The 69,269-nt window shown below is 35.2% G+C and overlaps 9 protein-coding genes and 1 pseudogene across 13 annotated transcripts; 4 read left to right on the forward strand and 6 right to left on the reverse strand.

The window, feature by feature from the left end:
• The first annotated feature begins 4,965 nt into the window (after positions 1-4,965).
• On the forward strand, positions 4,966-9,419 carry LOC125213007 (endoglucanase 6). The gene is made up of 9 exons (XM_048113341.1): positions 4,966-5,368; positions 5,448-5,660; positions 5,799-5,999; positions 7,101-7,190; positions 7,271-7,435; positions 7,664-7,948; positions 8,029-8,377; positions 8,463-8,537; positions 8,621-9,419. Exons 1-9 carry the CDS (start codon positions 5,162-5,164, stop codon positions 8,917-8,919), a joined length of 1,884 nt encoding a protein of 627 aa, XP_047969298.1. The 5' UTR covers positions 4,966-5,161; the 3' UTR covers positions 8,920-9,419.
• A 617-nt stretch (positions 9,420-10,036) lies between these two features.
• Positions 10,037-14,441, forward strand: LOC125213008. Of its 2 annotated transcripts, XR_007174808.1 has the most exons (7): positions 10,037-10,367; positions 11,140-11,294; positions 11,949-12,166; positions 12,707-13,319; positions 13,416-13,649; positions 13,742-13,892; positions 14,169-14,441. XR_007174808.1 is itself a non-coding variant. In XM_048113342.1 (6 exons), exons 1-6 carry the CDS (start codon positions 10,198-10,200, stop codon positions 14,216-14,218), a joined length of 1,683 nt encoding a protein of 560 aa, XP_047969299.1. In that variant the 5' UTR covers positions 10,037-10,197; the 3' UTR covers positions 14,219-14,441. The 2 variants fall into 2 exon arrangements, 1 of the variants encoding a protein (XP_047969299.1); XM_048113342.1 differs by having other exon boundaries at positions 13,416-13,892.
• A 723-nt stretch (positions 14,442-15,164) lies between these two features.
• LOC125213009 (long chain acyl-CoA synthetase 4-like) lies at positions 15,165-23,205 on the reverse strand. Its single transcript, XM_048113343.1, has 19 exons — positions 22,997-23,205; positions 21,622-21,685; positions 21,393-21,482; positions 20,936-20,992; positions 20,602-20,650; positions 20,382-20,458; positions 20,125-20,164; positions 19,941-20,035; positions 19,625-19,792; positions 19,381-19,491; positions 19,216-19,303; positions 18,837-18,903; positions 18,446-18,521; positions 18,244-18,361; positions 17,549-17,794; positions 17,328-17,467; positions 16,723-16,905; positions 16,191-16,310; positions 15,165-15,469 (listed from the first exon to the last, which is right to left on the reverse strand). The coding sequence occupies exons 1-19, from the start codon at positions 23,146-23,148 to the stop codon at positions 15,434-15,436; spliced, it is 1,977 nt and encodes a 658-aa protein (XP_047969300.1). The 5' UTR covers positions 23,149-23,205; the 3' UTR covers positions 15,165-15,433.
• A 2,481-nt stretch (positions 23,206-25,686) lies between these two features.
• Positions 25,687-29,087, reverse strand: LOC125211016 (mitochondrial inner membrane protein OXA1-like). The gene is made up of 10 exons (XM_048110687.1): positions 28,977-29,087; positions 28,030-28,508; positions 27,796-27,891; positions 27,580-27,628; positions 27,373-27,449; positions 27,014-27,080; positions 26,621-26,749; positions 26,405-26,512; positions 26,019-26,073; positions 25,687-25,939 (listed from the first exon to the last, which is right to left on the reverse strand). The coding sequence occupies exons 2-10, from the start codon at positions 28,494-28,496 to the stop codon at positions 25,869-25,871; spliced, it is 1,119 nt and encodes a 372-aa protein (XP_047966644.1). The 5' UTR covers positions 28,497-28,508; positions 28,977-29,087; the 3' UTR covers positions 25,687-25,868.
• A 779-nt stretch (positions 29,088-29,866) lies between these two features.
• Positions 29,867-33,354, reverse strand: LOC125211133 (mitochondrial inner membrane protein OXA1-like). Its single transcript, XM_048110837.1, has 10 exons — positions 33,266-33,354; positions 32,257-32,675; positions 32,023-32,118; positions 31,803-31,851; positions 31,596-31,672; positions 31,237-31,303; positions 30,834-30,962; positions 30,624-30,725; positions 30,204-30,258; positions 29,867-30,127 (listed from the first exon to the last, which is right to left on the reverse strand). The coding sequence occupies exons 2-10, from the start codon at positions 32,664-32,666 to the stop codon at positions 30,057-30,059; spliced, it is 1,056 nt and encodes a 351-aa protein (XP_047966794.1). The 5' UTR covers positions 32,667-32,675; positions 33,266-33,354; the 3' UTR covers positions 29,867-30,056.
• A 2,792-nt stretch (positions 33,355-36,146) lies between these two features.
• LOC125210679 (mitochondrial inner membrane protein OXA1-like) lies at positions 36,147-39,725 on the forward strand. Its single transcript, XM_048110240.1, has 10 exons — positions 36,147-36,237; positions 37,008-37,486; positions 37,626-37,721; positions 37,890-37,935; positions 38,066-38,109; positions 38,403-38,469; positions 38,692-38,820; positions 38,929-39,039; positions 39,370-39,424; positions 39,504-39,725. The coding sequence occupies exons 2-10, from the start codon at positions 37,020-37,022 to the stop codon at positions 39,572-39,574; spliced, it is 1,086 nt and encodes a 361-aa protein (XP_047966197.1). The 5' UTR covers positions 36,147-36,237; positions 37,008-37,019; the 3' UTR covers positions 39,575-39,725.
• A 3,470-nt stretch (positions 39,726-43,195) lies between these two features.
• On the reverse strand, positions 43,196-45,916 carry LOC125212757 (putative RING-H2 finger protein ATL21A). The gene is made up of 2 exons (XM_048113004.1): positions 45,207-45,916; positions 43,196-43,820 (listed from the first exon to the last, which is right to left on the reverse strand). The coding sequence occupies exons 1-2, from the start codon at positions 45,841-45,843 to the stop codon at positions 43,414-43,416; spliced, it is 1,044 nt and encodes a 347-aa protein (XP_047968961.1). The 5' UTR covers positions 45,844-45,916; the 3' UTR covers positions 43,196-43,413.
• Positions 45,917-47,699: 1,783 nt separating this feature from the next.
• Positions 47,700-51,737, reverse strand: LOC125209028 (choline monooxygenase, chloroplastic-like). 4 transcript variants are annotated; one of them, XM_048108609.1, is made up of 11 exons: positions 51,692-51,737; positions 50,219-50,636; positions 49,789-49,834; positions 49,561-49,696; positions 49,347-49,421; positions 49,060-49,266; positions 48,882-48,977; positions 48,522-48,643; positions 48,309-48,402; positions 48,160-48,210; positions 47,700-48,029 (listed from the first exon to the last, which is right to left on the reverse strand). In XM_048108609.1, exons 2-11 carry the CDS (start codon positions 50,592-50,594, stop codon positions 47,892-47,894), a joined length of 1,341 nt encoding a protein of 446 aa, XP_047964566.1. In that variant the 5' UTR covers positions 50,595-50,636; positions 51,692-51,737; the 3' UTR covers positions 47,700-47,891. The 4 variants fall into 4 exon arrangements, with proteins under 4 accessions (XP_047964566.1, XP_047964565.1, XP_047964567.1 ...); XM_048108608.1 differs by lacking the exon at positions 51,692-51,737 and adding an exon at positions 51,259-51,653; XM_048108610.1 differs by lacking the exon at positions 51,692-51,737 and adding an exon at positions 51,259-51,661 and having other exon boundaries at positions 47,918-48,058.
• A 1,969-nt stretch (positions 51,738-53,706) lies between these two features.
• Positions 53,707-56,862, forward strand: LOC125214360 (annotated as a pseudogene).
• A 2,885-nt stretch (positions 56,863-59,747) lies between these two features.
• Positions 59,748-60,952, reverse strand: LOC125214372 (F-box/LRR-repeat protein At1g55660-like). The gene is made up of 2 exons (XM_048115372.1): positions 60,038-60,952; positions 59,748-59,972 (listed from the first exon to the last, which is right to left on the reverse strand). The coding sequence occupies exons 1-2, from the start codon at positions 60,950-60,952 to the stop codon at positions 59,748-59,750; spliced, it is 1,140 nt and encodes a 379-aa protein (XP_047971329.1).
• Positions 60,953-69,269: the final 8,317 nt, after the last annotated feature.

Consider the following 69,269-nt stretch of genomic DNA (forward strand, 5'->3'; position numbering starts at 1 on the left):
TTACAGGTGAAATCTCTTGTATGGCACGTGCGACGCCTAATTTTGTGTGGAATTACATTTATATCCTCCTAAATTTGTCACGATAATTTTAAGAGGAAAAAAAAAAAGTTCGGTCAAATTCTTTTTCTAAAGCAAATGCAATACCGAGGCTTATAGAATATGAAAATTTTAGTGAAATGGATAAATATTGCTACTACATACATGTATAAACGTATTAATGTAGATATGTGAAGAACTAAATATTTTTTTAAACCTAAGAAATAAAAAAAAGTTTTGCTATTAAAAGATTGATATTTTCATTAGTAGACTTCATTTCTGAAATAAGTAATTGATATACTATAGTTTTTTAAATGTGAAGTAGAAATTTATAGCTAAGATGATATGAGCTAGGAGTGGCTAAATGGGTAGTGGGTAATGAGTAGTTCCCATTTCGACCCGCTACCCGATGATAACTGAAAACGAGGCAGGATCAGATAATGTGTTTTAGAGGTTTTGGTATACCCGTTAATCCCGATAATACCAGATATTATTAATATTAGTCATATACCATTTGTTAATACTTTATAGAGTCTAAGAGTTCTTTTGATACATTTTATATTCTAACGAACATACAATTGAAAACTCATCAGAATTAACTATAGAGTGTCCCCTCATTTTTATTCTCAATCCATTTAAAGCTTATCATCAATATTAATACAGTAAATTATGAAACATTGTCGGATAATTATGAGCTATATTTTCGAGCATTCTTATTATATAGGCTATAGTAGAGGCGTATAACACCGGCGTATTCAAAAAAATTTACATATTTTCAATAAAATCGAGAGGTATAATGACACCCTTTCCCTAGAGCCTAGTTAAGTTCTCGAGGTACCTTGTTCTTTCATCGTAATTATTAGCATTTGATAATAATATGAAAATTCAGTTATGTTGTAAAATAAATGTTGGTACTTTCTATTTCATTGCAGCAACATCTGCCCCTCCGTGTCAACTGCGTTGCCCTTGCGGACAGTATTTTCTATTTCAAAATGTATGACTTGTGATTTAAAATGTGCTATTTTTTTTTAATTATATAATTTCATTTTTATGGTGTGATGTACTAATTGTTTTTCAATACAATTAGCATCATATCAAAATTCCGAATACCACTATATACTCTCTCCGCCCACGAATAAATGTCCCGGTCACTTTTTTGCACTTGTTTTGTAAAAATGATAATAAATAGTTAAAGTGGAGAAATGATATAGTAAGATAGAGAATAATATAGATAAGACTTGCAAAAAAGTGATCGGGACATTTATTCGTGGACGGAGGGAGTAGTTAACAAATACTAGTACTATAGAGTTAATTGCTATTGGAACAAATTAACACTTGTATGGTTAAAAAAATGCATACTAGTTAACCAAATCGAGGACAACACTTCTTTTCTTTCAATAAAGTGTGTTGACATATTTTCCACACAAGCGTCTGAATAAATATTTTATCTGTTTGGAATATTTTCCTTTATAATCAATTTCACTGAAACCAAATCATCACCAAATGCCATTGTAAATAGCTTTTCTAGGCAAATTACAAATGCAATTGACGAGAAAGAATGCACATTAGTGGTGGTGTCTTGCATCAATCAATTAAAAAAATTAAGGCACTTTTATTTTGTTCCACTTTTCTTTATAAATCAAAGATGTGCTTTTAATTTAGAATTTGCAATTATAAGAAATTGTTCTAGAACTTTAACATTCAATGAAATTAGCTTATATAGAGAAACTTACAAAATTCTACACGTTATTTATCAGCATCTATCATAAATAACGCGGATGTATAGTCCACAGTTTTTCTTTTGGAATTTAAATTTAATTGTAGTCCACAGTTTTTCTTTTGCAATTTAAATTTAATTGAGTTATTTTGATGAGTGTGATCCTACACAGATTCATAAACAGAAAAAAATGTCAACTTTGCATTTCAGATCTCTCATTTAACTTATAGAAGATACTCCGTATAACATCGTCCCATGAAAATATGAGCATCTGAAATGACACGAGAATTAATGCATAATTAGTAAGTAAGAGAGATAAAAAAAAATGATAGTTTAAGTAGTTTTAGTGTATAGTGTGACCCACATTATTATTACTAGTGTTTAATGAATTGTAATAGTGAACCATAATAGTATAAGTTGTAAATAATAGTATGATATAGTATATAAATAAAAAATTGGGGACAACTTTTTATAAATGTAAATGTTTATATTTTTATGGGACGAACGAAAATAGAAAGTACACGTATTTTTATGGGACATAGAGAGTTGATAAATGCATATGGCCATATGGGTAAAATATCTATGTCAAAGATGATATGTTTTCAAAAACCAAATTTCATGTTTGCTGATTTAACATTTTTTTAGTTGAAATAGGAGTATAAATTTTGTGATGAACTTCTATATATTTTTTTCAAACAATGAACTTTGTGCGAAAAAAGAGATCCAGGATTCAATCTTACCTCTCTTCCAACTCCCAATTCAAAACAAAATATTACTCTGATATTAATTTGTTATGTTATGTGGAAGACCTACCATAATTTATTAGAAATGTAAAAAGGTAGAGTTATTTTTGGTAATTTGATTTTTAGTTACACACATGACGAAAGAAATATTTCTCTTGATTTTCTGGGTGAATAAACGTGACTTGTGAATTCACAATTTACCATTTATTCCCATTCTTGTACTGGGACCAACTGGTTAAAAATAAATATCTTTATTTAAATTCCCACAAAATAGTATATTCATTGTCTCAATTCTCAGAATTGGAAAAACCCAAAGGAGGTAGCTAAAATTTCAATTCCTCACACCAAAAATAAATGAACAAAAAATGCCTAACTTAGAAACTTCAACCCTCAAATTAATTTTTTTTTCATACTGCATACATTTATGAATAACAATGAATTAATTATGAAAAACAAACATGCTCCTCCAAAAAATTAGCCTTAATTATTTTTTTTCAAAATATAGCAGAACAAAGCACATGGATTTGAAGCCCTAAAAATCTCAATCCCATTTTTGGAATATTAACCCAGAGACACATGATAATTAAATGATTTAGGTGTCCTTATATCTAACAATATTAAAACTTTAACCAACCCACCACGTGTCACTCAATGCAAGCATCAGGGATATTTCCGACAATTCGCACCAGGTGGGGATAAAAAAAAAGAGACTACTTACCTCTGAGAAAACTTTTCTGCTTAATCTTACTGCATTTGGTATTTTTTCAAGAAAATCAATGTAACATATCAAAACCTTTTTTTTAAGGAATATCAAAACCTTATTAAATCATAATTAGGATAATTAGTTCCAATAATTTACTCCCAAGTTCCTCCACTTAAGAGTACACATTTTAATACTCATCCACAGAGTGAAAAAAGTAGAGAGAAAAGATAGGAAATAGATAATAAAATAGGCAATGTCTAACGTATAGTGGGACGATCCAAAATGAAATACGTCTTACTCGTAATGGAACGGAGGGAGTATGTTCGGTACTACTTCTCTAATTTCATTTTTTAATATCTTAGGAGTAATATATATGACCAATAGATACTCCCTCCGTCCACGATTAAGAGTCTCATTTATAAATGATGCGGGTTTTAAGAAATGTTAAGAAAAGTGAGTGAAAGAAAGTTAGTGGAATATGAGTCCCACTTGTATATATTAGTTTTAAATGATATGTGAGTGGAATGCGAATGTGGGGTCTCTTTACCATTTATGTTAATTATGAACTGAGACTCTTATGTGTGGACGGACAAAAATGAAAAAACGGAACTCTTATTCGTGGATGGAGGGAGTATTATATTTCATTAAATCATTATATTTACATTTAATTATAAAACTACTCATTTGGTCCCAAATTAATCATTGTATTTTCTTTTCAAATAAAAAAAAATATTTAATGAGGTAAGTGAAGGAGAAATAAAGTACTATCTCCGTCCACCAATAAACATCTTATTTTGCATTTTCGTTCGTCCACTAATAAATTTTCCATTTGTTACTATTTTTATAATAGACCTTGCATTCACTAACTTTATCCCACTCACATTGTATTATAAAAACTATGAGTATATAAAAATAGGACCAACATTCGACTAATATTTTTTCATCCATTTTTTACTACTCCATTTCTTAAAGTAATAAGTACTCCCTCTTTATTTGTTAATAGAGTCAACTTTGTTTATTTTGAAAAGTTCCAAAAATAACTCAATGATTTCTAATTTTAGCAAATAGTACTAAATTCTATTTTCTTATTTTATTCTTTAATGATTTTATTCTCTCCCTTCTACGGTATTCTCTAATCATTTTATTCTCCCTTTTACTTTATTCTCTTTCTTCTTAACACACTAAACATTCCGTTTTTAATCATCGTGCTAAAAGTAAATGATTCAATCAACAAGAAACGTACGAAACGGTATATATGTAAAAGTAAATTAGAGTACGAGAGAATAAACTATTAGGGATTTTTAAATAAAATTTTTACGGAAAAAATTACTCATTTATATTGGAACGTCTTTAAAAAGAACAACAATCAATTCATTTGATACTAACTGAAAAATATAAAAGCGAGATTTACATTCACCAACTTTTTTACACGCATTCTTTCATCGTACGGAGTACTTGCTAAAACACGAGTCGTCCAAAAAGCAAGACGCGTAACTAGACGCACGCGCCGCGCCGTAGGTGTTTTTCTTGCCACCTTAATTTCCGTATGAACATAACTGCAGGCGTTCCTTCGCAGCAAAAGCAAGCACATGCCTCTGCCTAATTCCATCCATCAACAATTTCAATGGTTTTCTCAAAATAATAATTTGCAAAATTAATTAATGGCACATACAAAAGAGGAAAAAATAATAAATTTGTAGGAATCATTTAATAATCTGCTCCCTTTCTCTGTAGCGCTGGGCCTGCCTTCCCTCCTCCATATAAACTGCCTTCATCTCTGCCAATTCTCCCACTCCTCTCACTCTCCATTTCCTCCCTTCCTCATTTCCTTCCATCCACATTCTGCTCATTGTGAGTTCACAGCTAATTTCACACGCATTGAGCAGAAGAGATCTGTGGATTCAATTTCCACTTTTAATTTATTTTAATTAGTGATTTTGTGGTAAACAGAAGATTTGTCAAATGGAGAAGCTCTGTTTTTCAATAGCTCCTCTGTTTCTGATTGTTGGTTTTCTGGCGCCGCTGGCATTGGCCGGCGGCCACAACTACGGCGACGCTCTGAGCAAGAGCATCCTCTTCTTCGAGGCGCAGAGATCTGGTTACTTGCCTGGAAACCAGAGAGTGCGGTGGAGGGGGAATTCCGGCCTCAATGACGGCAAAACTAGCGGGGTATGCCTTTTTCTCTTCGAGTTTTTGGACCTAATTTGAGAATTGGGGGTGAATTTTGCATGGGGATGTGTTTTTGCAGGTGGATCTGGTTGGAGGGTACTACGACGCAGGGGATAACGTGAAATTCGGGCTGCCGATGGCGTTCACCATCACTATGATGTCGTGGAGCATCCTCGAATACGGGAAGCAAATGGCTGCTAGCGGTGAGCTAGGGCACGCCATTGATGCTGTGAAGTGGGGAACTGATTATCTCATCAAAGCTCACCCCCAGCCCGATGTGCTCTACGGCGAGGTTAGAATGTGCCTTCGAATTAAGAGCTGTGTCTCAAAAATTGTTTGCAATCGCTCTGTTTCTTCTCAGTTGACTGTTGCTGAGTGTTGTTTTCAATTGATTGAGACAATTTTGGTAACGAATTTGAAATTGATTTAGGTGGGAGATGGAAACACAGATCACTACTGCTGGCAGAGGCCGGAGGATATGACGACGTCGCGAGCTGCTTACAGAATCGACCCCAGCCGACCTGGATCGGACCTCGCCGGAGAGACCGCCGCCGCCATGGCTGCTGCCTCGATGGTGTTCCGCCGCTACAACTCCGCCTACTCCGCTGAGCTGCTCAAACACGCTTCACAGGTGAATCAATTCTTCCATTTCTGGAATTCGCATTTATAATTCTGTTAATTGTAACATTAAATTTGAATTATCGCAACAAACACACACACACACACAGTCGCACCGATTGAGCTGCACTGTAACTACCCCTTCGCAGTCAGTCAGAGATGTCATTGATTGCGCATTTTAGCGGGCGGTTGGGGGTGCGCACGTTAGTGAAACGGCCGCAGTTATTAGGCAGTTACGTTTAGCTCAGCTTTTTGTCAGCTTGGTTGGTGTCGGTGCACTGTAGCAAATATAGCCCACCTTAAATACCCTTAATAATAAGGAATACTCTAGTACCGTACCCGATTAAAAATCACATTTTTCAATTTTAGTCTGTCTCCAATTAAGAGTCACACTTCATTTTTACCATAAATAGCAAGTAAGTCTCACATTCCACTAACTCAATTCACTCACATTTCATTATAAAATCAATATAAAAAATGAATCTCACATTCCACTAACTTTTTCAACTAACTTTTCTTTACATTTCTTAAAATATCTGTTCGGGTCAAAGTATGACTCTTAATAGGGAACGGAGGGAGTATAATAAAGAGATATACTAATATATTATCATGAATTTTAACAGTATTTATTTTTGTTTTTATAATCACGCTCCAATTTTGTCATTATTATAATTGCTTTGTACTCTTTGTGCCGTGCAATAAAATATAATTCCAAAACTTGCAACACATTCACATGGTTAATAATTTCTTGAAATCGAGTTAAATAGGGATCTCTCTTCAGTCACATAGTAAATTTTTTATTAAGAAAATGTTTTCACTATAATAAAATGGATGGAAGTGGAAGGGAACAATACCAATTAATGGGGCTCGGTAAATATTTCGGCGCATAAAATGGACTCATGTGGTAGGGTTATGGTATCCACCGCAAATCACGGGCTTCTCAACACCTATTTTAAATCTCAGCCGTCCATCGCCCCAAAGATCGGGCATGTCACGTGACACACCTGTCGGTGGTCGCTGTGCCCACACACAGACAATAACAACCTCTCTCCACATGCTCTGTCGATAATACCCCTCGCAGATCTGACTAACTGCGTTTCACCGTTGATTTCAGCTCTTCGATTTCGCGGACAAGTACAGGGGCAAATACGACAGTAGCATCACCATCGCGCAGAAGTACTACCGTTCCGTCAGTGGATACGCTGTACGTGATTATACCTCTACATTTCTCGGTTTTGAATATTTTTTTTAATTTTGTTTAATTGTTTTTTTTTTCTTTTGTAGGATGAACTGTTGTGGGGAGCTGCATGGATGTACAAGGCCACAAACAATGCTTACTACTTGAATTACCTTGGGAAGAATGGTGATGCCCTTGGAGGAACTGGGTGGGCCATGACTGAATTCGGGTGGGATGTTAAGTACGCTGGTGTACAGACCCTTGTTGCTAAGGTACAACATGCTTATGCTACCCTCCCAATTTCAATTGATGTCAAATTATTGGGTTTTTTAGTATTTAATGTAGTAAGTAAGTAGTAACCAATCAACTAACCATATGGGATTTGAAATTTGAATGATTGTTGTGATAGAAAAGTTGCCTCAAAAGGGCCAAGACTTCATTTTTATTGCAGTACACAACAGTAGCTTATAACTAATGAAAGCTTTTATTCCTCTGTGCAGTTCTTGATGTCAGGGAGAGGTGGGGGAAACACTGCTGTGTTTGAAAAGTATCAGGAGAAGGCGGAGTTCTTCATGTGTTCGTGTTTGGGTAAGGGCAACCGCAATGCTCAGAAGACTCCGGGAGGCCTCATTTTCAGACAGAGATGGAACAATATGCAGTTTGTGACGAGTGCTTCATTCCTCATGACTGTCTACTCCGATTACCTTACATCTGCTGGCAAGTCCCTTAGGTGTGCAAGCGGAAACGTCTCGCCTTCTCAGCTACTTTCCTTCGCCAAATCTCAGGTAAAGGCAGCAACATCGACAGCTTCTTGCCCACATTGGTTATAAAGACTTATCTGTTTGTCTATGGCTGCACAATGTAGGTGGACTACATCCTTGGAGACAACCCACGTGCCACGAGCTACATGGTTGGATATGGCAACAACTACCCGAGACAAGTGCACCACAGGGCTTCGTCTATTGTGTCGTACAAGGTGGATCCTACGTTTGTTACCTGCAGGGGAGGCTATGCAACCTGGTACAACAGGAAGGCTAATGATCCCAATCTTCTTACTGGCGCCATTGTCGGAGGTCCTGATGCTTATGACAATTTTGCTGATCAGAGAGACAACTATGAGCAAACCGAGCCTGCAACTTACAACAATGCTCCACTCCTCGGCATTCTGGCCAGGCTTCATGCCGGTCACAGCGGCTATAACCAGCTCCTACCTGGTTAGTCTAGTTTAATGACTAAACAGTTCCTTTTAAATTTTTAAATGCAAGAGTTGCTGAATGTTTCTTGCAATTTTTGTATCAGTGGAGCTTCCTACTCTTAAGCCGATTGCTGCTCACCCAACTCCATCCACGAAGCCTGTGGTGAAACGCACTCCAGGTAGCCTTTGCAAAATATGCTAAAAATACAATTCTTGTTTCTTGAAGGTGTAAAAATTGACATTTGTGGTATTATTTGCACAGTTTCATCTCCCAGTTTGGTTGCCATTACTCAGAAGGTTACAGCTTCATGGGTGTCCAGGGGAAAAACCTACTACAGATACTCCACAATTGTTACCAACAAATCTTCCAAGAATTTGAAGAATTTGAAGCTCTACATTTCCAAACTCTATGGTCCTGTATGGGGCCTCACAAAGTCTGGTGATTCTTACTCATTCCCGTCTTGGGTGAACACGCTGGCTGCTGGCAAAAGCATCGAGTTTGTGTATATCCACTCGGCTTCCCAGGCAGTGGTCTCAGTATCAAGCTATACTCTTGCTTAAGAAGCATGCACATCAATCACAGTCCTCTCTGGTTTTTTATCGGGTTGTGATCAAGAATTGTGCAGCTATACACAACAGGAACCTCTCTTCCGTGTTGAAGTTTATTTTGAAGTTTGAGTTTTCTCTCTGTTGATTCGTGAGCTGAGAATAGGAGTTGCTGAAGATGAAGTTATAGGGTAAATAAGGTTTAAGAAATGGATGAAGAAAGGAGTGAAGAGACAATTTCAAACAAGTGCTCATCCTCTTTCTTCTCCTCTTCACCAGTCACAGGATAGATTGAGAGAGTGAGATGAGAAGTTAATTTAAAATGTCCAAAACAAGTCAAAATCTTTTTTGCTTATTTGTTCCTTCATAGCAGGTTTGATTTCCCATTGTGTTTGTGTCTTTTGTGTTTGATGTTGTAAACTTTACAACATTTCTTGTCTGTCTTCTATATCAATTTAGTTTGCACAATGATTATGTATTTGCAATCTGCTAAGGCAATTTATTATTTCTTGTCATCCTTTTTTTTGTTGTTTTCTATTTTGATTTCCCTCAACTCTATGCTATTCAATCTTTATCCAATAAATCAATATACAAACATACTGATTTGGACTTTGGAGAAATGAAAAAAACATTAATATTGGTGCAATTGTGCAGGGTAAGCTAATGCAAACTCTAAATTATTCATCAAAACTCAAAATGTATAGAAAAATAAGTACTCAACCAGAGAGTAGAGTTATACTATAACATAAATAAATTCAATTAAAGAAATTTTAGTTAAATTTTGTACTTATCAAAAGAAAAAAATGAAATTACAATAAGGTTTTATACTGTTACTTCATTTTGCCAAACAATAATTTGAGATTGAATTACAATATTATCAATTCAAATTTAAATTCATAAAATTACGTTTACAACACAATTATGGTGCCAAATAGTATACAATAATTTAAGGTGCTAACTGTAATTTAAAAAAAAAACTGTAACGAAACTCTATAAATTGAGAAGTAAATTGCGTTCAAAGCTGAATTATCTGAATGCGGCAATAAAAAAATGGCGGTAGAAAAAAATTATTCGGAAATACAGTATAAATTAAAACAGACGTGCGTGGAGACCACTCAACGCATTTCTCTGCCCTATATTTTCTCCTTTTTGTGTTTTTCTCTCTCGGTATACAAAGTCAATTTTCTTCCTTCTCACCCTCAATAATTCTATACATTCGTCGATTTTCGATCCATTTCTACAAAATAATCTCAGAATTGAGAAGGCGCAGCTGAAATCTAGGAGCTAGAATTGATGGAGAGTTTATTGGAGCGCATGTGCATCGACGCGGCGACTGAGAGCGCCGTCGCCGTCGACAAGTGGCGAAGGCAGCGGCGATCGCTTGAGCGCATGCCGCCTCATCTCGCGGAGGCTCTCCTCCGCCGTCTCCTCCAGCGCCGCATGCTTTATCCATCGCTGCTCGAGTATGTTTTCTTGTTGAACCTAGGGATTTGCTTCATTAGCTGTGTTATTATCCATCTGTTCGAGTATGTTTTCTTGTTTGCGAGATTTGCTCGTGTTTGATTAAAGGCTAATTAATTTTGATTCTGCGAATTTTTAGATCGCATTGCGTAGTAGAAATAGATGTGAAAATTTATGCGTAGAGTAATTAGATTCGCGTAATGTGCGGGTGAAGATCGCTGATGTATTCATCTGAACTTTCATTTTTTGACTTCTAGTTTCATTGATTGTGGATTCAGTAGTGTAATGTACGAGTAAAGATAGATATGAAATATTTATGCATAGAGTAATTAGATTCGTGTGATGTGCGAGTGAAGATCGCTGATGTATTCATCTGAACTTTCATTTTTTGACTTCTAGTTTCATTGATTGTGGATTCAGTAGTGTAATGTGCGAGTAAAGATAGATATGAAATATTTATGTATAGAGAAATTAGATTCGTGTAATGTGAAGATCGCTGATGTATTCATCTGAACTTTCATTTTTGGACTGCTAATTTCATTGATTGTGGAATGAGTAGTGTTTAGTAGTTGATGTGTATTGCTCCTTCATAGGTAGATCCTTCCTTGTTGCATTAATTGTTTGATAATGATGTTCTTCTTTCTGCGTTCATTGTGTTACATTAAGTGTTTGATAATGATGAATCGCATTTACCTTTTCTGGAATAGTGCTTATAATTCTAATTTAGAAAGGTTGTGCTCCTTCAGTTACATTTATGTTTTTTTCGAATGTCAGAGTTTTCAAATACAGTGTAGAGGTTGTTGACCTAAGTGGTGAAAGCTCTGTGGATGCCGAGTGGATGGCATACTTGGGAGCATTCCGCTATCTCAATTCTTTGATTTTGGCAGACTGCCATAAAATCAATAATGCATCTCTTTGGTATATAACAGGTGAGAAATTTGTACAACTTTTATAAAATTCATTCTAATTTTCGTAGTCTGCATTTATAAACAAGAATACATGTGAAATATATTCCTTCTAATCAATAATGCAGCTCTTTGGAACATAACATGATTTGTTTTGTGAAACTCTCGGTATTTATTGTGGGTCACAGTTGGACTAACATAATTTTCGGTAATACAGGCATCATATTAGATTTGTGAGGGAGATTACATTTAGACATTGATAGAAAAGCAGGAGTATGGGCTTGTTTGTGTGAGCATCTATATTTTTACCCCTAAGCTGTTAGTTGAGTTTTTTCATTTTTTTTTGTTTCCTTTTTAAATTATCTAATTCAGTGGTAGTATACTCAGGTAGTTCATATCTCTTACCCCTTTATTTCTCAGATCCTTTTATGACTATTCAGTTGGACTCCTTAAACTATTCTTCTCCGGTGATATAATTTTCAATCCTTACTGTAAACCTTTCATCCATGATTCAATTCTTACTCTGATCTAATGCATATAAATTATCTAAGGCTCAATGTTTGCTTTTATTTTTTATGCTGTACTAGTTGATTTCAATTTACAATTTTTCTCTAAGAGCTTTAAGTTTCAATGTTTTGTTGAAATCTTGCTAAAAGAAGCTAGTCACACTTCTTTCAGGCTTGCCAACTTTAAAGGAGATGGATCTTTCAAGATGCTCTAAGATAACAGATGCTGGAATACAACATCTATTATCACTTCCAGCCCTTGAGAAATTATGGATCTCTGAAACAGGTGTTACTGCAGATGGTGTCATAATTCTCGCTTCACTGAGGCACTTATTGCTGTTGGACCTGGGTGGTTTACCTGTCACTGATTCAGCTTTGAATTCTCTTCAGGTGCACTCTCTCTCTCTCTCTCACACACACACACACACTCACACACGCATGTAGTTTACTTGAGGGCAATAATTACTGTAGCTGCACTAAAATGGTTTTGGTACTTTCATCCCCCTTTATCCTCATTTGATTTATGATAATAGTCGTAGCTGCAGTGAGATTTTATTTCCTCTTTCGTAAAGATGTTCTACAAACACAACTAAATGCAAAAGGTTGTGGTAGAAACATCATGGTGCTCATATTTATAAGGGGCCCTCTCACATTTGTAAAACCGGTTTTGAGTCTTCCTAATTATAAATGATTTTTTTCTGGAGTAGGATTAGCCGTTTAAGAAAGACTTTGTGTAATGTTTCTCGACATCAGTCCTGTTTGCTAATAAATCTTATTTGAGCTTTTCGAATCATGTTACTAAGGACCTTATTAGGATTGTGGTTTTCACCTACAGTGGGTGCTTCTGACATTTCATCTTTCATTTTACCTTTTCTGAAGCAAATTACCTGTCACTTATCTGTCAAAGCTGACATAATGTAAAATCCACAGACTCTCACGAAGTTGCAAGGTTTAGACCTTTGGGGGAGTGAAGTATCTAATGAAAGTGTGACGACACTCAAGATGTTCCGAAATTTGAGTTTCTTAAACCTAGCTTGGACCAAAGTCACAATGTTGCCAAATTTGCCCTCCCTTACAAGCCTAAACATGTGTAAATGCGCTATAAGTTCTCTATTTGAAGGAGAGGGCCAGAAACCTCGTCTGGAGAAAGTAAATTTTTCTGGAGCTACAATTCGTAACATTTCAGAAGCCTTCAAATATGTTGAAACCAGTAGACTTTCTTTGTTAGACATATCCAACTCCGTGCTTCAGTCTTATAGCTTTTTGTCTTCCATGAATGCAATGACTGATTTGGACCTGAGCGATAGTGTACGGGTTGACGACAGTTTAGTCGAACACATTGCACGCATAGGAGCAACGTTAAAAAAATTGAATCTCAGCAATACAAGAGTAAGTTCGGAGGGCATTAATGCATTAGCTGGCAGTGTTCCAAACCTCGAGACTCTATTGCTGTCTGGCACTTCCATTGATGACACAGCTATAGATTTTTTAAGCATGATGCCTGCACTCAAAGTTATCAACCTCAGCAGAACACAGGTGAAAGGTGTGGTATTTGTACCATCTGCCTCCATTTAAGTTTCTATCTTTCTTTTGGTGAACTAATCGAAACTAACTCTTCTGATGTTTTTTGACTATCTAGGATTAATGCAATTGCGCGGTGCAAATGATGAGGTCCTGTCATTTTCAGCACTAGAAAGACTCGAGCATCTCGAAACCCTGGATTTGGAACTATTACACATGAAGGATCTCGCACTGCGCCCTCTGGCAAACATGAGCAGATTGAGTCATTTATCTCTGCGAACCTCCTCCCTCACAGACGAATCATTATATCACACCTCGTCAGCTAAAAAGTTGGTTCATCTTAGTATTCAAGGTACAATGTTGACGGATGCTGGACTTGCTGCATTCGCTCCTCCCCCAGCCCTGGAAATTCTCGATCTCAGGGGCTGCTGGCTATTATCACAGGAGATTGTTTCACGCTTCTGCCAAAAGCATCCTCAACTTGAAGTAAGGCACGATTCATTTGAGACGCTTCCGTCACGAGCAACTACAAGGACCCCGAAAGGCAAGAACAGGCAGGGGAGTTCGTCCGCGCCACCCCAATATTTTGTAGTAGGTGAGTTTTCTTAAAATATACTCTCTTCGTTCCGCTTTAACTAACACATTTAATCTCACTTAGTTTATTCTCTCTTCTATTTTACTCTCTTTTCATTTCTCTCTCTCTTATTTTATTATCTCTCCACTTTACACACCAAGCATATTTCTTATCTTTATGTCGAGAAGAAACGTCCAATAGCATTGAACGGGGATAGTATATCCTCTACTGAGTTTTCTTTGGTGATGATGATCATCATGTTCCTATATTCACCACTTAATTTGACAATTTGTGCAGATCAAAGATTAAAATACAGCATAGAAGAATTACTAAGCCTCCGAATTTAGTCATCGGTATTACCAACTTCCAGTGTTCAGAGCAATCCATCGCCTTAGTCTCTATGGTCAAGGCTAAAACACAGCTTCTATGCCAAAGAAAATGTGCAGGTGTGCCTGCTCAACTACTGTACTAAAATTGTGTCTGTCATTTCGAATTATTTTTTCGACATAGAATTTTGAAATAGCTACTTTACTTAGTTCACTACTCTCATGCTTTATTGCATTGACAACATATACCTCAACACATGATCATTCCTCTTAAAGTTCTATGTCAGACCATAACTCTCGCGTGTGGTCTGGCTGCACGGGGCCTCTCCCCGGATGTGGTCTGCGACCTCCACTAAGGTGTGAGTCCCGGCCTGTACCTCTCCCTGCATACTTGGGTCTCCCTTCTTTTGTGGTCCGGCCCCATTTTGTTTAACCATTTCCAATTTTCATACGCTCATTCTTGGTTTGATGGAACGAGGAGAATGAAATGAAAATGCAAAAAAATTGTCATTTTATTCTTATCTTCGTTCCATTTCATCATCAAGAACCTTCTTGATATGATGGAATGAATTGATAAGATGAATTGAAGGAGAGAATGAAGTGAAAATGCAAAAAAATCATTTCATTTTAATACTCCCTCCATTTCAACTAAGTTGAGTTGTATTTCCTTTTGGGACATCTCAATGTAGTTGAGTCATTTTTTTTTTGACAAAAAACAAAACATCCATTCACTCTTACTTTATATTCCATCACCTACTTTACTCTCTTTATCTTTTTTATTTTATTCATCTCTCCTATTTTTCAACGTAATTTATTAATGTCTGTGTCCAAAAGTTTTGATTCAACTTAGTTGGGACGAAAGGAGTATAAGAAGGGCCTTAATTTCCATGCCTGAAAAAAACTTCACTATAATAAGATGAATCAAGTACTATTCCTACTTTATTTAAAATAATATGAGCCTTATTCATTGACAAAGGTAGTAGTATTTCATTACTAAGAGCAACACCACAAATTTTTTCACACTAAAAAACAAATAGTGACACTGGCAATCAAATTCAAGATACAAGTCAGATGGAAGAAAAAAGAAAAGATCCGGATAATACATTGAGCAGAGAGAGTAGAAGGATAAATAAAATTCAAGGAATATTTTATACACAGTCCAAAATAAGTTAATTTCAGTCATCGCTCTGGGATTTTCATAATATTACCGCCTCTCCTTCATCGTATGATGGCTGCTTATTTCAAGCTCTTGTACATGTCGTCAACAGCATTCTGCAACAACGCAAGTACCATAAATCACTCTCATAATAGGCGCAAATTAATAGCAACCACAACATATATAGATAAGTACTCCCTCCTTCCCACAAAGATTGTCCCACTTTGACCAGACACGAGTTTTAAGAAATGTAATAAAAAGTGAGTTGAAAAAGTTAGTAGAGTGGGTCCTACTTTTATATATTAGTTTTATAATAAAATGTGAGTAGGAATAAATTAGTGGAATATGAGGTCCACTATAAAAAATGGTAAAAAGTGAAATGCGATAAACTTTGTGGAACGGACGAAAATGGAAAAATGGAACAATCTTTGTGGGACGGATGGAGTAATATGGTTAGCTTAGTTTATGATTGACCTAGATGAATAAAAACTGGATTTAAACTTATGATATCCCAAGGTTATTAATAATTTCAATAATAATTATGATAAAAAATAGGGTAAATTTTTTCCTGGCAAATTCGATGCTAAGTTGGCACAAGTGTGTAAATTTTTGGTGATGTAGATGAAAAGTGATAGCAAGTGTGTATTAATGTAACGACGTGGACAAGTAGACAATGTCATTTTAAGCCTAAACAGCGGATATAAAATATTTTTGGTCAAATGGGACAATTGAATTTTTCAAAATTTGTGATTTATTATTCTAATTTCAGAAATGATTTATTCTTCGTGATTTTATAAGCGGTTCATAATCTTGTTAGAGAGGTGAAAGACGACCCACCTGGTAGTACTTGAGCATCTGGGGCCTTTTGATCTTGAACGTTGGCGTGATAAGGTCTCGTTCCAAGTCGAACGGGACTGGATCAAGGTGGACAGCTTTGATGAATTCAAAACCCTTCAACTGCAACATATGGTAGGCTTAGACTTCACATTACAAGCTTTTCAAATAAGGTGAAATTGTCGTTTAATCAACTTTTCATTGACTCCTAACATGTTTTATAACTATCTCTAATCAGTTGTATAACATTTGAAACTGTAATATAAAATCCAAACCTTTTAATTTCTCACAATTGTCACACGATGATCAACTTTGAAACTTATATGGCAAAATCAAATATGATGTGGCAACAAAACAACGCCGAATATTTGATTTTGCCACATTAGTTTAGGTTTGACCATTGTGCGACAATTGCGAAAAAATGAAAATTTGTGATAAAATTCAAAAAGTTGGGATTGACTAGGAAGCCAACGAAAATTTCTAATTCATATAATTGAAACACATCGAAGTCCATAGGAAGTTAAAGAAGAGAAACCTTTTTTTCTTTTCCGATCCTTGCAAGCTCTCCAACAAAGTATTGTTTTACTTTGGGATTTTGACATAGGGTCTCGAAGTCCCCTGATTCACCATTCTGTGCAGCCCATTCCTCCACTGCTTGTTTGTTTGGGTTTATTACAGCAACAAGGCAAGACTCGAAGCTGTTCCCGTACACCCATATCTGCAACAGTAAAAAACACGATGAAACTCAGACGACCCGAAGTAGCACTTTTAACAGTATTCGAAGTTCTTCATGGGAACGTTCGATGTTCCATTGAGTTTATGACACTGATGTGGAGTGATTTGATAGACATACCAACAGAAGCATATAGCACAACTAGCAAGAAGCTACTAAAAAACAACAACATGCAGAGCGAGAAAACAGAGATAGGAAAATGTAGGAAGTAAAACCCTATTAACAACTAAATAAATAAGTACTAGTAACTAATAAAATCTAATGATGCATATCGATATCAGACCCACAAGTACATACTATTAAACGGGGGCAAATAGAAGAATACCATTCTCATGCTATATATAGACATGTTCAAACTTGTATCTGGAAAAGAATGCAGAAGTTAACACAATAACAGTCGCACGTACCGAGTCAATGGCAGAAACTAGACCATAGATGTTTTCCAAGTTCTCTACTGCAACATATTCTCCTTGCGAGAGTTTGAAAATGTTCTTCTTACGATCAATAATTTTCAAGCTGCCATCTGCCTGCCATTCACCAACATCACCTACAAAAAACAAGATTTCCGGAAATAAGAAAATAAAACTAGGAATTAAGACCAATCCCATATGATCATTGCATTAGCAACCTGTGTGAAACCAGCCGTCAACAAAGACTTCTTTGGTTAGGTCTTCGCGTTTGTAGTAGCCAGAAAACAGAGTATCCCCCCTTACACACACTTCTCCACGTGGTTGGCTCGAAAGTGCATCGTATCCCATTTCAGGAACAGATTCCAGACAAACATCCACATTAGGCACTGGAGGTCCCACTGTGCCCAGCATATTCAACTCATCCGGTATTGAAACAAATGTACCAGCACAAGTTTCTGTCAAGCCTACACGCATGCAAAACGAAAAAACAAACACGTGACCCAGTTACAACAATCAATCACCAATTGAAGTCCAGAAAACTGTATGCCGCCAAAATCCCATTGTGAGTTTGAAAAGACATGTCATAGTCGACTCTCGAATAGATTATTCAGGTAGTCTTTGTAGGTTCAGGTGAAAAAATTCACAGGCAGTTCAAGTAACATTGAGTCGTTGATATGATAATTAAGAATATTATATAGCATCAAAACAAGTAGCACAGAACTTTCCACATGTAAGAATAAATCATTTTACATGTAAACTTTAGTTGCCATCTTTTGGAGAAACTAACAAAAGGGAGTATCAAGATGCAACCTAAAAGCGCACCAGGACTAAATAAGCAAGCCGTTTTATGGAAAGAGGAAAAATAAATAAAAATGATACTAGTAAATAAACTTCATAAGATAAAGGAATATACCGTATCCTTGAAGAACATAAGAGCATGTCACAACTCTCAGATACTCTTCTACATGGGAGGCAAGAGGTGCTGCTCCGGATAAGATAAGCCTTACATTACCCCCAAGACCTTGCTTTACCTGAAAGAGCATACCAGGAGAGTGCAGTCATGCATATGTGACAACTTAGATAGATATGAAAACCATAAAAAAAAGAAAAACTACCTTGCTGAAGACAACTTTGTCACACAGTGGAGCTGCCTCAGAATGCTTATGACCCTTTTTCATATGACGTAGTTTTCTGGAAAACATGAGTTTGATGTGCAGGTATTAGAACCAAGAAAACAAGTTAATGCCCTACAACTAAAGTACAGAGGTCACAGCTTGAGAGCACAGTGAGAGAATAAAGCTATAAGGTTAGGCCCAACAGAGGCTTATTCACTAATGATAAGTATAAACAAACATGAAAATGTATCATGAAGTGAACTTCAATGGTTGGCAAGGAATATTGCAAAACTTTTTCACGTATCAGTACTTTGTACTACGTTTTTGTTCTTATTTTTATCCTTTTTCATCAGTCAGAATCTTTAGTAAGGGAAAATGCACGAGAACTTACAAAGAGTAAGCAAGATTAAACATGGTTTTTTTAATGAAACCCCCTGCAGATATCCTCTGTTGCAAACCTGAAATAGAGAGCGAACACAACAAGGTCACAAAAAAAAACCAGAAACCAGAGTCCAATCCTGGGTCTCGGTGGTTTTAAAGGGGCCTCAGTGGAGCACATAGATCGGAAAAATGAACCTATAACTTTGTGAGTTTATTTGCTGGATATTGGATCTTTTGTCACAAATTAAAATTTTGTAGAATGTGTAATCAATCATGAGGGAAAAGGAAATCCTTCAATATAGTATTCCAATCAGCAACTCGCATTCCCATCTCAAACAAAATAGTCAGTCAATTATCAACAACACATATGCTGAAGGACAGGTACCAACCTGAATATATTCTATCTAATACGCGGGGAACTGCACAGAAAATTGTTGGCTTAAGCTCCGCTATATCTTCAGTTAATAACTTTACATCCTGTGAATTAGAAAGTATCATCCTTCCATCAGTCATGCTCTCTCTGTTGTTTAAAATATGAAATATAACCTTCTTACCCCACGCCAAAATCCAATTGAAGCCCCATGATTAATGAAACACTCTTCAATAACACGATCAAAGATATGGGCCAATGGAAGGTATGATAGATACACATCATTTATGGTCAACTGCAAAATAAACAAGAATGAAAATTGCAATTTTTTGTCAAATATTGTTCAGGAATAAGAACAGTTAGATTAGGTTAATGTCTCACAATTGAATTACACAAATAATGAGGGGATCAAATAGATAAGTAGCTACCGATTCATTGACACTCTCTAATAAGCGTTTTACTCCAGCTATCAAAGTGACAATGCTGTTGTTAGAAATCAGGACTCCCTTGGGGTCTCCAGTGGTACCACTAGTATACATTATAGTGCAAATGTCGCTTTTCTTTTTCACTGGAAGTTCAAAGTCCTCATTTGATCCCTGCACAAGATAAATGGAGGTGACTTATATATGATGTCGTGTCCAAAACAAAGTGATTCCAACTAATAGGGGTCGCAGACTAGATGATGATAAGAATTCATCTTCTAACACGAAGGAAAGCAGTAACAGATTAACACCATCTGCTTACCAGTGACAAAAATTCATCCCAAGAATACATAGTCACCCCATATTTTTCAGCTTCTTCCTTCTGTTGAGGAGTAGCCTTCCCAAAGCTTACAATTGCTGAAAATGAAGTTGTAAACTCATCATTATAACAAACATTAACATGAATGAAAAATGCTCAAGGAATTGTGACTCCACAAGGTACTTACTTTTCAAGTAACTTGCTGCGCCTGGAAATGTTTTCAAAAGCTGCAAAAACATCAGTGAAGTGTGCATCAGTTACTTGTACTGATATCCTGGTAAAATCTATCAGATATTTAAATACTAAGATGCAGAATCCAATATATGGATTCGTTTCGCTATACATCAATAACATTCTATTCTAATAAGAATAGCAATGACAAGAACTTCCATATTACATGCTACTAATACAAACTATTAGGAACTTTTTCTTCTACAAATATACCTCGGAGATCTTTTTCTCTTCAACAAAGGCTAGTGCGACTTCAGCATGACAGATGATGAACTCAATTGCCCCAGCCCCTGAACCATACAAAGGGAATATAATTAACTATGGCAGTATGGCTGAATATCTACTTCTGGTGTTTAAACCTCTAAACTTGTGTAATTGTGTTTCATCTGTTCAAGTTATGACAATTGTAGTAAAGGAGGGATTGATTACATACCTAACGTGTCATACAGAGGGACACAATAGAGTCCATGAGCATTACATGCCTGTAGAAATATCACAAGTTAGCAAAGAAAAACTATTTCTTGATAATAGTGATACTTTACAATGCCTCAGGCCCGAGGGCATATAACAATTAAGAATAGAGGGGATGGAAGTACTTGGAGTGAGATGAAATAATATTGACATATAGTATATAGATTTTTAGGATGCAATGCAGATTTATACATAATTAAGAGCAGTCAAAGTATAGATCCATTTGTTATTGAGCACCCATATACAGATGTAAAAGACAAAGGATGAATGAAGGGAGAAAGAAATTCTTGAAATACCTCCATACTCATAATCCACTCAGGTGAATTGGCACCATAGATTCCGCAACGTCCTCCCTAACATAATTAGTCAATTAAGGGAAGGTGAGATGGAAACCGGTTTACACTACAACAAACTCATAAAAATTGCAATTTCATCACTTAATTATTACAATTTCATGTCTGAAAACGTAAATGGTGGAAACATTTAGATGCCATTACTAAAACTGGAAAAAGAACAGGTGTGAATTGCATCTAGCTGTTAACAGTGACTTACTGCAATGATAACTATTAACTACATAGTAGCTATAGTTTAGATTTCCAGCCTGATGATACTATTTTAGGGAACATAGCAATTTGACAATGTGCCTTTTATAGGGTAGAAAATATAACAATAGATTAGGTAAGCTAGAGCCTAGTCTGAGCCTAGTCTACAACTACAACTCAGAAAGAAATAAGCTAGTCCAGTGATACTTACTTGCTCAATGCCAATACTGCGGATGGAGTTACCAACTTTCACAACTATGTTGTACACCTCTCTGTAAGTCATCCATAAGTATTTACCTGGCTGGTTTAGGTAGACCAATAATGATGCTTAGCCAACATGTTTCCATGGAAAGAGATAAAAGAAAGCACATTGTAGAAAAAATCTAGGGAATTTGAAGTTTGAAATATAAACAACTCATATGTTAACCAGTAGCACATACCTTCCCATTGACAAGTTCACGGCGACCAAGCATCTTGTTGTTGGGATATTTTTCTACCGACAAACTGCACCATAAAGCAGGTGAAGTGCTTAGGAAGGTAATTCAGTAAACACTAAACAGGAAGCTCGGAAACTCTCTAAAGAGATGCAGCAGGTGTCGGATACGCTATTAAGTTTGCATCTTATTCATGTACTAGTTTGTGGATTTTTGTAAATTTATATCTCAAATGTTATTATTTCTCTTAGTAGAAGAATCATAAGTATATTTTGTTCTTTTTTGGTTTCTTTGGAGGGTAAAGGGGCATAGACTTCTATCTGCACTATGTTTTCTGGAAATCCAGTGACTTCTAGTTTTCCTTATCTAGTTGAGACAATCCATAAAGATTATACAACCAACACAAATTGAAGATGTCGACCCACACAAATAAGAGGAGTAAATTTGACTTTTGTTCTTCAGGGGTTATTGCAAGTATATTGAGAATTTCTGACATTTGTGTCATCAAATTGTATCTCACATTTCATGTTCGTACTAATTAGTGATTGCATGTCAAGTCAGTTAGAGGAAGAAGAGAAACTTCATATAATGAGGGATGATGAATATCCAGATCGTAGATGTCTACGATGCTAGAACATGATGCCAAAAAGGCGATATGCTCTATGCATATAATCATATTTAAATTCCGGAAATTCAGTTCTAATAAGATAAAAACAGCACTGTCTCATCAGTCATGGGCCCCCATAGCTTTAAACCTTTCTCAATCAAAAGTTGTTCCCGTACACGCATCTTCCAGAGGATCAGATTCAATTGCATAAATCAAAATGTTAAAATTCAAAACCATTGCGAACAGAAAACAAGCAACGATCTCCAAACACAGTAAAATCAGCTCCAAATTCAACAATTCGCAGATAAACGGAAACGCTGAGCTCCACATAGAATCAGTAAACAACACAACACAACACATCGCAACAGTAGGAGGAGACGGATTCAGTTCTAATAAGATAAAAACACCACTATCTCATCAGTCATATCTCAGTCAAAGTTGATTCGATGCACGCATCTTCTACAGGATCAGATTCAATCGCACAAAACAAAATGTTTCAAATCAAAACCCTCACAAACATAAAACAAGCACAAATCTCCAAACACAGCTAAATCAGCTCCAAATTCAACGATTCGCAGATAAACACCACCGCTGAGCTCCACACAGAATCATTAAACAACAAAACACATCTAAACAGTTGACGGATTCAAATCACAGGCATCATCATCACAATCACGAAAAAACGCGCAAATGTTGACAAATCCAAACCGAAAGCAAAATCACAAACAATTCCGTAGTTCTCAGATCAAAAGCTAGATTTAAACAAAATCGCACCGGAAAATATCCCAGCAGCTGTCAAGTCCGGGAATCGGAGCCGGAAAACCATCCTTAGCAAAAATGCTCCGATAAACCGGTCCGGTCGACGGCTTTCCTTCCTCGGCAGGCTTCCCTGGCTCAACTTCCACGATATACTTGTCCTTCGCCATTTTCAAATCTCTCTCTCTCTCCGTAGAAGAAATGCGCGTGTGTGTGTATATATATATATATATATACACGAGAATTCGTATGTATTTCGCTGTAAATACTTCAGTTGACTTCAAAAAAATAGAGAAAAGGAGTAGACGAGATCTGTATTTTCTACTCCATTTTGTGGAGTACATAATTTGTATTTCTTTATTTTTTTCATTTTTAAAAGGGTAATTATGTCAAAATACAAAAAAAATACGCGGTTCTAATTTCACATATCTACTTCAAATTTAAATGCCACCTATAAACACGTCATTTTCCGATTTTTACTAAATTATATACTATTAAATTTATAAAAAATGATTCTATTATATTTGAACATCTTAGATACAATGACTTATCATTTAAATTTCAATCTCTTTTCATTCTAAATCGGTGTCATATCAGAGTTGATTGTTATTTGATTGTGTAAGAAGAAAGAAATCCGAATTTTACACATCTAGAGCTTATTCGTTGGCAATGAAAGTCAAATTGCTAGAATTAAATACGCACAATATATGATAATTACATTATTATACATCAACATGTATGGTTCATATATATGGATAACTATGCCAAAGTAAATTACAATCCAAGTCCGATGCTTCTATCACTTTTCATAGAACATAGTCCACACATATATTATAAGAATAAATATTACTTTCCTCCGTTCCATAGTAATAGAGGCATTTCATTTTGCGCACTTATTTTAAAAAAATAATTATAAATAGTTAAAATGGAGAAAAAGTAAAATAAGAGAGAAAATATTATAAATAAGACTCTTCTCTACATCATTCTTTCTCTTACTTTACTTTTTCTCCATTTTAACTATTTATAATTATTTTTTCAAAACGAGTGTGGAAAATGGAATGCCTCTATTACTATGGAACGGAGGAGTAAAATTTATCCAAATGATTAATATTGAAAAGGTTAGAATAAAATTGTTATGTTACACCAAAAATTAGAATAAATTTTATAAAATTATTACATATTGAGATATTAAATATTGAGATATAATCATTGAATTTTATGAATATGAAATCACTAGACATTAGCAAATATAGATTTGAATAAAATTTATTATGTATAGAGAAGGGGCCCCGTACATTATAGTAATATGTTGTACGGCTCCGATTCATTTCGAGAAGCTTTGATAATTTCCAACCTAAACTTATTTTTTAAAATTCATTAATTTTTGTATGCAAAAGTCAAGCCTTGTGTTAGATGGGCGAACACATTATAATTAATATTCTAATTATTTAGTCAAAAATCTTGGTTCATTATATACGCGTCTACTATCTTCTTTTACTTTTATACTTTTCAATATCCCATAAAAATTGAAATAGTCGTCCATCAACTATATAACTTTATTACATAACTACAATAGCAATAATAATAAATATATATGTATTGAATTTAGCATTTAAGTTTGTGATCGAGACTGGTACGGGTTGATTTGGTGTTGTTTGGCCAGCTCTAAATAATTGCAATCATAAATGCATTCATTTACAGATATTTTATTGTAGTATAATTCACTATAGGCCTTAAAACTAAAAAGTATTATAAAGTCTAACAATATCGAGCTCAAGTACCTTTGCGAGTCATTAAATAAGCTTAAATATAAAAAACAAATCCAACTATATACTACTATGTAGACAAAATACAATCCAAAACACAAAATAATGGTGAATTATAATTATTAATTCATTATATAAGAGATTATAAGTAGATGGATCAGACTTTGAAGCAATTTTCATACTTCAAAGAAATACGTAATAATATTATACTATAATAAAGTCGTCGTTCCTCAAATTATTCCAAATGGCGTCATTTAGGACGTATTTTACGTTACAAATACATTTAATTACACATGATTAATTAATTAATATTTAACGATATGGGGTGAGGAACTGAGGATTGTCTTTTTATAATTTAAAGTAAAATATTTTTTATATAATGTTTTTATGTCATAATACCCTTGATTTTTAAACAATAGATTTTCTATATCCAGTTCTACAATTCCCATTTTTTTCGCAATTATATTTCTTGAGTCGTGTTTGGATTGAGATAAAACAACTAACAACCAATCCCTGGAATCATGGAATCAAATTATATGTATAAATTTTAATTCTAGTAGTATTATTTTTCTGTACATAGTTGATTAGTTTAGAATATCAACTTCAATAATTAAATGATTTTTATATAACTTATCATTAGAATCATACAATGTATATGCAATAATGCAAACTAGGTTAATTATTTTTAAAATATTTCATGCAAATCTAAAAACTATTGATTCGTATAATCAATTGCATTTCACTGATAGAATCTAACACTATGAACTCAATTGCATGGTGATTATAGGACGATAAATTAAATTGGTTATGAAATATAACGATTGTATTCTTTTTAAAACACAAAATATCATAAATTTCAAAATTAAACAGAAAATACTAAGTCACAAAATGTGTTTGTGTTAAAGATGAATTCAACACCAACCATTTAGACAAAAACAATGAAACACAAAAGGGTGATGATTTTTCGATGATAATAATTTGGGCATAACCAAAATCCTAGCTAGTCTGTGAATCCACAAGATCACCAAACCTACACATTGTTCTAACAACTTGGCCATATTGTTTGAAGAGACAAAATAACGACTTCAAAATACTCATTTTTGGCCACTATAATTTCATGATGTCTATTTTCTAGCTGAATGTGGTATCTCAAATGATATCCCCAACAATTTCTGAACTCGAGGGTGAATCAAAACTGAAAGCAGCATTATAAATAGATCAGAATTCATGTACAATATTTTAAAATTAAAAAGAAGAACAAAAAGAGAACTCACCAGTTCCATATGCTATTGAAAAGAGGTTAGAGGTGATCCATGAACAGTATATAGCCTGCAAAAATATATGCACAAAAAATACCAAAGAGTTAAACCATCATTACATAGATTATGATAATAAGAGATTTAAACATGCATACACAGTAGCACCACAATTAAAGCAAGCACAAAATAGCTAAGTAACGAATATAATGCTGTTCAATGCTATGTTTTATGCTTCAAATGGAATTCTATGTAAATATATGAGTGTCCAGCAGATTATGGAAAAAAATCACTGCAATAAAAGCATGAAATCAGCAAGAGATATTTGATAAGGCCTGGAAACGAGATATGAGAATATTTTTGGATGCATGGGACAATTTTTAGGAGGGCGATGCACAACAAACCGTGGGGAATCCTGCAGCAACAGCGCCAAGGTATAGTACCACGGCAACTGCAATTTTATGAGACTTCACATACGGTTTTCCGATTTGCAAATATTGTGCTGGATTCAACTGAAGAAGAATCAGTGATAAATCTTAAAAGTGAGTTCAAGGGTGACATCTCAAAGGAACAAAGTCGATGTTCCAAAACGAAGGATATGATGAGAGAAGTTAGCTTACTTCCAGCCTAACCCAAAGTGTCAACACCAGAAGGATTGGAAGTTCCAAGCGATTGGGAGTTGTTAAGTCTGTAAACCACAATGTTCCACCTGTTGTTAAAGAGGGTACGTTCTTCACCATGCCTAAAACCTGAATGGAAAGAGATTGATAGAGTCATTTACACAGTAGAAGACACAAGGAGCATATTAGATAGAGATGTTATGATTTTCTTTTGTTATGGTTTATCGAGTCGATCTATTTTCATAGTTATTCCAAATAGGAGCCTGTTGTAGACTAAAGTTTCCTACAGTTTGACATGCTTCTAAACTGTCAAAAGTTTAGAAAGATGGATGCAAAACCATTGGAAACAGAGGGAGCATGGAGTACGTAGAAATAAAGGGAATGTGATCTTACACAAAAGAAAATACAAAAGGCAGGTATCGGTGAGCATAAATATCCAAACAACCGAAATTGACCATACCTGCAAGACCGATATTTAATTACATCAGTTAATGCACGCCAAACAATCGAAGCTAAGGCAGTAAGGCCACAGGACTTCAAGTCGAATAAAGTACTATTAGCCTCAGAATCCATTGATATCAAAGGAATATTGTTTCATATGTTCACTTTCCTGTTCTTTCTCTTTGCTGTTTGTTTTATTACGGCAATGGCCACAACTTCCAAATATTAAAGTTAAGTTGCAGTCGTCATTTTGATCTATTAACTCAAGAAGAACAGAATAGTAGATTGTTTGTAAGAAGGAAAAGACATACTTATCCAGAAATTTAAACATAGGCGCTACTTTTTCTCCAATATCACTTATATCAACCTTGTCTTCTAAAATATCACTCTGTCAAAAAACAATAACTGGTTATGAGTTGCTAGGTACAAGATCTACGCCTCAAGGCAATGGTAGAAGGATGGATGAACAAATTGCGATAGTAACAGTAAAATACAGAACAAACGCCTAAAGCTCATACCCTGGTGATATGCAAGTATTTCAGAAGTGAACATATTTCGTCCAATCGACTGCAAAACAGTACAAAACAAATGTGGTCACGAGACAAGGAGTTGCAACAGATACTATATCCAAAACATCAATTTATTGGCATAATAATCTAGAAAGTATATTATAGTAATATACATATGTTGAGGATATTCATATTCACAACATAGAAATCGGGTAGAGAACTTACCGTTCGCCATCGTGGGAAAAATATTGAAGACGATATACTTGAAAAGGAACAAACAAAATACGCAGCAGAAGAGTCACAGCTGCAATTGATGCCCACCTAACAAAAATCCCAATGAGATGACTTTACCAATCACACTCAATCCAATCAACAATTCACTAGTATAGCATTGAGCTTTAAAATAAGAAGTTAGGTTCATGTAAAGCAGATGATTTTGTCTTAGAGAAACATCCTCACCATTCTAAACCAGTGAATGAGTGCATATATCCAATTATGTTCATATTACTGACTGAACCTGCTGCTGCACTGGCCAGTTCATTCATCACTGGAGCTGCCTCAACAGCCTTATCAGCCACCACACCGATCACTCCATTCAAATCTTCAGAAGGAACCTCAATCTCGAAAGGCACCTTTGACATATTTCTATGGAAAATCAGCCCATAGCCTGTGGGAACCTCAGAACGCATAAGTCGAGAGACATTTCCTGATAGCAGCCCATAGTCCGCAGGAACCTCAGAACGCATGAGTCGAAAATTGCCAGCATTGCTTCTGGATATCAGAAAATTGCTGAGCATCTCAGGATTCCTTTTTGCAGGCAACTTTTCACGGTCGCTGCCACTAATGTGTGACAGTGAAGGCGAAAATCGCTGGTGCTGTTGGTAGAACAACTTCGATCTAGCCATGATGCTACGCCTGTACGCCATTACTTCAGCGTCCTACAACAAAAAGTAACGGATGAAAACAGTTGATTATAGACTAAGTTAGCCACAACGAGACAGTATTTCTGCTTCACTAACAGCAAACAGAGAAAACAGAGAAAACAGAGAAAACTGGCAAAGTTTTTATGCTTCACCGTTAATAACAATTTCTGCGGAGCCTAACAAAAAATTAAGAGCAGCAGCTAACAAATTATCTACGTTTAGATAGATTACTCACGAATATTATCCAAAATCAGTCATTCACAGTAACGATTCAAAATATCCCCTAATGTGTATCAGCTCAATTTTCACAAACAAAACACGCAGACATTTTCGCCATCTGATCGCATCTCAAGCAACAAAAATCCTCCTTAGAATGAGGCAAATAAAAAACTAAACGAGGAAATGAACGCAAATAAGCATATCATTACGATCTCCAAAACACAGTGGCATGCATTTTACATAAAATCAAAATAAAAATCTTACTAGGTTTTGGCAACGGAAGAGAGAAAATCTGGAGAAGTGAAGCAAGTTTTGGTGGTGGATGAAATAGCTTCGAGTTGTTACGTAAAAAATGCAAATGTTGTGAGCATCCAGCTTCAGTAACTGACTTAGTTTCTTTTAGTACTATTAAATTTTTTCTACTATAATAAAGACTTCGTTCCTCAAAATTGTTCCAAATGGCGTCATTTAGGACGTATTTAATGGTAGTGTTACAATATGATTAATTAATTAATGTTTAACGATATGGGGTGAGGATTGTCTTTTTATAAGTTTAAGTAAAATATTTTTTTATATAATGTTTTTGTCATAATATCCTTGAGTTTTAAACAATATAATTCCCATTTTTTCGCAATTATATTTCATATCCTGAGTCGTGTTTGGATTGAGATAAAACAACTAACAACCAATCCCTGGACTCATGGAATCAAATTTATATGTATAAGTTTTAATTTTAATTCTAGTAGTATTATTTTTCTGTACATAGTTGATTAGTTTAGAATGTCAACTTCAATAATTAAATGATTTTTATATAACTTATCATTAGAATCATACAATGTACATGCAATAATGCAAACTAGGTTAATTATTTTAAAAATATTTCATGCAAATCTAAAAACTATTGAATTCGTATAATCAATTGCATTTCACTGATAGAATCTAACTAAAACAATGAACTCAATTGCATGGTGTTTATAGGACGATAAATTAAATCGGTTATGAAATATAACGATTGTATTTTTTAAAAAAAACACAAAATATCATAAATTTCAAAATTAAACAGAAAATACTAAGTCTCAGATTGTGTTTATGTGTTGAAGATAAATTCAACACCAACCATTTAGACTAAAAACAATGAAACACAAAAGGGTGATGATTTTTCGATGATAAAAATTTGGGCATAAATGTCCGCAAATCATGCTCCAAAATCCTAGCTAATCTGAATCCACATCACCAAACCTACACATTGTTCTAACAACTTGGCCATATTGTTTGAAGAGACAAAATAACGACTTCAAAATACTCATATTTTTGGCCACTATAATTTCATCATTTTCATGATGTCTATTTTCGAGCTGAATGTGGTATCGCCAATGATATCCCCAACAATTTCTGAACTCGAGGGTGAATCACAACTGAAAGCAGCATTATAAATAGATCAGAATTCATCTACAATAATTTCAAATTAAAAAGAACAAAAAGAGAACTCACCAGTTCCATATGCTATTGAAAAGAGGTTAGAGGTGATCCAAGAACAGTATATAGCCTGCAAAAATATATGCACAATCTAATTATTCACTCCAATTTCATGAAGATTGTTTTAAAATACCAAAGAGTTAAACCATCGCATAGATTGTGATAATAAGAGATTTAAACATGCATACACAGTAGCACCACAATTAAAGCAAGCACAAAATAGCTAAGTAACGAATATAATGCTGTTCAATGCTCTGTGTTATGCTTTAAATGGAATTCTATGTAAATATATGAGTGTCCAGCAGATTATGGAAAAAAATCACTGCAATAAAAGCATGAAATCAGCAAGAGATATTTGATAAGGCCTGGAAACGAGATATGCGAGTATTTTTGGATGCATGGGGACAATTTTTAGGAGGGCGATGCACAACAAACCGTGGGGAATCCTGCAGCAACAGCGCCAAGGTATATTACAGCAGCATGAGCTGCCATTGTACGAGATTTCATGTGCGGCAGCACATATCGTATTGGATCCAACTGAAGACGAATCAATGAGAAATCTTAAAAGTAAGTTCAAGGGTGAGATCTCAAAGGAACAAAGTCGATGTTCCAAAACGAAGGATATGATGAGAGAAGTTAGCTTACTTCCAGCCTAACCCAAAGTGTCAACGCCACAAGGATTGGAAGTTCCAAGCGATTGGGAGTTGTTAAGTCTGTAAACCATAATGTTCCACCTGTTGTTAAAGAGGGTACGTTCTTCACCATGCCTAAAACCTGAATGGAAAGAGATTGATAGAGTCATTTACACAGTAGAAGACACAAGGAGCATATTAGATAGAGATGTTATGATTTTCTTTTGTTATGGTTTATCGAGTCGATCTATTTTCATAGTTAATTCCAAATAGGAGTCTGTTTATTTTATTTAGGACTAAAGTTTCCTACAGTTTGACATGCTTCTGAACTGTCAAAAGTTTAGAAAGATGGATGCAAAACCATTGGAAACTGAGGGAGCATGGAGTACGTAGAAATAAAGGGAATGTGATCTTACGCAAAAGAAAATACAAAAGGCAGGTATCGGTGAGCATACATATCCAAACAACCGAAATTGACCATACCTGCAAGACCAATATTTAATTACATCAGTTAATGCACGTCAAACAATCGAAGCTAAGGCAGTAAGGCCACAGGACTTCAAGTGGAATAAAGTACTATTAGCCTCAGAATCCATTGATATCCAAGGAATATTGTTTCATATGTTCACTTTTCTATTCTTTCTCTTTGCTGTTTGTTTTATTACGGCAATTGCCACAACTTCCAAATATTAAAGTTAAGTTGCAGTCGTCATTTTGATCTATTAACTCAAGAAGAACAGAATAGCAGATAGTTTGTAAGAAGGAAAAGACATACTTATCCAGAAGTTTAAACAGGGGCTCTAATTTTTCTCCAATATCATTTATATCAACCTTGTCTTCTAAAATATCACTCTGTCAAAAAACAATAACTGGTTATGAGTTGCTAGGTACAGGATCTACGCCTCAAGGCAATGGTAGAAGGATGGATGAACATATTGCGATAGTTACAGTAAAATGCAGAACAAACGCCTAAAGCTCATACCTTGATGATACGTAAGTATTTCTGAAGTGAACGTATTTCGTCGGATCGACTGCAAAACAGTACAAAACAAATGTGGTCACGAGACAAGGAGTTGCAACAGATACTATATCCAAAACATCAATTTATTGGCATAATAATCTAAAAAGTATATTATAGTAATATGAGTACATATGTTGAGGATGTTCACATTCACAACATAGAAATCGGGTAGCAAACTTACCGTTTGCCATCGTGGGAAAAATATTGAAGACGATATACTTGAAAAGGAACAAACAAAATACGCAGCAGAAGAGTCACAGCTGCAATTGATGCCCACCTAACAAAAGTCCCAATAAGATGACTTTACCAATCACACTCAATCCAATCAACAATTCACTAGTATAGCATTGAGCTTTAAAATAAGAAGTTAGGTTCATGTAAAGCAGATGATTTTGTCTTAGAGAAACATCCTCACCATTCTAAACCAGTGAATGAGTGCATATATCCAATTATGTTCATATTACTGACTGAACCTGCTGCTGCACTGGCCAGTTCATTCATCACTGGAGCTGCCTCAACAGCCTTATCAGCCACCACACCGATCACTCCATTCAAATCTTCAGCAGGAACCTCAATCTCGAAAGGCACCTTTGACATATTTCTATGGAAAATCAGCCCATAGCCTGTGGGAACCTTAGAACGCATGAGTCGAAAATTGCCAGCATTGCTTCTGGATATCAGAAAATTGCTGAGCATCTCAGGATTCCTTTTCGCAGGCAACTTTTCACGGTCGCTGCCACTAATGTGTGACAGTGAAGGCGAAAATCGCTGGTGCTGTTGGTAGAACAACTTCGATCTAGCCATGATGCTACGCCTGTACGCCATTAAGTCCGCCTCCATACAACAAAAAGAAACAGATGAAAAACATATCACCTAGTAATAGTAGTATTAGGCAATGATGTAAAGAAATTTACAGTTGAATATAGTTACAGCTAACCACAACGAAACAGTATGTGCTCAGAATAACGTCAAAGTCTTCATCTCATTATTTTTACACTCAACTAGCAACAAACAGAGCAAACCGGCAAAGTTTTACACTAACAGCTACTAATATAATTTCAGCTAATCCTACCAAAATATTATGAGTAACAACTACAAATATATCTACGTTTTACATATAAAACTCACGAACAATTTCGCTAAACACCGAACGCATTATCCAAAATCAGTCATTCACAGTAACACTTAAAAATATCCCCAAATGTGTATCAGCTCAACTTTCACAAACAAAACATGCAGACATTTTGTTTTTTTTCACACATTTCGAAGTTTCGCCATCTGATCGCATCTCAAGCAACAAAAATCCTCCTTAGGATGAGCAAAATAAAAACTTAAACGAGGAAATGAACGCAAATAAGCATATCATTACGATCTCCAAAACACAGAGGCATGCATTTTACATAAAATCAAAATGAAAATCTTACTAGGTTTTGGCAACGGGGAGAAAATCTGGAGAAGTGAAGCAAGTTTTGGTGGTGGAGGAAAAAGCTTCGAGTTGATATGAAAAAATGCAAATGCTGTGAGCATCCAGCTTCAGTAACTGACTTAGTTTCTTTTAGTACTATTAAATTTTTTCTATTTAATTTCCTTTTCAGGAATTACAGCTGGCACTTAGTAGCGGTTGGTGTGGGCCCCATTGTCCCAAGTACTATTTGATTTAATTTTGTTATGTTATATTCAAATTAATTGAATTCTAAAAAAAGAAAAAGTTTAAGTTAATGTGTCCCTAATTTAAGAACATTTTATTTTATGTCCTAAATTATTGTTATTTAAAAAAAAAAAAACTAACGTAAGTAATTCCATCTTGATTTTATTTCCTTGTGAAGGATGGTCCTATTTAATTAGGGAAGATTGATAATACGTAAGGGCATTCGCATCGCGTCTCGATGCGGGCTCTATCTCATCTCGAAGAGACGAGACCGCCTCGAGACGGCGATGCGCCTCGAGACGGCGATGCGGCCTCCATCTCGTCTCGACGAGATGGGACATCTCGTCCCGTGTCTCCTTCCGAAGAGGCCGGCCTCGAGACCTCTCGCCATGCGCCTTGGCGATGTGGCGAGTTGTGGTTCGTGCGTGACGCCCACTCGTCGACCCGCGAGTGAGCGTCGTTTATATCCGTTAAAATTGATTTTTTTTTTAAATCAGAAATTCAAAAATTAAAAAAATATATATAAAAAATTCCAAAATTATACTGGCCATTTATAGCCGTTTTTTTTAAATTTATAATTTTTTTCAATTTTTTAAAGCCTCCAATCACTTCTATAAATACCAAATCATTCCCACAAATTATCCACCATAAAAAAACTCTCTATTCTCACTCAAATTTTTTTAATGGCGTGTTATGATTTTAATTATGTATTTTTAATTTTTTTAGGATTTTAATTATGTATTTTTTAATTTTTTAGGCCTTTAAATTGTAATTTTTATTTTATTTAATGAAGTGTGTTTTTATTAATTGAATTTGTTGGAATTAAAAATAAAAAATGAAATTGAATGAATAGGTAAGAGATGGAGGGATGCAGGTGCCAGTGTCATCTCTTAGTTAAGAGATGAAGTGAAAAGTACAGTGGGACCCATGAATAGTAAGAGATGAGACGGTTAAGAGACGGATAAGAGACAGAGATGCGGATGACCTAACACACGTGGGGATTGGATAGATCTACAAATTGCAATTATGCCTCTGGTTATAATTAATATTTTTTTTTTTATGGTTAAAATAAAATTTGAAATTTCCTCTGGTTATAACTAATACGACAAAGGGGGTGCATCTCATATCGCATATGAGCCCACTGCTATGTGCGAGCTTAATTCCTGAAAAAGAAATGAAAAGGTTTGAAAAAATAAGTACCAAAATAAACTAAGTCATTTACTAAAGTTGGACATTTCGCATACCAACACGTAAGCTAACTCCTGTTAAATTCTCCAAATTTTTGTCCCGAATTGGCTTGGTGATGATCCTAGCTTTTCTATATAACTGTGCATTACCCTCTCCCTTATAAGACCTTTTAAGGGGTGAATTTCTAATATGGTGTCAGAGCAGCAGGGCCCAAGTCGTCACTTCTCCATGATTTTCTCTCTTCCGATTCCAAAACCTAGTAAGATTTTTGTTTTGAGTTTATGTAAAATGCATGCCATTAAATTGTGTTATGGAGATCATATTATATGCTTGAAAATGTTCATTTTTAGTCCCATAAAAATAAACACTTTATTGAAGTAGTTAGTGACTAACTTAAAAAAAAAAATCAATCTCATTCATTACATCTACTAAACTCTGACTAACTTGTGATGTTGAAATCTTTAGTGACTTCCGAAAATATTCTTAATATGACAAGACCCTATCATTTCCTTTGGCAAATTCTCATTACTCCTCCGTGGATGAATATTCATTCCACTTTGACTCACTCAAATTTTAAAAAATGTAAAAGAAGGTAAAGTGTAGATTATATATAAACATAGATACTCTTCAAGTCCCATAAAAATAAACACTTTCGGGCAGATAGAATATTGAAGTAGTTAGTAGAAAATGAAACTCATCTTAGTAGAGATAAAAACTTAACATAAATGGATAAGAAAAATATTGTTTATTACTCACTCCGTTCCACTTAAGATGACACGTTTTCATTTTTAGTTTGTCCCAATTAAGATAACACATTTCCTTTTTCGGAAACTTTCTCTCTCCAATTAATACACTCAACCACTTTTTCTCACCCCTATTAAATTATTCATCTTTCTTTCTATTTTAATATTTCCACCCATCTATTTTAATTAAGCACATTAATCAGTAATTCCTTAAATCCCGTGCCGGCTAAGGAATGTGTCATTTTAACTGGGACGGAGGGAGTATTATAGAACAGATAGAGCATTGGTTTTACAGTAACATGTGAGTCAAATGAATCAGTTAGTGAAATATGGGATTTATTTATCATAAATAATTAAATGTAAATGAAATATATAACGACGGTGATTCAGGGGGGAAGAGGAGTATATTTTTTAAAGAGCTAGTATATTTTCTGAAATTTCTTTAAGCATATACGGATCAGGATTGAGTAGTATAATATTGAAGTTTTCGGGTACGGATACCCACAAAATCGGGTTTGGATACCCGCGGGTATCCGTTTCGACACCCCTAATTTGCATAGTACTCCTACGGCTACTAAAGTTAAAATTAGTTTGAAATCATATAACAAAATTAAATCAAATATTGCATATCACAAGTGCCAGCTACAATTCCTGAAAAGGAAAATAAAAGGATAGAAAATTTTAACAGTACGAAGTCAGTTACTGAAGTTGGATGCTCATAACATTTTCATTTCACATACCACCTCCAAAGCTTTTCCTCCACCGCCAAAACTTGCTTCACTTCTCCAGATTTTCTCTCTTCCGTTGCCAAAACCTAGTAAGATTTTCATTTTGATTTTATGTAAAATGCATGCCTCTGTGTTTTGGAGATCGTAATGATATGCTTATTTGCGTTCATTTCTTCGTTTAGTTTTCCATTTTGCTCATTCTAAGGAGGATTTTTGTTGCTTGAGATGCGATCAGATGGCGAAACTTCGAAATGTGTGAAAAAAACAAAATGTCTGCATGTTTTGTTTGTGAAAGTTGAGCTGATACACATTTGGGAATATTTTGGAGTGTTACTTTGAATGACTGATTTTGTACAATATTCGTAAGTAATCTATCTAAAACGTTGATGATTTGTTAGCTGCTACTCTTAATTTTTTGTTAGACTCAGCATAAATTTGTTATTTACTACTGTGAAGCATAAAAACTTTGCCAGTTTTCTCTGTTTGCTGTTAATGGAGTGTAAAACTTCGAAATGTGTGGAAAAAAACAAAATGTCTGCGTGTTTTGGTTGTGAAAGTTGAGCTGATACACATTTGGGGATATTTTGAAGTGTGACTGTGAATGACTGATTTTGGATAATATTCGTGAGTAATCTATCTAAAACGTAGATAATTTGTTAGCTGCTACTCTTATTTTTTTTGTTAGGCTCAGCAGAAACTTGTTACTATTTACTAATGTGAGGCATAAAAATTTTGCCAGTTTTCTCTGTTTGCTGTTAGTGGAGTGTAAAACTTGGATGTTTTTTTAAAGCTTATACTGTCTCGTTGTGGCTAACTGAATCTATAATCAACTGTTTTCATCTATTCCTTTTTGCTGTAGGACGCGGAAGTAATGGCCTACAGGCGTAGCATCATGGCTAGATCGAAGTTGTTCTACCAACAGCACCAGCGATTTTCGCCTTCACTGTCACACATTAGTGGCAGCGACCGTGAGCAGTTGCCTGCGAAAACGAATCCTGAGATGCTCAGCACTTTTCTGATATCCAGAAACAATGCTGGCAATCTTCGACTCATGCGTTCTGAGGTTCCTGCGGGCTATGGGCTGCTATCAGGAAATGTATCTCGACTTATGCATTCTGAGGTTCCCACAGGCTATGGGCTGATTTTCCACAGAAATATTTCAAAGGTGCCTTCCGAGATTGAGGCCCCTGCTGAAGATTTGAATGGAGTGATCGGTGTGGTGGCTGATAAGGCTTTTGAGGCAGCTCCAATGGTGAATGAAATGGCCACTGCAGCAGCAGATTCAATCAGTAACATGAACATAATTGGATATATGCACTCATTCACTGGTTTAGAATGGTGAGGATGTTTCTCTAAAGACAAAATCATATGCTTTACATGAACCTAACTTCTTATTTTAAAGCTCAATGTTATACTAGTCAGTTGTTGATTGGATTGAGTGTGATTGGTAAAGTCATCTCATTGGGATTTTTGTTAGGTGGGCATCAATTGCAGCTGTGACTCTTCTGCTGCGTATTTTGTTTGTTCCTTTTCAAGTATATCGTCTTCAATATTTTTCCCATGATGGCGAACGGTAAGTTCTCTACCCGATTTCTATGTTGTGAATATGAATATCCTCAACATATGTATTTTACTATAATAAACTTTCTAGATTATTATGCCAATAAATTGATGTTTTGGATATAGTATCTTGATGCAACTCCTTGTCTCGTGACCACAATTGTTTTGTACCGTTTTGCAGTCGAGATAACGAATTCCTTTCAGTTGCGATATTCTTCCATATCGAGGTATGAGCTTTAGGCGTTTGTTCTGTATTTTACTGTTACTATTGCAATTTGTTCATCCATCCTTCTACCATTGCCTTGAGGCATTGATCTTGTACCTAGCAACTCATAGCCAGTTATTGTTTTTTGACAGGGTGCTATTGAAAAAAAATCTGAGATATCTAAATGGCTGGATAAGTATTGTCTTTTCCTTCTTACAAACTATCTGCTATTCTGTTCTTCTTGAGTTAATAGATCAAAATGACTACTGCAACTTAACTTTAATATTTGGAAGTTGTGGCAATTGCCGTAATAAAACAAACAGCAAGGAGAAAGAACAGAAAAGTGAACATAGGAAACAATATTCCTTTGATATCAATGGATTCTGAGGCTAATAGTACTTTATTCCACTTGAAGTCCTGTGGCCTTACTGCCTTAGCTTCGATTGTTTGACGTGCATTAACTGATGTAATTAAATATCGGTCTTGCAGATATGGTCGATTTTACGTTTGTGGATTTAGATGCTCATATATACCTGCCATTTGTGTTTTCTTTTGCGTAAGATCACATTCCCTTTATTTCTACGTCTCCATGCTCCCTCTGTTTCCGATGGTTTTGCATACATCTTTCTAAACTTTTTGACAGTTTAAAAGCATGTCAAAACGTTGAAAATAGACCGACTCGATAAAGCATAACAAAAGAAAATCATAACATCTCTATCTAATCTGCTCCATGTATCTTCTACTGCGTAAATGACACTATCAATCTCTTTCCATTCAGGTTTTAGACATGGTGAAGAATGTACCCTCTTTTACAACAGGTGGAACATTATGGTTTACAGACTTAACAACTCCCAATCGCTTGGAACTTCCAATCCTTCTGGCGTTGACATTTTGGGTTAGGATGAAAGTAAGCTAACTTTTCTCATCATATCCTTCGTTTTGGAACATCGACTTTGTTCCTTTGAGATGTCACCCTTGAACTCACTTTTAAGATTTATCACTGATTCTTCTTCAGTTGAATCCAACACAATATTTGCAAATCGGAGAACTGTATATGAAGTCTCATGAAATTGCAGTTCGTGCTGTGGTACTATACCTTGTCGCTGTTGCTGCAGGATTCCCCACGGTTTGTTGTGCATCACCCTCCTAAAAAATCCAAAAATATTCTCATATCTCCTTTGTTTGCACAGTTTTTCAATTTTGCTGATTGCATGCTTTTATTACGGTGAAATTTTTCCATAATCTGCTGGAAACTCATATATTTACATGGATTTCCATTTGACTACATAACACACATAGCACTGAACAGCATTATATTCATTACTAAGCTATTTTGTGCTTGCTTTAATCGTGGTGCTACTGGTATGTATGTTTAAATCTCTTATTATCATAATCTATGTAATGATGGTTTAATTCTTCGGTATTTTGAAACAATCTCCATGATATATTTTTGCAGGCTGTATACATTCCTTGGATCACCTCTAACCTCTTTTCAATAGCATACGGGGCTGGTGAGTTCTCCTTTTCTTCTTCTTTTTCATTTGAAAATATTGTACATGAATTCTGATCTATTTATAACGCTGCTTTCAGTTATGATTCATCCTCGAGTTCAGAAATTGTTGGGGATATCATTGGAGATACCACATTCCGCTCGAAAATAGACATCATGAAGTTAGAGTGGCCAAAAATAGCAGTATTTTGAACTCGTTATTTTGTGTCTTCAATCAATAACCAAACATGGTGATGTAGTATCACAAACTAACTAGGATTTCAGAGCGTTGGCTGCAGACATATTGCCCTTTTTGTGTTTCATCGATTTTGTCTAAATCGTCGGTGTTTAATTCATCTGTCACACTAATTAACAAACACATATACGATAGTAGTAGTACGAATAACATTTGGGTCGCATGTTATCGTCGTAAGTTAATCCATACAAAAATATATGCATATTTAGTCATAAGTTGAGAACACATGAAAGTTTTCTTTTATACTAACAATAAACAGGGCAATTGGCCAAGTTTTTATGCTTCACAGTTAATAAAAATTGCCTAAAAGAAATTATGAGTAACAACTAGCAAAATATCTACTCAAATTTATGAGTAACACCAGCAAAAATATCTACTCCTTAGGAATTACTTGTAATTTTTTCATTTCCTTAGGAATTAAAGCTGGCACTCACAATAGTGGTACATATGTGATATGCGGTGTAATACTTTTGAACAAATATTTGATTTACTATTTTGGTTGAGTCCTCTTGTTTTGAAACTTTCATAAATATTAGTCTTTTTTTTATGAAATGATTTTTTTTATTTTTTTCTAATAATATTTCAATATATTTTTTTAGGATGAGGTAGTATAAAATTTAGTTTTTGTAAATAGTTATGAAAAGCTTAATCAATAATGAATCAAAATTGCAAAAAAAATATATTTTTGAAGTTGTGAAATGTTGGGTACAAGGGTGGTATCAATCGTGCATCGAAATGTGATGCACATGTAACACATTTATAATAGTGCATAACATGATAACTGGGGATGAATAAGCTACGACAACTATTTGGGGAGAAGAAGACGGTGGACCTAGCTTGGGAGTAGCCCACGATAGCCCGACTCAAGATGCCCCGCCTCATTTCCGAGGGTATCTGTCAGGATGCAGGCTCACGACCAACTCCAACATGCTCTAGTCGAAGAAATTTGGGAGTGGGCACGTAATACTTGAGGTTTTAATTTAGGAGTTCAAATTAACTTAATTTTCAATATTTAATTTTTGGAATTTAATTTATTATTTTCACTTTCAATTGATGTAGTTCTTTGAATTTAAATTTAATTAGTTTTATTGCGTATATTAATTTGTAGATATTTTTAGTTGTATCTAAAAATGAGATTAATTATGCCCTTAATAATAATTCTTCTTCTAATTTAAATTTATCTTAAAATTTTCTTTTACTTAAACAATCTTGTTATCTAAAAATATTATTTAAGTCTAGATGTTATGCATAGTTATGTACTAGTAGATATGGAATCATATAGAATTCTCTAGATATCAATATTATGTAAGAGTTAATAAAATATCTAAATGTGTAGAATAAAAAATAATACAGTAGAAAATTTTAGAAAATATGAAGAATGCCTATATATATATAAGTGTATTGGATTACTTTGGACAATTTGAGAAGTAAAAAAGTTAGACTTTGCTTGTCTAAATTAAATCATCTAAATCATTTCATACACTCAGAATTCATTATAAATACACTTGACAAACACAAAGAAATTTCATAAATAACTACTAAATCTCAATTTCCATGAAAAAAACAAACTAATTGTTCAATATTCACTCTTATCATCATTGGACCCCTTGATTAACAGTGTATAGCCACCAATCATAAGTGACACTAATATCCTCCACTAGTATCGTCGAAATATTTAATCTCCAACGTATTCGACTTGTCTACATCTATCGAAGAATGTTGATAGATGGCTTGATTTTTTTCTTCAATAATATAACACCCTTATATAGGTATTACAAAACTTGTGCTCCAAGTATTCTTGGGCACCAAGTTAATGCATCTTTGTGTAGGCTTTTTATCTTTCTTGGATCACTCCCAGGGATGTCAATGTAGCCCGCAATCCGTGGGCCAGCCCGAATAGCCCACCAAATTTATAGGGTTGGGGCTGAAAATTTCTAGCCCGATAAAATTACAGCCCGACTAGCCCGCACCCGATTAACCCTCAACCCATTAGGGCTAGACCCGAAAACCCGATGGGCTGGCCTGAAAACCCGATAAAATTTCTATTGTTCTATTTGTTTGACTCTAATTCGACACTTTATTAGTTATTTTATAATATAGATTACTAAAAAAATAACTTTCAATTTTATATATTAAATTTTTATTAACATAATAATAGATATATAAATTAGAAAATTCAAATTCACTAAAAAAATATATTTAAATTTCTAAAACATATTTTAAAATTTCTTAATGTTTATATTTTATTTTGCATAAATCTCAAAGATTAGTATTTGATCATGTTTATGTTTGAGTTTAAGCATATATCTCAAATTTATCATAATTAAATATTTTACATTTTATAAATATAGCTAATTTTCACCATTATTTATTGGATTGTACGCATGTTAATTTTATCGATAGCAACCCGATTAGCCCGCTGGGCTAGCCCGAAACCCGAGCTTTTAGGGTTAGGGGTTGAACTTCTATAACCCGAAAAAATCACAGCCCGATTAGCCCGCACCCGATTGACCCGCAACCCGAATAGGATTGGCACGAAACCCGGTGGACTGGCCCGATTGACATCCCTAATCACTCCCCACCTCTTTCAGATGGCATATGGAACTGGTGAATTCTCTTTTTGTTCTTTTTAATTTGAATCTTTTACTTACATTTTGATCTGTTTATAATGCTGCTTTTTCAGTGGTGATCCACCCTCGAGTTCAGAATTTGTTGGGGATTTCATTGACGACGCCACATTCAGCTGGAAAATAGACATCTTGAAATTAGAGTGAGTAGAAATATTACTCCTAGTATTTTGAACAAAGTTGTTTTTTCTCTTCAAACAATATGACCAAGTGGTTTAAACAGTGTGTAAACTATGATTTTGAAGCGTGAACTGCTTTCCCCGATTCCCTGTTATGTTTCATCGATTTTGTTTTAATTGTCGGTGTTTAGTTCATCTCTCACACTGGCACATACAAATACGATATAATATGAAATTTACATATGAGTTGCATGTTATCCTTGTATGATAATAATGTGTGTGAAAACATGTTTTTATATCACATGATTTGGACCATTTCTACTATAAATATTTTTGTGGGTTTAATTCATTACTCTACGTTATGCAAAGTACTCCCTCCGTTCCAGATAATTCGGGACACTTTGACTCGGCACGAGTTTTAAGAAATCTAATGGAAAGTGAGTTGAAAAAGTTGGTGGGATCAGGGATGTGGGTCCTACTTTTAAAGTATTAGTTTTATAATAAAATGTGAGTAAGAATGAGTTAGTGGAATTTGAGGTCCACTACCAAAACTGGTAAAAGTGAAGTGGGACAAATTATGTGGGACGGCCCAAAATGAAATACTGGGTCGAATTATCTAGGACGGAGGACGGAGTGAGTAAGAAATTAAATGTTGCTACATGTTATATAGCAAAGCATACATTAAAAAGAGCATGAATCAAGGAACATCAAAATAAAAAAGAAGTTATGAAGTGATGTGGAGGGGGCTTGAGCCCCACACAACCGATATTTTTTTAAAAGGAATCTTCAAATTAAGTTGAATGTTAGCAAAAAAGCTTCATCAATAAATAAAAATTGCCTGAACATAAATTCTTATAGAAATTCTACAAATTTGTTGGTCTTAGATAAAACTTAGTTTGGAGTGTTGGAGTATGTGGTGACTAGGTACAGTCTCATTCATTGATTGGACCGTAGTAGTATTTTTTCACTTTATATTTTCAATATTCACGTGGATATATTTCAAGAAGGGTTAATTCCTAGTCCTACACACCGGACAAGAGCCGTTGAGCTTAAGCCACTCGTCTACACATTCTGCATGGAAATAGTGGTTGCATTCCGGAATACTCTTTAGAGTCTCCTTTGGTTGGTAATCGGACAAGCAAATCGGACAACAAACATCGCTCGCTTTGGGAAGCCTACGGCTCTCTCCTAGGACCATCGTTGGGTACGACTGTATGGTGGGCCCGTCGAGGCCGCTCGCCGACCTTATCACCGGCCTTTGGTCGGAGATTGTCATCGGGAGTTCAGACTCGAGGCGGTGCCGGAGGTTGGAAGGCTGAATCAAGCCGCAAGCATAGCATGTGATCCCCATAATACATAGTACTCCTGGTATTCCAAGTCCAAGTATGATTCCATATTTCGCATTTGTTGAAAGAGCTGTACCAAACATACCATAGTTATAACTTTAGTTTTAGTTGTGAACCAACCACTCTATGTAATGGTAAGAGTAATAATTTATTATTTTTTTATGGTTAAATGAACATAAATTTAGAGCGCTGAGACAGAGGGGATCATACTTTAGGGAGTACTACAAATCAGTGGCGGATCTGGGGGCAAGAGGGGGCGGTCGCCCCCTCCGTGCGACTAATTTCTTCTTATCCGGACGTAAAATTACCATGTCCGCCCCCTCCGTTTGCCCCGACGTCGCCCCGAAAATTGGAAAAAATTGTCATTTTCGCCCTAAACCAACCTACTAATATATATTTCGCCCCCTCTATTTATCATTCCTGGATCCGCCACTGCTACAAATTAGGCATATCTCCGCAACATTATATTATAATTGGAAAGTGTCAACATGGCCATAGTTTAAATTAAAAATAAATTTAACTTTTACTCCACTAATTAATTGTCTAACAAGAATGATAAGAATCTTCTAATTTAAAATTAGTACTACTCCTAGTTTTCTTTTGGTCAAAAAACATGTTTTCTTGCATATCATCATACTACTACTATAAAATAACATGTTGAAGTGGAATGGTGAGGTATTTTTGTGTAATGATATTAATCTTTTTCAAACAAGAGTCCAAACAGTTCCTCTCATACCTATGCTAATAGTCGAATTTCCGTGTCATTTCCACCTTACAAAATTTTGACTCATTCCAACAAAATTATTTAACTCACTAGAATTTAAAAAAAAAAAGGTTTCTCAATTTTTTTATAATTATGTGAAAGGGAAACAAACACGGCTGTTAACATGTTCAAATTTCATTTTTATTTTATTTAAATTTTAAATAAAATCCTATCACAAAATACAAATCAATTATTTAGAAAATCCTTTTTCTAAAATCACCTGAAATTCGATTTTTAATTTTTTCCAATTAAAGTACTACTCCCTCTGTCCCCGATTAATTTTCACTCCTTTTCATTTCGATCCGTCCCTCAATAGTTGTCACACTTCATTTTTATGGTAAGTAGGTACCACATTCAACTAAATCAATTCACTCACATTATAAAATCAATATAAAAAGCGGGTCTCACATTCTAAGTAACTTTTTCAACCAACTTTTCTTTACATTTCTCTTAAATCTGTGCACGGTTAAAGAGTGACAATTAATCGAGTACGGAGGGAGTAATAATCTTGATAGAAAACTACTCCATATTCTACTAGATTAGGAAATTAATACATTAGAAGGATCACCTACGGCAAATCGTGATCCATCTCCTAATACACACTCACAAACATAAGTGACTTATGTTTGTGAGTGTGTATTAGGAGATGGATCACGATTTGCCGTAGGTGATCCTTACTGCAAAATTACTGACCTGATTTAGAACGGCGGAAGCAAGCAACGCCAGAGCCCTCTCCATCCTCATCCAATCCGCAAATCCCGCCCTCATTTTCACAAATCCAGCACACCGGCACGTTCCAAAGCAGCTCCAAATCCTCCCCCAAATCCAGCGGCACCTCCACGCTCTTAGCCCTCACACACGCCGCCGGCACCGGCGCCGCCGCATCCGACCTCATCGCGAGAACGGCGCCGAGGCAGTACAGCGGCGTGAATAGATTCGGATCGAAATCGGCGAAATCGGAGGAGCAATTTAGGAAGGCGTAGCTCCTCTCGTAGGTGGCGAGGAACGGCGAGCCGGAAACCGAGAAATTGAGGATCCGAGCCGGCAGGCAGGCGCTCGGATCGTCGACGTGGATGATCTGAGCGGCGTAGTCGATGCGGTTGACGGCGAAGGAGCCGGAGTGGGGCAGGGTTAGGATCGTCTGGTTTTGGGAGCTGCAGCGGAGGTCGAAGCCCGGTAAGCCGCAGGTAGGTGGTTGGCGGCTGGGTAGAGAGAAAGGGAAGCGGATCTCCGGGCCGAGAGCGGCGTCGCAGAATTGGGGATCGCATGGAGCGGCGGAGAGAGAAGGGATTATGGAGAGTGTGAGGAAGAGTGTTGCTGCTGTATTCATGTGGTTTTGTTTGGAGGGAATTTTATGTTTTTTTTGGCTTGGGTTTTTGAAGATGAAATGAAATTCACATTAAAAGAAAAAAATAAGTTTGTTTTAAATTGTTTTTAAGTAGAAAGAGTGGAACATTTGAATATGAATGATAGTGATGAGGTGGACTAAAATATATTTTAAAGTTGAAATTAAAAAGACCAGCATTCAACGACGTGTTTTGGAATTATAGCTATAATAAAATCCAAGTAGAAGAAAAAAACAATTAATCTTGTTAAACTAGGGTAGTAGTAGTAGACTCGTAGTCTTTTCCTGATTTAGATTAAACAGTCCAAGCATTCATTATTGAACTAGTAGTATGAATTTATTGCTACTATAATTTTATAATTAATAAAGATTTCAGTTCTAATGATTTACTTAAGTAACACTATTGAATATCAACCATACGATAGTATATTGTAGGCAATGAAACGCTAAAGTATTATACTAGTAAATTAAAATATTTCGTTTGCTAGATTGCTGTTTTTTTTACTAAGAATGAATGCCACAGAAAGAAGAATACAAGAAAGTAAAACAAATAAAATTAGAGTAAAGCTCTTTTTTGGTCCTTAACATATACAGATTTTTTTATTTTGGTCCATAACATTATCTTTTGAATTATTTGGTCCCTCACAAATAAAAACGGATCACATTTAGTCCGAATTGGACGGAAATGGTTAACTTTAACAGTCAACGAAAATTAATCGAATTTTGACCGGATTAAGTTAATAATTAAGTTAAGAATAAGTTAAAAATTACACTGCCTGCCGGAACTAGTCCCCTCTCCTCCGCCGCCGGAGCCGGTCCCCTCTCTTCCACCGCCCCTCTCCTCCACCGCCAGAGCCGGTGCTGCCGCCGCCGCTGGTATTACTAGTTCTGCTGCTTGATCCCGTAAATTTCTTCTTCCACCAATCCCTCTCACCACCTCCCTTCCACCCCTCCGGCTTCGGCGAAACTCTCCCACTCCCACCACCACCACCAACAACAACAATTTTCTTCCTTCTCTTAGACAAACGCAAACGGAAACGCCATATTCAAAAAGAACCCCTTATACAACAGTTATCCTCGAAGCTCAATCGCCGCTCAATTTTTCTGCTCTCTTCCTTCTTCAATCCCGTCGCCGCTCCTCCTCGATCCGAACCGCCTTCGATTTGATTCTCCGCTCTGAGATGATGCTCGACTATATCCTTGAGCGAGAGCTCGTACGACGATTCCGGCATGTGCCTCACCATCTCCATGAGCTCCGACCGCCCTCTCGCGATCGCCTGAGCTCGCGAATCCGGCGAGAGAAGGGGGAGCGACGGACTAGGGCTCCTGTTCCTCCACAGAGGCGGCGAGATCGCACCGGAATCGTCGGTTTCCACTTTCCATGGCACGAATCGGCGCGAGTTGCACCTCGGAAATAGCGATTCCTACGGCTAAGATAAAGTTGCGGTTAGGATTTTGATGGGATTTTGGGATTTTGAGATGGTGGCGGAGGAGAGGAGACCGACTTCGGCGGAGAGTACCGGCTCCGGCAGCGGAGGGGAGAGGACCGGTTCCGGTAGTGTAATTTTTAATTTAATATTAACTTAATTCTTAACTTAATTATTAACTTAATCCGGTCAAAATTCGATTAATTTTCGTTGACTGTTAAAGTTAACCATTTCCGTCCAATTCGGACAAAATGTGACCCATTTTTATTTGTGAGGGACCGAATAATTCAAAAGATAATGTTTTGGACCAAAATCAAAAAATCTTTATATATTAAGGACCAAAAAGGACCTTTAGTCATAAAATTATTTAGCTTAGTAGTTTCGGTGCCTATAATGTCATTTAAGTCACGTAAATAAGTCATCAAAATACTGAGCAAAATAAAATATTGCAACTGAATTATTTTACAGAACATAGATTCGTCAATTGAGACAATGTATACTGTTTTTTAGTTACAATTCACATAGTACATCAAAGTAGAATGGTCTAGTGATATAAACCTCTCTTTTTTAAGGAAATCAACCTCTCTTTTAAGTGCATCTTAGGTTTCATGTGGAGAGATTCTGATGCAGTAGACAATGGAAGTGGTGCATAGCCATCTCAATAGATGGACTATATCGCCCCATGTTATATGCCGGAGACTCCAGCCCTTGTTGGACGCCATTGCATAGTGTTGTGTCTTCGTCCTGCAACAACATCGGCGCCGTCACTGCCACTTTTTATCACCCCTCTCAGAAACAAAAAGAGAGAAAAAAGATGAAGAGGAAAACATAGAATCCAACATTTAAATACAAATGTTGCTCAGAAGCAGCGCACCTGCACTCTTTCACTGTCTCGTAGGCTCTCTTCGATGAAATCGCTATCACCCTAAATACCATAGAGTAGAAGCTTACATATGCAGCAAAATAACAAGATCTCAATGCATGGTAGAATCCAGTTTAAATACAACAAATTGTACTACATACCACAAGAGAAGCATCTAAGAAGTAGTCGAAAATCACTTGGCATTTCTGGGGCCCCATTGGTAGTACGAGATTAGTGTCCATCCAAGGCCCGTACCTGAGTTTGAGTTTCAGATAGGACTAATGATCAATTAAACTAACACAGACAAAAGATTAATGACCATCATCACATGCATTTACCAACCAATTCCAAAAAAAAAGAATGAAATAGCTAACCTATTAATCATGAAGTTTGGATAAACAAATGCATAAAAAGCTTTTTCCCCCAATCTTTCATTTTCTTCTTGCGAGTCCTTGGTAATGCCGGCACAACTTTGGACGCTGACTTTTTCATACATCTTGATGATAGAGGAGAGCGTCCATGAATGAATGATAGAGGCAGCGTAAAAGGTAAATTAAACTTAATCCTAACAATATGATTAATTAGCTGAAAGGATTTCAATAAAGGGCAGGATTCGAAATTTTAGAGCACTATTGAGCATACTAATGGCCTTACAATCCAAATTCATGATATAGGTGAACATATAAAAGAGAAATTCATAGATTATATGTAATGATTTTGTTGAGTTAACGTACTTTGGTAGAATATGAGTCAAGCTGTAGACCAGATGCAAGACCTTTATGTGCATACGGCACGTGATAACCACCATCTAAATAGTTGTCGCAGAAAACCTGCAGAAGAAATGACACAATATTGTGTTGCTTACATGGTAATAGATCTTGACATAACTCGGATTAGAATGTTCTACCAGACCTTCCAATTGCAGTCAAGCGTGTATGTACGTCGGCAAACATATTTCAATGACGTATCAACTCCATTGGCACTCAGTTGCTCTGCTGCATCACCTAGCCATTCATTGCCTACACCCTCCGAATCAGGATTATCATTTGGCACAGCTCCAAAATTGATTAAAACAAATGGCCCCCAAATGGCAACTCTAAGTGGCACAAGTCCCATTTCCTACCTTCCATGAGATCATAAAAGAAAACAAAATTATGGAATGAAGTGAATAAAAAAAAGAGGTTCATGTTGCATATTACATTAGCTTTGAAGTTCTTGATTCCAGTTATTTTTGTTGCCTTTAGAAGTGCTCCATCCAACCCGTAGGTCCAGCCCTAGAAGATAAAAGAATGGGATCGAAGGAAATGAAAATAATCGGTTATGTTAATTATTAGAGCATAATGCATATAGGTATATGTAGATATTCAGATATTGATCCTTGGCCAATTACAATAACTGCTCCCGAAAACTCACATGATATGGACAAGCAAAACAAGACGTTTTCCCTGTTCCTGCAACAAGTAGAGATGCATGATGGCGGCACACATTGTGGAAAGCATGCAGCATTCCCTTTTCATCCCGAGACACAATGTATTCGACATTCCCCAATCTGTTGAATCGGTATTTAGATACCTTTAGAACATTGTTAAATTTATCAAATAAAAGATTTCTGCATGCTTGAATGAGTTCTCACTGTAGTACCTGCCAGTAAAATAATCACAAGGCTCTGTGATCTGTTCAGTATATCCTACGAATTTCAGAAAAAAAACACACAAATCAGGGGAGATAGTGAAAGAAAGACAATACACATCGTATTTGACATAAACAAAAGTATACTACATTAGCCTACATAGGCATGCCAAAGTGAATTGTAATATTATAAAGTCGTCTGCTGCTGCATGGTCTTAAAGTAATTACTAGAAAGGGAATTTTCCCAAGCAAGGTTTCATTAGCAAGCCTTGAACATTTGTCATAAGTTTTGTTAAATTTAACTATCATTTCAAATAAATCCTGCATAATAAGATATACACTTGTAACCACATAGCTTTGTATAACACATTCACTTAAGGAAGAAGAACAAGAAAGCATCATTAACAAAACTATATTAGAAGAAATTAAGAAAACGGGGTACCAACAGCTTGCCATCCAGTGTAGAAGACTCGATTAAGCTCAAAACCATAGAAATCAGGGTCGGTGTACCAGCTACTTGGTGGGGTGAATGCTTCTTCTACAGGAATTTTGGGGTTGAATCCTCCAACCAATCTTTCCATTTTCCGGCTAGAATTTTTATCCATTTCTTCTCCGCACCTAAATTCTTGAAACGAATAATCATCACTCTTACTGCTGTTGTGAATCTGTTGACAGCGGTGGCGGCCACTATTACTTATGTCAAAAGAAAATTTTGACTGATTAATGGGTTTGTTGATGACGTTGAACTGGGTTCGTTGAGATTCTGACAGGTTGTTGAAAACAGGGAGGTTCTGCAGCAGCAACATCTTCACAGCCATGGCGATTGTGAGATGCGATGCTCACGAGTTTTTCTGTGGAAACTATAACAGAGCCAATGGTCAATTTGTAAGTAGATATGTAAAAAACTATTGTTTTCTTAAATACAACATCAAAACTTTGTAAACACAGCAGTTTGGCACCAAGACCAAGAGCAATGATAAGAGATAGTACTATTTGCAATCCCATTACTACAAATCAACCTTCTATGTTGATAGTCATGTTTGATCACACCACAGAAATAAAACAGCTTGACTTGATAAATTGAATGCTGAAGGTTTGCTTGAGATGTTATCAAATTGCAATTCAGCAGAAGGTTTCTAAAGAAGTCCATTCATAGAAGTTTACAGCTTATTACATAATTATGCAATATTTAAAGGACCTTTATGCAACTGACACAAATTGAGTGGTGAAATTGTAATTTACACGAGTTTGATAGTCAGAGTGCAATTTAGTAACATTTGCAGTGCACTAGAGGTGATTATGATATTGAGGATAAGGATTAAGGTAGACTATACATTTTATAGAAATAATTTATTAACTTCATAAAAGTTGAAGAGCTAAATTATATGCTAAACTCAAGTCAAAATAGGATCTTGCATCGCTCAAAATTCCCAATTGCAGTCAAAATTGCATGAAAAGCTATCTCTAACCCCAGTCACTAACCCGTCGCCGGCGACCCTGCAACTCCGGCTATCGTAGTCCGAATCGGAGCCACGGCCATACCCCTCTCCCTTCCGTCAACAAAACCCCTCAATCAATTTCTCGATCCAGCGTCGATTTGATACCAGAATTCGAATCTAAACACTGCAGAACCCTAGCTCCGCCGCGCCGCTTTTCCACTTCAATTCCGCCTCCGCCGGCCTTCTGATGAGCAATTCGACACCACGAGCTCAGGCCCCGAGCTCCGGCGGTTCAATCCCCTCAGTCAATTCAGCGATCCCGCGCCGATTGCCGGAATCGCAAAACAAATCTTACCCACTCGCTTATACATACATGCAACCTAGCACTTGAACTTAGCTATACTACACATTAATTACTAATACTAGCAAATAATTGCATGATTAAATAATTTAAATTGAACGAGAAGAGCGCTTACCTTAATTATAAATCATTTGCAGAAAATGGAAACTTAGCCTGAGTTATATATAAATAAGAAATTACTATTTAAATGTACCTGTACAAAATATAGTAGCGGCAGCCGGCAGCATACCAAATAAAACAAGAAAATATTTAAATCAATGCAAAATGAGACAAAACTACATTCTCAATTTTATAGTTAATAAAATAGAATATTACTCCCTCCTTCAAATAGAAATATAAATATTTGGAACGATATATATTTTAATGCATAACTAATAATAATAAGAAAAAGATAGAAAGATTACGTATTATTGGATTATTAGTGGAGAACGATGTTCATCTTTTTAGAGAGACATGCTTGTATGAATCGGCGGAATTCGTATAAGCATACCTATACCTAGATGCAACCATGTCTAACATGTTTGGAAATGCTATTATGAATTTAGCGTATTCAAATCAGCAACATATAATGAAACCATTGCAAATTAGCTATCATATAACGATTTTTAAGTGGCTATAAGCAGCAATTAGAAAAGTTTTGTACACTATTGGTTGAAATTATATTAATGTTTGTTTTGTGAAGTCAAGGTTATCAGCCTTATTCTAATTTACCCAAGTCTTTTGGTTTTGAATTACAGATATGTTTCAGTTATTTGTGATGTGGAGAAAATTTTCTATTGAAATACCATACTAATAACGAATTAGGAGGTAGTGGGATTGAATTTTACAAACTAATGATTATGTCCTTAATAATAATTCTTCTTCTAATTTAAATTTATCTTAAAATTTTCTTTTACTTAAACAATCTTGTTATGTAAAAATATTATTTAAATCTAGATGTTATGCATAGTTATGTACTAGTAGATATGGAATCATATAGAATTCTCTAGATATCAATATTATGTAAGAGTTAATAAAATATCTAAATGTGTAGAATAAAAAATTATACAGTAGAAAATTTTAGAAAATAGGAAGAATGCCTATATATATATATAATAAGTGTGTTGTATTACTTTGGACAATTTGAGAAGTAGAAAAGTTAGACTTTGCTTGTCTCATACACTCAGAATTCATTATAAATACACTTGATAAGACACAAAGAAAAACTTTAGAAGAATACTACAAATTACAATTTATTTTCATTGACTACCCTAATTTTAATTTTGAAAGACAATTGATTGAAACCAATAATTAAGTAAATGGAAAACACTTTTGCTTCATAAATAACCGCTTAATCTCAATTTCCATGAAAAAAAAGAAACTAATTGTTCAATCTCCACTCTTATCATCATTGGACCCCTTGATTAACATAGTGTATAGCCACCGATTCTAAGTGACACTAATATCCTCCACTAGCCTCGTCGAAATATTTAATCCCCAAGGTATTCCACTTGTCTACATCGGAGAATTCCTTATGACAGCTTATAATGTCTCTCCACCATATGCAAGCAACTCAAACTCCTTAGATTTCCGAGAATATTAATGATGACTTTGTAGAAAGATCTGCGCCTATCTTGCTCTTGACGAATTTCGTAACTCCGCTCTCAATGTTGCGGCTGTTTTATCAAAGCATCATCACTAGGCTTGTACTCCATTTAAAATTTCTAATTCATGAAATACTACAGCTTACATATCTATATATAATTAACGAAGTCATAATAAGTTTCCTTATCCAATAGCAAGTTTCCTTGTTTAAATATTCTTTCCTTTTCCCAAAGCTAGAGTAGCCATTTTTATTTCCTTTTTTGATGATTGAGTTTGAATATAAGTTAATTACCTTATATATCCATCCAACCGCACTTCTCTTTCCATTTAATTACGCAAAATTATGGCAGTATTGGTAATTGATGTGTAGTAGCTAAGTTGAGTGCGAGTGTAGACGACGACACCACAGGTAGGGTTTATAGGTGGTGGCGCCGCCATCATACATGGCTTTTCCTTTATGTTGATGTTCTGTGTGTGACCGTAGGCTGCATGTACGTAGAAGCGAGTGTTTAGTAGTGTTTGAGCACACCGGAATTCCGGCAGGGTATGGCGAGGGTTCTCGCCAGCTCCGTCGCGGGATTTCCGAAGGTGTCATGTCATCAATTCAGGTGACCAAGTAGTTAGGACGAGTGCGATTGATTGAAGGGTGAGATTTGTATTTGCAATTCCGGCAATTGACACGAGATCGCTGAATTGATTGAGGGGATTCGACCCCGGAGCACGGGGCCTAAGCTCGTGGTGTCAAATTGTTCATTAGATGGCCGGCGGAGGCGGAATTGAAGTGGAATTCTGGTATCAAGTCGATGTTGGATCGAGAAATTGGTTGAGGGATTTTGTTGACGGAAGGGAGAGGAGTATGGCCGTTGCTCCGATTCAGACTACGATAGCAGAAGTTGCAGGGTCACCGGCGACGGGTTAGTGATTGGGGTTAGAGAAACTTTTCATGCAATTTTGACTGCAATTTCGGTAGACGAAGCACTCACCCCACCAAGTAGCTGGTGGTACACTGACCCTGATTTCTATGGTTTTGAGCTTAATCGAGTCTTCTACACTGGATGGCAAGCTGTTGGTACCCCGTTTTCTTAATTTCTTCGAAAATAATTCTGTAGATGATGCTTTCTTGTTCTTCTTCCTTAAGTGAATGTATTATACAAAGCTATGTGGTTATACATGTATATCTTGTTATGAAGGATTTATTTGGCATGATAGCTAAAGTGTTAAACATAACAAAACTTATGACAATGTTTATTTTTGGTACAAGGCTTGCTAATGAAACCTTGCTTGGGATTACAACAAAAATCCCTTTCTAGTAATTACTCCACTTTAGGACCATGCAGCTGCAGACGACTTTATAGGATTACAATTCACTTTGGCGTTCCTATGTAGGCAAATGTAGGATAATTTTGTTTATGTCGAGATTGATGTGACACTGTCTTGCTTCTACCATCTTCCCTTATTTGTATGTTTTTTTTCTCAAATTCTTAGGATATACTAAACAGATCACAGAGCCTTGTGTTTATTTTATTTTACTGCAAGTACCGTACTACAATGAGAACTCGTTCAAGCATGTATAAATCTTTTATTAAACATTTTAATATAACCATGTTCTAAAGGTATCTATGTACCGATTACAACAGATTGGGGAACGTCGAATACATTGTGTCTCGGGATGAAAATTGTATGTTGCATGCTTTCCACAATGTGTGCCGCCATCATGCATCTATAGTTGTTGCAGGAGCAGGGAAAACGTATTGCTTTGCATGTCCATATCATGTGAATTTCCCGGATCACAAAGGTTAATTGTGACTTAAAAGGAATTGGCCAAGGATCAGTTTCTGGATATCTAAATATACTTCATATGCATTATGCTCTAATAAATAACATAACCGATTATTTTCATTTCCTTAGTTCTCATTCTTTTATCTTCTAGGGTTGGATGGAGCACTTCTAAAGCCAACAAAAATAACTGAAATCGAGAACTTCAAGGCCGATGTAATATGCAACATGAACCTCTTTTTTTATTCACTTCATTCCATAATCTTGTTTTCTGTTATGACCCGATTTGGAGGGTGTACGCGGTGAATGGCTAGGTGATGCAGCAGAGCAACTGAGTGCCAATGGAGTTGATATGTCATTGAAATATGTTTGCCGACGTACATACACGCTTGACTGCAATTGTAAGGTATGGTAGAACATTCTGTATAGATTTATCCGAGTTATGCCAAGATCTATATTTGTCCTGTGTAATTTTGTTACCATGTAAGAAAAACAATATTGTGTCATTTCTTCTACAGGTTTTCTGCGACAACTATTTAGATGGTGGTTATCACGTGTCGTATGCACATAAAGGTCTTGCATCTGGTCTCCAGCTTGACTCATATTCTACCGAAGTACGTCAACTCAACAAAATCATTCCATGTAATCTATGAATTTCTCTTTTATATGTTCACAGGTATCATGAATTTGGATTTTAAGGCCATTGATCTTCTCAATTTCGTTCTAAAATTTCAAATCTTGCCCTTTTTTGAAATCCTTTTAACAAACAAAATAATCATATCGTCAGGATCAAGTTTAATTTATACCTTTTACGCTATTCATTTGTGCTTCTATCATTCATTCATGGACGCTCTCCTCTATCATCAAGATGTATGAAAAAGTCAGCGTCCAAAGTTGTGTCGGCATTAACAAGGACTTGCAAGAAGAAAATGAAAGATTGGGGAAAAAGCTTTTTATGCATTTGTTTATCCAAACTTCATGATTAATAGGTTAGCTAGTTCATTATTTTTTGTTGGAATTGGTTGGTAAATGCATTGATGATTGTCAATAATCTTTTGTGTGTTAGTTAAATTAATCATTAGTACCGTCTAAAACTCAGGCATGGGCCTTGGATGTACACTAATTTCGTACTACCATTGAGGCCTCGAAAATGCCAAGTGATTTTCGACTACTTCTTAGATGCTTCTCTTGTGGTATGTAGTACTTGTTATATTTAAACTGGATCAACCATGCATTAGATTGAACAAACTATTACTACTCCCTCCGTCCCGGATAATTCGTCACAGTTTTTCATTTCGGTCCGTCCCACATAATTTGTCCCACTTCACTTTTACCATTTTTAGTAGTGGACCCCATATTCCACTAACTCATTTCTACTCACATTTTATTATAAAAATAATATATAAAGGTAGGACCCACATTCCACTAACTTTTTCAATCCATTTTTCATTACAATTCTTAAAACCCGTGCCCGGTGAAAGTGACCCGAATTATCCGGGACGGAGGGAGTATTAGATTAAGATCTTGTTATTTAGCTGCATATGTAAGCTTCTATACTATTATACTATGGTATTTAGGGTGATAGCGCTTTCATCGAAGAGAGCTTACGAGACAGTGAAAGAGTGCATGTACGCTGCTTTTTTAGCAACAACTCATATTAGAATGTTGGATTCCATGTTTTCATCTTCGTCTTATTTCTTTTCATTTTTATTGAGAGAAAGGGTTGATAAAAATGACGATGATGATGGTGATGATGACGATGATGCAGGACGAAGACATAGACTATGCAACGGTGTCCAACAAGGGCTGGAGTCTCCGGCATACGACACGGGGTGATTTAGTCTATCTATTGAGATGGCTATGCACCATTTCCATTGACTACTGCATCAAAATCTCTCCATGCATACTAATAGTTATTACGTGTAGAAATATTGATGATAGTATTATATCTCTATTGATATCAGGTGTACCATGCAGTTTATTTAGAAACCTAGTTTGCCAATTTTCTCCATCGCATCATTCGTTTTGCTCAACGAATCAGTCAATTCGGCATATTTTTTTTGCTGCACTCGTTTACCCCATTCAACACTCACAAAGGCATCCTTAACAATGGTGCGGGCATGTTCGTACTCGCCTCTAGATAAAGTACCCAATGCATCGCCATCAAGAACTTTACTATCTTTTCATCATCCCATAATATCATTGGATTTAAATCCCATTGTGCACGCCGAGAGTTAAGATTCATATTATTTGAAACCCTATCTTGCAGTTAACGTAGAGATAATTCAAGTATCTTAGACGAGATGTAATTTTGAACCCCGGACTCTTATTGGAAGGAAGTTGTTAGATCGAACGGATATCGTAATGCCTTCCAAATTAACTTGATGAGATTACTGACATCGTTTCTCCGTGCCGATTGTGCAAATTTTTGCTCTTCCATGTTGAACAACCGCCCCTTCGCAGACTTTGCATTTTTGCTATAACAATTCCTTCATTATTGATTGAGCTGAAAATACTTTTAAAATCTGTCTCGATATGATCAAACCATTTGTTGGGATTTTTCAAATAGTACAAACTACAATCTTCCCTCTTATCATCATTGGACCCCTTGATTAACATAGTGTATAGCCACTGATCCAAACTGAAACTAATATCCTCCACTAGCCCAACAGATGTAGCCTCGTCGAAATATTTAATCTCTAAGGTATTCCACTTGTCTGCATCGGAGAATTCCATATGATGCCTATAATCTCTCTCCACCATAGGCAAGCAACTCAAACCACTTAGATTTCCGAGAGAATTAATGATGACTTTGTAGAAAGATCTGCGCTTATCTTGCTCGTGATGAATTTCGTAACTCCACTGTCGATGTTGCGACTGTTTTATCAAAGCATCACTAGGCTTGTACTCCATTTTAAATTTCTATATATAGTTAACGAAGTCATAGCAAGTTTCCTTATCAAGTACCAAGTTTCCTTGGTTAACTTTTCTTTCCTTTTCCCAAAGTTAGAGTACTCGTTTTTATTTCCTTTTTTGATGATTGAGTATGAATATAAGTTAATTACCTTATATTCTCATCCCACCACACTTCTCTTTTCATTTAACTACGCAAAAATTTGGCAGTAGTAGTAATTGATGTGTAGTAGCTAAGTTGAGTAATAAAATGACTTGAAATTCGCACGGTGACTTGAAATTCGCACGGTACCTGATCTACGCCAAAATGGCCGGGTACCGTGCGAATTTCAAGTCATATTTTACTAATAGCCGTAATGAGAAAACTACGCATGTTTTATAAGTTCACGACTTTTTGAGCTACGTTTGAAGTTAATGGGAAATATTGGAGAAGTGGCAAAGTTCATGACTTTTCCGGTAAATTGGCCTAAGTTAATTTTAACTAGTCTTCACTCAATATCCACGCAAGATTTTATAGACACGTCATCTTACCTAATGTCATCACAATACAACACATGAATAATTTGCTTGTTTGATCGGTGGTGAAGATGACAAAATAATTGAGAATTTGTATGAATTTTTCAATTGATAAAAAAGAAAAAAATCTTCTCATACCCAATGTAATTATCTCAACAAATCTAAAATTAGTTGAGCCATAAGTTGGTTGGAATAATTTCCTCGTTGCGAGAGGTGTGCCAAAAACTATACGTCATTTCCTATGTGCGTATCGCCCTCCCCTTGTCCGTCCCCTTGTCATCAAGTAGGATCGTGTACAATATAGACATACATTGCCTCTTAATGTGTTGATCAGTAGTAGTAAAACCTATGGTGGTGAACAACTAAGAGACTACATCGAGCTCATGTTTTGCCCTACGCTTGTAGAAAGACATTCTAAGAACATCAAACATCATGTCTACAACCTTGGCGTCTATGTCGGCAAACAAATAATTATCGATAGTTTCAATGATGACTTCGGTAAAACCTCCTTCTACTGTTCTATCCGTATTACTCGGGATAGTACACAGTCTATGAATCACACTGGCAACCTCTGCCGCTTCCAGTTCATTACGACTTTGACATAGATCCATGAGGTGCCCAACGGCACCACATTTGCCAATGAGTCGGTTGGCAAAATTTGTGATAACTTCTTCCTTCGATACTAAAACTTGAGCATCGTTGTTTTATACTACTATGTTACTTCCCTCAATCCAACTGAACTTAGTAATATGAGAAGTTTAACCTTTTTAACCTTTTAATAAAATAAGAGTGTGTAATTAAGTTTAAAAGGGAGAAAAGGATAATCGCTTTGCTACTCTCTCCGTCCCAGATAATTCGACTCAGTATTCCATTTTGGGTCGTCCTACATAATTTGTCCTACTTCACTTTTACCATTTTTTGTAGTGGACCTCATATTCCATTAACTCATTCCTACTCATATTTTATTATAAAACTAATATTTTAAAAGTATGACCGACATCCCACCAACCTTTTCAACTCACTTTTCATTAGATTTCTTAAAACCCGTACCGGATCAAAGTGTCCCAAATTATATGGGATGGAGGGAGTAATATTTTCAAGACAAGTTGATTGCATAAATTCAATGTCTTCATCGCCATAAGAATATTCAGAATATAATTCCAATAGGAACTAATACCTATAGGTTATTTGAGAAGCGAGCGCGCGTGATTTCGAGAGAGATTGGTTTCATCCTCTCCAAGAGGGAGAAACCGTAAATGAGAGAATGATAAATATTTTATTTAATAAAAGACTCCATAGAAACTAAACAGCAAATCATAAAATAAGCTAAATAATTATCAACTCACTTTTGAAATAAAATTAAGTCCCTATCAAATTCAACATCACACAAATGTTTCACAGTTGTCTTCATCATAGTTGGACATCTGCTCAACATCAACCATGCTAGGAGGAAGCTTCACCTCACAACACAAAGTCCCCGTCAAATAGTTCATTACTCTCCGAAACACTTTGTGCGTTTTGTTAAGCCCTTCTATGACCTTGAGACACTTCATGTTGGGAAACGGGGGAGGAGTTTGCTCAAAGGGACCACCATAGCGTTCAAGAGCCTATCAGTTTCAAACAACCATTACTACATACATGCATGTAAGCAATACACTATTAGTAAATGTACCTGTAGAGTGTCCAATGTCAATGAAACCGTGGTAGCGTTCCGACACTGGTGAAACATCCTGACAAAGTTGGTTTGCATCTGATCGAAATCGTCTCCAATGTCATGAATGTCTAAATGGACTTGTTCCAACATCGGAAGATTCACCTTTTCACATTCCCAAGCCTCAAAAGCATTGTAACTAAACGAGGTAAGCAACGGCGCAGAAACCTCTTTCGCTACAATCCAAATACAGGTGATTTCAAAAACCCTAAGCTTTGGAGCCTTTAAAGCAATTACATCAAATGATAAGGTTTTAAGAGTAAGCTCCTCAAGCTCCGGGAGGCCGGAAAAAGGCTCCCTTCTGTCGCGATCATCATCGAAGACCATTTTTCCTTCAAGATGAAAGGTTTTCAAATTCGGCAAAGATAAGCTTCCAGGGAATTTTACCGGGTTGCCCTCTAACCTGAGCTCCCGCAGCGTCTTGCAGGAGATAAGCGCTTCCGGAAGCCACAGATTGGGGTAGTTGGGGGCCTCGAGTCGAAGGGATTGAACGCCGTGGTTGGCGGCGTAGAGGAAGCATTCATCCATGAATTCCCTGTGAGCATCGTAGATGTAGATCCTTCGCTCTTGGAACGAGAGTTTGTCTAGTGAGATATGGAAGTCGTGGAGGGCGGCTGCGGCGTCGCGGCGAGAGAGGAATTGGGAAACAAACTTGCGGTGAGATTGCAATTGGCGATCGCACTCTTCTACGAGAGGGGGATCGGGAAATACACTTGCGGCGAAGCTGAAGTGGAAGCGGAGGCCGGGGAGGGAACGCCACACGTTTTTCCATCTATGGGAGAGAATCATGGTTTCAACGGCTTGAGATGTGTCGATTTTATCGAGGATGAGTAGAAGAATATCATCGGGGAGTTGGCTGATTTTGTCTTCCTCCATTCTTTAACGTCAAGAGATGCTACAAACAAAGACCTTCGAAAAATAATACTCCTACTCCACCACCTTAAAAAGAATGGATTTGAGAGAGATTTGATTGGATTTTATTTCTTTATCTAGTAAATCTTCTTGGAAGAAATAGTAAAATAGTACTCCCTCCGTCCCGCTTTAGCAGTCGCATTGACTTTTCTGCCCTCTTTTTGTAAAAATAATAAAAAATAGTTAAAGAGGAGAAATGGTAAATTAAGATAAACAATAATGTAAATAAGACTTTTCTCTATATTATTCTCTCTTTTAATTTATCATTTCTCTTCTTTAACTTTTTTTTCTCATTTTTATAAAAAAAAAGAGGGCAAAAATGTCAATGAGACTGCTAAAGCGGGACGGGAGTACTAATTTTATTTCTTTATTTGATGAATTTTACTTTTCGTGTATTTATAGTAGTAATATAGAGGTACATAAAGTCATAAAGATATGAAAATAAATCAAATTCTAGTATAGGAGTAATATTTTTCAAATAAATCAACATTTTTAATGTTTTATTTTGGATTGAGACGACCCTATTTCTCGGACAAAATTTTGATTCAAGAAATGAGGAATGGAGATTGTTAAAATTTTGGAGATTGTTAAGAAATGAGAATGGAGATTGAGATTGTAATAAATTTTAGTACTATTAAAAATAGTAATAATTTTATGTACTCCGTATATAATAGTAACATTACTACAATTCGTAAAATAATATATGGGCCTCATCTGCTCCACCTGGCTCGATCAAAGATTTTGAAACCCATTCAAATAATTAAATCAATCCAAAAGGCCCAAAACCAATACTCCTTCGTCTCATTTTAATTTTAATTTAATAAACTAGGGTTACAATATTATTCCTTCCATCCCATATCCCATACAAATAAGAATGCCTTTTTCATTCACACCGTAAAAATCTCTCATTTACGGTAATGGAAAGTTAATGTGGGAGTGGGACCCACTAAGACTATTCTAACTAACATTCTCATGTCATCCCAAATATCATTTTTTTTGGACGCAGGGAGTATTTCTCTGTCTATATGAATGATGCATGAACCTTATCATTCTCGTGTCATCACAAATGTCATTTTTTTTGGATGAAGGGAGTATTTCTCTATCTAAATGAAGATGCATGAACCTTATAAGCAAAGTGGCGGAGGTAATGACCGGCGACGTCGTGGAGAGGCAGTGGGTGCAGGCGAAAGAGAAAGTTTAGGAAAATTATATGACCGAATATATGTAAATATAATTAACAAATATTTGCCCGAAATATGAATCGCAACAGAATAATTAGAGATGCTGATATCTTAGTAGTGTATACTAGTCATATTTGCCCGAAATAAGAATCGCAAAGATGAAAACGAGTAAAGAATCTAGCTATGAAAAGGAGTGAATTTTGAGAGAGATTTGATAGGATACTAATAGTCGAGGAAGAAAGTTTAGGAAATTAATATTTTATTTTTGTATTGGATGAATCTTTTTCGTGTTTGAGGAAGAAAAACGTGCATAAAATTGAAGTGGTTTAGACATTTTTGAAAAAAATATTGTAAGGTTTAGACATAAATTTATATATAAAAAAAAGTTACGAGAATAGAATTTTAGGATACTTATTAAATTTTTATTTTCGGTCTAGTTACTGTTTTGATTTTATTAAAAAAAATGATCAAAATAAGGTACTATAGTACTGCGATTTTAGCATAATTGTTAAAATTTACTTTATTAAGTTTAGTTTGTGTTATAATTTATTTTAAAAAACTGCTCAGAAAGCTGTAATTAAAGTGATCATTACCCTACACAAATTGGAACTAAAACCACAAGAAAAATTGAGACAAAGGAATGTTCATATATTATACGTCAAAAGAGAGTGAGTTTAATTTCCTAAACTCATCTCAATCTTGTAGAAATTCAAATAAGAATTTCGCAAATATATTGCACAAAACAAAAATCCAGCAAGTAAAGCCAAAACAATTCATCAAAAACCCTAACAATAGTCATAGCCAAAAAAAAAAACTTGCTGCAACAATTGATCAAAGGCTACTCTGTCTAGCTAGTAGCGAGATAATCGCCCTTCCCCGAACACAAAACGCGAACGCTGAGGTCGATATCCATATCCATAATCATAATCATAATGATCCGATAGCGGATGTGCAAGTGGATGTCCATAACCTTCATGTAGCGGAGGTGGTTGTGGATATCCATAAACACGAGGAGCCGGAGGTGGTTGTGGATATCCATATCCATATCCATATCCGTATCCATATCCTCCTCCATAGGGAGGAGGAGCGGGACAGGGATTAGAAGGCTTTGGAGGTTCCTTAAAGTAAAGGTTGGCGCAGCACTGTCCGGCCTGCATCGATATAAGCTTTATTGCCGTGGATTTTTGTATCCTCCGCATCAGATTATTCGGTTTAGCATACGCACTTATTTCCACCGTTCCATTCTGGTTCATATTCCACTGCCTTACTACACACACAAATATATGTTCATGTTGTTAATTAGGGTTTTTTTATGAAAATTAATTTGGGAAATTTCGAATTAGGAAAAACACTACCTGCTCTGCAATCAAGGCGTATTTTCCTTAACGACTTTTCCCATCGTTCATCGTCAAGATCCACTTTTAGGACACAATTCTGCAACAACAAAAAAAACCCTAAATCAAACCCAAAATTAAACCAAATCAAGTAGTGTAACAAATGGAAACTGAGTGTTCCAGTGTGTGTATATCGATTAATTACCAGAAAATCTACATCTTCTTCTTTGAAAAGTCGCATTGCTTTTAAGCACAAGCGTTTGCAAAAACCTCCAAACATCAAGGCTGGTATTCGGCGTACATCCCTAAATTGATAATTACTCTCCAATGTGTTCACAAACTCCGTATATGTATCATCCCTAACTCAAAACAAAATTTGAATTCACAAAAAATTTTGTATCTGAAAAAAAAAAAGGCAAAGTTGAGGAAGTAAAAGAGTGTCACCTAATTCCTGCAGGCTGCATGGTTTTGTGGAATTCGGCAGAGATGGGACTAAAATACACAAAACAAGGAGAATTGTTAGTACATTTTTTTTTACCTAGATTTTTCATACATGAAAATAAAATAAAAAAAAACAAATGATATCCTACCAAAAATAAAGAATGAATTAGGTTATACACATACAGAATAACAAAAATAAACCAAATAAAATTATTCTTCCACTTGGTATACCAGACCTAAACTGACAAACATGAAAATTGAATTTGAATTCACAGAAAAGTTTATAGCTTAAAAAAAGTCAAATTAAGTTGAAGGAAGTAAATCACATGGAGTAGTTAACTTCTTAATTCTTCTTCTCATTCTTTATACAAGATTTAAAACGAAAGAAAAACTAGCATGAGTATGTACGAGATTATAAATTACACGAACAAATCACATAATCAAAAGTAGACAACGACAAAAAATATTCCAAAACAACTTCATGAATTGAAAAATAGAAGAAAAAAATCCATGAAGAAACTAAAAATCTTACCTGATAATGAAAATAACCACGAAATTGAAAGATTGAAAGGGAGGAGAGAACTCGGTAGAGGTGAGATATGGTGAAGAGAAATCTTGAATGAGAATATGGAGAAGAGAATTCGCGCAGCATATATAAATACTAAAAGATTAGGGAGTAGTATTTTTTTTGGTATGTTTTTACTCTGTATCTTTTAAAAAATTCATTTCCATTTAAATACAATTTCACATAATATCTTTCAAATTTAGTTATTATCTAAATATGAAAGTTATTTTCTCATAATAATTTATGGTCTAAATAAGCTTTATAACTTGAAATAGATTAGGACATTTTTTAATACTATTATATTTTTATGCTCTCTACTAAAATTTCGTAGATTATGTGTTTAAACTATTTTATATTCATACTCTCTAGAAAGGTTAATTAAAAGTTTTAATATTTCAGTATGCTTCTACACATCTTGCAGGTTTAAGGAGAAAAAAGTAAATCTAATGGAGTAAACTTTTTTTAACAAAGATTTAAGTGAATTATAGGGGATTTTTTATGTAGAAATTTAATTTTTTTTCTTTCTAATTATACTTCGTACCTTTCCATTTTTAATGTTGCAATTACATAAAACATTTTTTCTCAAATATAATATTTAAAATTTTAAAATAAATATTTAGGTTTGGCCATTTTCTCTTGAACTTGCCATAAATTAGTAAAATGGATTTAAAGTTATTATTTATAAATTAAATTTTCTCATACAAATAATTTCCTATAATATATTACTCTCTCCGTCCCTGATTAATTGTCACTCTTTGAGCGTGCACAGGTTTTAAGAAATGTAAAGAAAAATCAGTTGAAAAAGTTATTGGAATGTGAGATCCACATTTTTATATTGGTTTAATATAAAATATGAATAGAGTGAGTTAGTGGAATGTGGGAATATAGTAAAAATGAAGTGTGTTAATTATTGAGGGACGGACCGAAATGAAAAAGAGTGACAATTAATCGGGACGGAGGGAGTATTTTAGAAGTACTTAATTGTGAGTATAAAAATAGACAACATTCTTACATATCGCCTAGAAGCTTTTATAAATTATAAAACTTATTTAAAATATAAATTGTCACACATCGAAATCCTTCTATAGTATATAGAATATATTGATACTTAAATTTTGATTAAAATTTTGTGGAAGTATTTCTAGAAAAAAGAATAAATAAACTATGAAAAGAAGTTTTGGGTGATGGAAACGGCATCTTTGACTAAAGTAAATTAAAAAATTTCGTCCAAATGGGCTTGGAACGACACCGTTTGGTGCCACAACCAAAAATCTATTTACAATGGTGAATTCACATTATTTTTGGCATAGATTCACAACCACAAAGATTTATAATTGTGATCTGGTCGTATTTTGCCTATATATAATTCACAATCACGAAATTTTTTAGTCAATAATCACAAAAATGGATTAGATGTTAAAATATCTTTTGTAATCTTTATAGCTATTATATCTTTATTTTTATAATATCATTATGGATATTTCGATATATTCTTTGGAAAACAAGAAACCTTGTGCTTTACTTATTTCCTTTTTTAATATGGGGAGAAGTTGGAGAATGAGAGTAGAATTTTGGTGAGAATAATAACTAATTTACTTTTCGTGGTTTAGTAAGAAACTTTATGAAAATAATAAATTTAAAAAAAAAAAGAGGAGTCATTATTGAAAGTTTGAAAATTTTCAAAAAAGATACTCCTAAACATAGCAAAAATGCCCCAGGTTGTGATATATTTTTAGATCAACCTTATTCTAGAAACTCACAAATGTTGTAATAAATTTTATTTCTGATAAAAAAATATTTCTAATAATTTTATATACTCCATAAATAACATTACAACAATTCCTAACATAATGGGCCCATTTATTGTATTCGGACATGACTCTCAAAGATTTTGAAACCTATTCAAATATTTGAATCAATCCAAAATTCTAACCAACAGGCCCAAAGCAATACTCCTAGTCCTTTAAGTCTCATTTAAGATTTTAATTTTTTTTTCTAATATGGTCATTAAGTATTAGAGTGTTATTTATGTCACATCCATAGTCTGAACATAATTAATTTTATTTAATTTCATAAAAGAAAAAAAATATTTATGTGAAGAATTTTCTACTAGTAAGGCCAAAAAGTAGGTTGAGGTTGGGACTCCCCAGCATCGGCGGTCAAAAAGTTTATTGTATTTGAATTAATTAAGACCAATTTCTACCTAAATCACGTAGACTGTCGATAATCAACTTGTTTTAGCAAATTAAATAGGGAGTTTTTTCCCATAATATATGCTCGGATTTATATTTGCAGATATTACAAAATGAGTCACTCACCCCTTAAAAAGCTATATAAGAGGAGAGTTATCCATACTTTTATAGGTGAGCTAGAATCGTTACTAAGCTGATATAGGACAAGATATTAAGAATTTTAACAAAAATCGTCTTCAATTTTCATGATAGCGATGTTTCAAAGAAATCAGATATAGCGACAAAATGCAATTAGTAAATTACGTATATTATAAATCTCGACAAACATTATGTCATCTGGATTCTGTGAAATTGATTATACACACTTGTATTATTTTTTTAATTATCATTGCATCTACCTTATTGATTATTCGTAATTGACTGTTCTTTACGTCATAAGTAGTCATGCTTACATGTGATTTTTGAGATAAAACGTTTTTTTAATTGATCAAATAATTTGCCATAAAGTCTCATATTGATATTGGTATATTCTCAACAAGGGGAAAGCTTGTATCAAGACTTTCGAAAGATATAAATGCTTGATCATAATTTTCTTTATAATTTTTGTGAGAGCATTTAATACATGCATGGGCCTATTCCGTTCGTATAATTGTATCTTTGATTAAATATGTACTCCTATTCCGCAAAAAAGGTGATTCTATCGCCTTGGCTGCCTTTACACTTCGGACCGACATCATGTGAGGGGATTCAATCAGGGTACGCAGTAGGTCGTTAAGGAAGAGACCTTAATCCACTGGCTGTCGAAAGCCCATCTCTCAATTCTCACATTTGTGCCTGAGAGATAAAAGCTACTCCAATATAATTATGTTTGGTTCATGAGATTCGTAAGTCTCACGACTTAATCCTAAATGGATAATCATATGAGAATTAGTCATTGTCACTCTATAGCTTTCACCAAAATAATTTCATAACTTAATTTTAGATAGATAATCATGTGATAATAAATCGTACCAATCAAACGACACCACATTATATTAGTTGTGTCTCTGTCGTCTATATACATACATCAAGCCACATTATATTAGCTGTGTCTCTGTCGTCTATATACATACATCAAGAAAGTGACAAAATCACTTCTATACACTATACCAGTAGTCAGATTCAAAATAACTAGAATTTTTTATACATGTTATTTTATTAATTAGATAAATAAGGCCACTGTTCAAATCTCGTCTTTCCTTCCCAATTGTTTTTATAAGCTTACCCTATATATGCAATTTTATTATTAACAACCTCGATTAATTATATATGCACGTACAATAAATAAAACCCATAACTCCCACCAAACCTATATGCCGCCCCGGCCTACAAAGGATGTTTTGTCTTCTATGTCATCAAAATTCAAAAGGTATTAAATACGTAAAAATTAGACAAAAGAAAAATCACTCTGCTGAATTCATTTTAAGAAAAATTATGACTTTGAATCGCATTGTTGGGAGAAAAATTCGTTTTTTTCGAATTTGTTACTGAGTTATATACCCATTAATTTACCAGATAGAAATGATCACTATTGCAGTGTGGTGACTTGTGAAAAAGATAAGTGAGAGTGGATGTTGTTGACTTATGCTTCAACAAACAGTCTATTGTATCTCTCAATTGTTACTAACAAACACACATACACAATAATTGTCAGTATCATTATTAAGTCATTGACATAACTGCATTACAAAACTACACGTCTAAAATTCATCAAAGTGACTACATCCATTACAATCTAATATTAGTACTACTATTCTTCAAAACAGCTCGTGTGAGTTGCAAATTATTGTATGAGATTATGTTTTATCTAATGGCACCTCGAATACCGACAAGCAATTATTCATGTTTCAAGAAAAAATAGTACTAAATATAAGTGAAATGAATTAATGAATTGTGAAATTTATAATAAAAGTAAAAATAGATTTATATTGATCTATAAACCAAAATAACAAATGAGGATCATACTACCATACAGATGAGGGTATGAGTTTAATTTAAGATAGCATGCAAATATATATCTTGAATTCATTAAAATAAACTATTATTTTATTATGTATGGGGGAAATAATCTAATTTTATATGGTAGCACCCAAAGTCCCAAACATCTCCTTTTGATTAAATAGGTAATAATAAGACTAATTCAACTTTACCTTAATTACTGCCATAATTTCTTTCAATCCCATGCATCATTAGTCCAAGTGGAACCTTCTAATAATAAAATAAAATCTTAATTAGCTCAACGTAGACTACATTTGATCATCAATTTGATGACTGATTCTTATAATTTGAAAATCTTAATTATACCACAACGTAGACTTCATTTCATCAATTTGATGACTGATTCTTATAATTTGTTCACTTTCATGTAAAAACAATTATATAAATATGACTTATGTGTGGCCTTTTTATTATGCATGTCAATTTTTATTATAATACTCCTATTATTATTATCGATGAAATTTAATGTTTTAAACTAAAAGTGTACTATTTCATGGACCTCTGGACTATAACACTTTTATTGACTCAAGG

The sequence above is a fragment of the Salvia hispanica genome, chromosome 3 (assembly GCF_023119035.1).
Source record: "Salvia hispanica cultivar TCC Black 2014 chromosome 3, UniMelb_Shisp_WGS_1.0, whole genome shotgun sequence".
Lineage (NCBI taxonomy): Eukaryota > Viridiplantae > Streptophyta > Magnoliopsida > Lamiales > Lamiaceae > Salvia > Salvia hispanica.

Coding starts and splice junctions, on each gene's coding strand:
- LOC125213007 (XM_048113341.1), top strand. CDS start 5,162: ATGGAGAAGCTCTGTTTTTCAATAGCTCCTCTGTTTCTGATTGTTGGT. Junction 5,661..5,798: donor CCGATGTGCTCTACGGCGAG/GTTAGAATGTGC, acceptor AAATTGATTTAG/GTGGGAGATGGAAACACAGA. Junction 7,191..7,270: donor GTTCCGTCAGTGGATACGCT/GTACGTGATTAT, acceptor TTTCTTTTGTAG/GATGAACTGTTGTGGGGAGC.
- LOC125209028 (XM_048108609.1), bottom strand. CDS start 50,594: ATGGCTGTGAAGATGTTGCTGCTGCAGAACCTCCCTGTTTTCAACAAC. Junction 49,422..49,560: donor GTTTTGCTTGTCCATATCAT/GTGAGTTTTCGG, acceptor TTTATCTTCTAG/GGCTGGACCTACGGGTTGGA. Junction 48,030..48,159: donor GAGACAGTGAAAGAGTGCAG/GTGCGCTGCTTC, acceptor ATGTTGTTGCAG/GACGAAGACACAACACTATG.
- LOC125212757 (XM_048113004.1), bottom strand. CDS start 45,843: ATGAATACAGCAGCAACACTCTTCCTCACACTCTCCATAATCCCTTCT. Junction 43,821..45,206: donor CTTCCGCCGTTCTAAATCAG/GTCAGTAATTTT, acceptor TGTTTGGTACAG/CTCTTTCAACAAATGCGAAA.
- LOC125210679 (XM_048110240.1), top strand. CDS start 37,020: ATGGCCTACAGGCGTAGCATCATGGCTAGATCGAAGTTGTTCTACCAA. Junction 37,936..38,065: donor CGATATTCTTCCATATCGAG/GTATGAGCTTTA, acceptor GTTTTTTGACAG/GGTGCTATTGAAAAAAAATC. Junction 38,821..38,928: donor CATTTTGGGTTAGGATGAAA/GTAAGCTAACTT, acceptor ATTCTTCTTCAG/TTGAATCCAACACAATATTT.
- LOC125211133 (XM_048110837.1), bottom strand. CDS start 32,666: ATGGCGTACAGGCGTAGCATCATGGCTAGATCGAAGTTGTTCTACCAA. Junction 32,119..32,256: donor TCATTCACTGGTTTAGAATG/GTGAGGATGTTT, acceptor GACTTTTGTTAG/GTGGGCATCAATTGCAGCTG. Junction 30,259..30,623: donor TTGCTGCAGGATTCCCCACG/GTTTGTTGTGCA, acceptor ATATTTTTGCAG/GCTATATACTGTTCTTGGAT.
- LOC125214372 (XM_048115372.1), bottom strand. CDS start 60,952: ATGGAGGAAGACAAAATCAGCCAACTCCCCGATGATATTCTTCTACTC. Junction 59,973..60,037: donor TGACATTGGACACTCTACAG/GTACATTTACTA, acceptor TGAAACTGATAG/GCTCTTGAACGCTATGGTGG.
- LOC125213009 (XM_048113343.1), bottom strand. CDS start 23,148: ATGGCGAAGGACAAGTATATCGTGGAAGTTGAGCCAGGGAAGCCTGCC. Junction 16,311..16,722: donor GGATCGGAAAAGAAAAAAAG/GTTTCTCTTCTT, acceptor CATATGTTGCAG/TTGAAGGGTTTTGAATTCAT. Junction 15,470..16,190: donor AGATGCTCAAGTACTACCAG/GTGGGTCGTCTT, acceptor GCGTTGTTGCAG/AATGCTGTTGACGACATGTA.
- LOC125211016 (XM_048110687.1), bottom strand. CDS start 28,496: ATGGCGTACAGGCGTAGCATCATGGCTAGATCGAAGTTGTTCTACCAA. Junction 27,081..27,372: donor ATGTTTAAATTTCTGGATAA/GTATGTCTTTTC, acceptor TCGGTCTTGCAG/GTATGGTCAATTTCGGTTGT. Junction 26,513..26,620: donor CACTTTGGGTTAGGCTGGAA/GTAAGCTAACTT, acceptor ATTCTTCTTCAG/TTGAATCCAGCACAATATTT.
- LOC125213008 (XM_048113342.1), top strand. CDS start 10,198: ATGGAGAGTTTATTGGAGCGCATGTGCATCGACGCGGCGACTGAGAGC. Junction 11,295..11,948: donor ATCTCTTTGGTATATAACAG/GTGAGAAATTTG, acceptor CACTTCTTTCAG/GCTTGCCAACTTTAAAGGAG. Junction 12,167..12,706: donor CAGCTTTGAATTCTCTTCAG/GTGCACTCTCTC, acceptor TAAAATCCACAG/ACTCTCACGAAGTTGCAAGG.